This window comes from Nuphar pumila, chromosome 5 (genome assembly GCF_984573655.1).
Source record: "Nuphar pumila chromosome 5, dmNupPumi1.hap1.1, whole genome shotgun sequence".
NCBI classification, from domain to species: Eukaryota; Viridiplantae; Streptophyta; class Magnoliopsida; order Nymphaeales; family Nymphaeaceae; genus Nuphar; species Nuphar pumila.
The window spans coordinates 8,739,433-8,811,521 of NC_143253.1; the positions used below are offsets into that span (position 1 = coordinate 8,739,433).

Here is a 72,089-nt window from a genome sequence, read left to right on the forward strand (position 1 = left end):
ATCTTGATTTAGCTCTACGAACTGAAAAACCTAATGACACTACTAATAACAGTACAGATGAAGAAAAGGTCAAATTTGAAAAGTGGGAGAGTTCTAATAGATTGTTCTTAATGATAATCAAGAGTTCGATAGCAAAGAATATCAGAGGTTTTGTTCCTGATAATGAGAGTGCTAAAGAATATCTTGATTTCATTAAACAACAGTTTAGTGAATCAGACAAAGCAATAGCAAGAATGCTCACTAATAAATTGACCTCCATGAAATATGATGGTACCAGTGGAGTGCGAAAGCACATTATGTAGATGTCTAACATAGTTGGGAAACTTAAAGCATTGGGGATGACAATCTTTGAATCTTTTCTGGTTATGTTTGTACTCAACTCTCTTCCATCACAGTTTTCATGGTTTAAAATATCTTATAACATACATAAGGAAATATGGTGATGCAGAGCATCCTAAAGATCTGAGCTTTGAAGATGAATTAGATCCAAATCCAAATCCCAAAATCTGATCCAAGATGCGATCCACGACAGATCCAATTGAGCAGGACCATCTGGGTCCAATTGGATCACCACATACCCAGAACTATTTTTAATATCGGACTGCAATATCTAAGATATTTTGTATCTATCTCAGAGATTGTAATTTTATGTTTCAATTCTATTTTGTTATGTTACATAATCACATTAACTTTGTTTTTGTTTTTATTTTTTTATGAGCCGAATTCTACAGATCGGGATAGTTTTTAATTTTTTTGCATTTGCATTTTTCTAATGCATTTAGTGCAGGATCCAGTTCACTGCATGTTTTGGATCTGGATCAAGATCCATTTCCAAAGGGTGTTCTAGTTGGTGCAATTTGGGAATGAACCATCTTGGTCCTCATTCAAAATCCAGTCATGACTGGTGCAAGTCAAATATAGTTGTTGGACCTTTAAATCCCCATGACCAAAATTAGCATAAGTCAAACTCAATTTTGGAGTTTGACTTGTGCAGGGCATACCATCTTTATGGTGGCTCTTCCCCAAGCTTCAGGCCTATTAATGAAGAGAGGTCAACCTAGGGAAAATAACTTTTGTTCTAGAAATTTTGATTTTTTTCTTAGTGGAGAAGAAGTGTTTGAAGGGTGAAAATAGTCTCAGTATTTTGACCGTATCTTCCTAGATACCAGTCTAAATTACGTAATCTTTAACTTGTTCAAAAGCTAAGATCATGCCCTACAAGTTTGTTGTTTACCATTTTGCGTGATTCATCTCGGTTAAGTCGCTAAAATTCTTAGAAAGTTCTCTGCTGAAGGCATCAAGCCCTTTGGTTGGTGGAAAAGCTCGAGTTTGTGATCTTTGAGAAGATCGACCTTGACGTAGCTGTATAAGCATTCTTGGTTCGTGTTGGCTGCTGGTTTGAGTTGTGATTCAAGAGTCTTATTCCCGGTGTCGGTTGCTTCCCGCAACATCCATTGCCACCTTCATTCGGTTATCGTGTTCATTGGTTCATTTGAGTTTCATTTATGTTGTTTTTATCATATGTGTTTCATCTTTGTCGTTACAAATTGCTTGAAAGTTGCAAGTAAACCATTTGTTGTTTGATTGGAATAAATGTTTGAAATATTTTTATTAAGAAGTGATTCTATTATTCATAAAATATCCAGTTTTATGGGTTATTATATAACTCATTTTTTTGTCAAAACTTGGATTCCTGAATCCCAAGTTGTCAGAAATATCTCTAAAAAAATGACTGTATCGGGCTTAATACTGATCGGTTTCTGATGTTTTTTAGCTTTCTAGAAAGCTAAGACATTTTTCTACAACTTTGTAGTTAAGACTATATTGTGAATCGGCTGTTTAAGTCATTGAAAAGTGTAACGCCCTGGATTTCTAAAACAAAGCTAAGTTAAAATTTTTATGAGTTTCTTTTTTTTTTCTTTGCAGCAGAACTTAGAAAAGTTATTAGCAGCGGAATCAGACGATAATGAGTTGTCAGTTTTACAAAACTCTAGGCACATTACAGGTATGTGGCCAAGCAACTCATTGACCACCAAGGTGTTCTATTTTATTGAAAACCACATGTTTATTACAATATCACTGCTTGAAAAAGTAATATAGGTTCAATAAAAGGAAGCAGTACAACTCTGTCTAGAGAAACCCAAGAACTCGATGCCGCCTTACTCCACATATCGCAACGCAAGTCCAACACCTGAAATCCCCATTAAATAGGGTCAGAACCACTGATGGTCAGGTAAGCAAGCAATCACGCATCCATTCAACTCAAGTAAATGTGTTGACCACTCAGGGTTGTAGTTCGCAATAACGATGCTCAAGTCTTTATGACTTAGCGTATATCGTAAGAGCCTCCTCAGGGCTATGAGTTGAACATCCGCTCAAGTCTCCATGACTTAGCGTAAGCCTCTTCCGGACTGTGATTTGAATCTCTCACTCAAGTATTCATGACTTAGCGCAAGCCTCTTCCGGGCTGAATACCGTGCTCAAGTCTTTATACTTGGCACATCAGTATCCCACGCATCTAAAGATAGCTCCTCGAGCTTCGCTGAGTCGTGTAGATACAACACGAGTCTTTGCCCACTCGGTTTAATCGTATATCGATCATGACACCTTCACAAAGGTTATGCAGAACTGACTCAACAACGTCCATTCACTCATACATTCAAGCATCGCTAAACCTAAAGCTAATACATTTTTTCGATATTTAACTTCTTCCACCCTTGGTACACAGGCAAAACATTGCTCGGCCATCAACTCGACTTTCTGGAGGTTGATTATTCCATGTATTTTAGATACCCCAGATGCCTATTGACCCTATCCAAAGTAGAGCGATATATTTCAATCGGGAGAACCCTAGTAGGCCCATATTCAGATGCATCTTCTACTTATGGTAGTTGGGTTTAATCCTTAGATCTTAAGGATAAGCACGACCTCAAAACCCATAAGTGACTGAAGCCATTGTGGACTCTATCAAGTACAAAGTCAATACGTGTCACTCAAGGTTGTACCATCATTGTCATTTCATAGTGAGCATAATTCCTGAAAGGGTCTGCCATTCATGCATAAATTGTTAGGCTTTATTGACTAAATATGCAATATCAAGCCTGTAAAAGTGACATATTGTAAAGCGTCAACTATGCTCTTGTGTTGGGTGACATTTTTTAATAATGTTCCTCCATGCTTGGATAAAGTCATATTTGATGTAGCTTGAGTGACACCTGGTTTATAATATGTAATCCCTGTTTTGAGCAAAAAATTTAAAACATATTTTCTCTGACAGAACACAATTAAAGAGGTGCCATGAACAACTTTTATCCCAAGAAAGTAATGCAGATGGCCTAAATCTTTGATAGAAATTTTGCATCCAAAATTCTATATGATATGTTCAATAGTTTTACAAGAATTTTCTGTGACAATAATATCAACAACATAAACCAGAACAAATGTATGAATTTTCTTTTTATGACCGATAAAAAATGATGGATCAACCTTTGATTAAGTAAACCCTAGTTTTTCTGAGTAGACATGTAGTCTTTCAAACCACATCCTGGGAGTTTGTTTTAAAGCCAAAAGATTGACTCATGTATACCTCTTTTTGCGATATACGATGAAGGAACGCGTTATTTGCATTTAATTGATGAACCAGCCACCCTAAATTGACTACAATAGAGAGAACCAATCTGACTGATGTAAGTTTAATGACTGGGCTGAATGTTTCAAAATAATCAATTCTTTCATATTGATGGTATCCCTTAGCAACAAGACAGAATTTATACCTGGCTATGGCTCCATTGACATGCCTTTTAATCTTATAAATTCATTTGCATTCAACTAAATTAGTAACCTTTTTTGGAGAGACAAGAGTTCAAGTTTAATTTTGATGTAGGAATTTAACTTATTCTTCCATGGCCTAACACCACTTAGGTTCAGTGAGAGCTTGGGTGAATGAATATGGTTCTTGTTCTTTTTTGCTCACCTCACTTAGGAGAGCAATAAGATATTTTGTTTTAAAGAATAACTTAGGTTTAATAATTTTATCTTAGGTTTTAGTAATCGTATGATGCATCTTGAATAGAGCTTGACAAAAGTGATCAATTATAAGGTTTGGACCGAGAATGAGATGAGATCCTGAACTATAGCCCTTGTTCATTGGATCCACTTGGTTGACCAGGTTAGACAGACATGGAGATTTTAGGTCCAGGTTCAAGGACAGAAGTCTTAGGAGGAGTCGACATAGGCATGGCACTATGAAGTGACCTTGACAATTGATTACGTAGGCCGGTGGACACTTCGATATTCTGGCTAGGAATGATAGTTTCATGATAATTTATGGCATTAGGTAAAAGAATTGAGACTAAAGGCTGACTTTGTGTCGGACTTATAAAAGAATCATCTTTTAATTTTTTATTCCAGACTAACACTTCTTGATATGTGAGCGGCACTTTCTTTTCAGTATAGAGAAATTGCTATTCATCAACGACAACATGTTTTGAGATAAAAGTCTTTTTAGTTACTAGATCATAACAGATATAACCTTTATAGCTAGAACCATCACCTAAAAAAAATGCATGGCTTAGACCTTGGAGCAATTTGGATTTAGTGTATGCGATCAAATATGGATAGCATGTGCACCAAATTTTTTTTCAGATTCACATACACAGGGACACGTTTGAGAATGAGTTCATATGGAGACTTTTGCTCAAAATTAGGTGTATACAATATGTTGCTGAGATAAGTTACAGTTTTACAGGCATCTACTCAAAATCTATTATCCGATGATGCATGAAACATCAATGTCAAGCCTGTTTCAACAAATGATGATGTTTTCTTTTTACTATACCATTTTGCTAAGGGTACGAGGACATGACAACTATCTTTTGATGCCACAACTAGATAAAAAAATTATAAAATTGTTACTAATAAATTCTCCACCACCATCACTATGAAATATCTATATTTGGCTCACAATTTATTTTTCAACAATATTTTTAATAATTTATAAAATATGTGAATATATCTAATTTCTTGACAAGTGAGAACAACCATGAAATTTTAAAAAAATCATCAATAAGCTTCAGATAAAACTTGTACCCTTCACGAGACGTTATTGGTGAAGGACCTTAGAGGTTTGCATCAATTAATTCTAAATGAGCTTTAATAGAAAATTCAGCTTTACTGACTGACAACTTATGAATTTTGCTTATAACACAAGACAAATATAATTCAATCTTATTATTCATAACTGAAATAGACTTACCTTTTCCAAGTTTTTTTAGAAACTTAAAACTAACGGTGACTCAATCTACAATGTCAAACTTCATCAGAAAAATTAAACATCTTATTACTAACTTTAACAAAATTAATTGTATGAGACTGATTCTTTTTTCTTGCTGCCCAGTCTATCATGGGTAAAGCCCTTCCTTAATTGGTCCATTTAGGAGAACAAACATGCTTTGTGGATCCTTCACACAAAGTCCATTAACATCAAATTAAAACAAACAATGATCATCTCTTGTAAACCTAGCTAGCTACTGACAAGAGATTTTTCTTAATAGAGGGCACATGAAGAACATCCTTTAACATGAACTTTTTATTTTCAAACTGCAATAAAAGGTTACTCAAATTGAAAATAGGTAGGTGTGTCCCATTCTCAACCATGACACAATCTGAGCCCAGATATTCACTCTTACCAGTCATGCCTTGGTTCTCAGTGGTGACATGATGTGTGGGTCTGGGTACCACGCTGAATACTGTATATTATTCAAGGTCATCGCCATAAATATTTTGAAATATCATAAGATGTGCAGAGAATATGAATACAGTGAGTACAAAATTGACAGACTACATGTCCTTCTCTCTGTTGGGATCAACCATACTTAGATTGACTTTCTTGATTGTTTTGAAAATTTTCAAAATATCACCCAGATCCTCTGGAATAAGCACTGCATCTACCACATGAACCACCTCTTCCACGACCTCTCTAAAAAAAGGTCATGGTGGATGACTATCTTTGTGGTAACAAAACTTTTATAGTCTCTCGAGAGACCATTCAATGTATAGTGAATCAAATTATTATTCAGATAGGTTCAGAAACAACACATAATAAGTCAGCAAGAAATTTGATATGATTCAAATACTTTACCATACTATTTTCTTTATTTTTTAGCATCCTAGAGATTCTTCTTCAGCTGTATGATGCAGATGCTAGACTGAGAGGCGTTCGGTCATTCCAACCTGATACAAGCTTCATGTGCAGATGAAATACATATAATCTGTCCCAAGATAAACTATGTGACAGTAGAACAGAATTATCCAATTATAAGAAAACATAACTGACTTAATTTGTAATCTCCATAGGAGATAGTTGTCTAGTTGTGTCAATTAAACTTAATTGACACTGATAAAGAAAACGCATTTCACTGGATGGCTGAATTTGACATGAGGAAGGAGAGACATGAGGAGGATGAGGCATAACTTGATGACATAGGGTTACGATTGAATAGGGATGGCACACACACAATCAATCACCGAAGGGCGTGTGACTCTAATACCATGTAAAGAGGGCTCACGCATTTGGAATAAGAAATATGCATAGATTTAATGTGGTTTGGTCAGTGTGCTTACGTTCACGAATAAACATACACACTCTCTCTCTTAATTCACACAGACATAAACACATACACTCCCTTTATTTATAAACCTTTTCATGTATATGTTACAATTAGATAAGAGAATTCTATTATTTTTAGTCTCCTAAGTCCTTACACATGTGAGTCATAATTGAAGTGAGTCATTTTTCTTGTAGGAGTCCTGCTTAGCTTAGGCTTCTTCTCACATGCCTCTTCAACAAAAAGATTCTTGGAAAGACTTTTGGGTAGACTCTTAGACATCTCATCTTTAGGAGTCCTGCTTAGCTTAGGCTTCTTCTCACAAGCCTCTTCAACAAAAAGATTCTTGGAAAGACTTTTGTGTAGACTCTTAGACATCTCATCTTTAGGAGAACTCTTGGGCGTCCCCTTGAGATTTGTATCGGTTCTTGGATTTTTGGATGTCTTTTAAGTTATGTTTGCATTGAGATGAAAACACCATTTCTTCCATGTGTTGCCAAAATACGGTTTTGCCAAAATGTTGTGAATACTGAATATGCTTAGTTTACATATTTTTTCTTGACGGGTCTCTTTTTTTTTGGTATGGCATGGGCTAAGATGGTGGATGATGCTGAAGGCGAGGGAACGGACGAGTCAAACACCCAAAATGTGATGCAAGGAGAGGAGAACAAGCAGCCACAGCAGCATCAGCAGTCCAACAATGAGTCCTTTATGTCACCAACTTCTTCTTTGTCATTGATAAGAAACGCTTTGGCCCTACGCTCCAGGATGTGATCGAGTGTTATATATGTATGTTCAGTAGCTCTTTGAACTTCATTTCCTCCTTTTTACAATGATAAGAATAACGAAGTAAGAAAGAGAAGGGCGGTCGTGTTTGGAATTAGTTTAGTTGTATCTAATATCTAGCTTTTGACGTGCTTTCTTTCTGGTTCTGTAGTATAAATACGGTTTTATTTTGGGTTCTGTATTTCTTTTTGAGATGTGGTTGAGATTTATCCTTGTTCAATTAGTAAAGGCACTTATGCTTGATGATCACATACGTAGCCTCATACGAGAAGATGGTGTCTAAGAAAATGTGGTGGATTCACAATGAAAGGCTATCTCATCTAAGACGGCAGATCAGGTGTAATCACATTGCACACTTTAATGTGGCACTGCACCTGATCGGCTCCCCATCTTCTGTTCCCCACAGCTGACAATCTGTATCTCATAGACGGAGAGCAATCAGGTGCATCTGAATGGAACCAACACATGCACCCAATTGGGAGACGAGATCATAGGAGCGGCTAAGTGTCATGGCTATGTGACACTATCTAGCCAATCACATGACAGCATTGCATTAGGCCCACAGCTACAGAGTGCAGGCCCCACATGAAATGCTGTCATGTGATTCACTATGTCAAATAACCATGGCACACTTAGCAGCGCATGCTTAGGCTTCTTTATCCAGACATGTAAACTTTACTCTCCTCACATTTTCTTTTTCTTAAAAAAAAATGACTTTAATATATCGTAATATAATGCAAGGAACTTGTGTTGGAGTCACCCACGTACCCACATTAAGGACTCCCATAAAGGTGTCCCTATCGGATAAGCCCCACGATTTTGGAAGGGAACAGTTACGTAACACCTACCTAATAAGGATTAATGCTATAAAAAGGGGTGTTAATGAGAAACCCTAGTGCAGAAAACTAAAGGGAAATCATACGTGACTTTCATTGCTGGAATTGGATCCTACTCACCGTCGCTAGAGGGCCTGCGCTCATCAAGGGTTGCGATCGGCTGAGGAGTCAAACCTCTCAGAGTCGTCAATTCAGGTTCACTTACTGGCTATTTGTAGTTCGACATGTTCGCTCCAAGTATGCCATTGCCCTTCTCTTGCGCAGGCCCCAACATTGGGTTATGGGTCCACACTTCCACCGCGCCTGTGCATTTATGCTTGTATTTTTTCTCGATTGCATTTTTTCGACAGTATCGCCGTCTGAACGATGATGCCCCTCTTCTCGACCTCAAGCAGATCAGTTTCTTAAAGAAGGGAGGCACAGACACCGTATTCAGGATTCAGACGAGCATTTCCTGTCAGTTTCGAGAAAGTCAAGTGTTGTGCCAATTGTTTCTCAAAATGCCCAAATAAAAAAGGGTAAGGGTTTTACCTGCACCGGATGCTGACAATCTACAGTAGGTCACCGTGGGGCGACATGATGTCGCTGGTAGACGGCAACCGTCATCGTGGGGCGACAGAGTAACAAAAAAAACCTGCATAAGGATCAGTTTTTACCTGTGGCCATCAGGCTGCAGGGTGATTAGCCATCGTCGGGGTCACCGGGATTCAACGTCGGCGTTTTTTGCCAATGTCCAGAAAGAGGTTTAAAAAATCCCTCCTTTTTGCTGCTTTTCTCTGTCGTCGGGCAGTGGGGGTTGCCATGATTGTGTGATGTCGTGGGTGTGTTGCCAGGAAATGGAAACCTTCGACGATCGATTCACCGGTGTTAGGGGCGACGTGCTACGCTTGAGACGTCGAATCCCCTTTTCTGAGACGGTCAGGGTTTTTAGTCATCAGGTTGGGTGTGGGTCACCATCATTGGTGGCCCACCGGCTGGAGCGCTCGTACCTGTATCGGCACGTCACCGTAGAGCGACATGCACCTCCGGTCCTGCAATATGGGAATGATCGACAACGTGGGCCGCTATGAAGCCAGAAAAGGGGGGCGACGAAGGCTTGGTTTCTTAGGTTCTGTAAACAGAAACCCTTGGGTTTCTGTTTTAATGATGGAACCGGATCAGGTCTGGTATTCTGACCTGGTGACAGGCCTGATCCAAAACCCATTTTGGGTGGATTCGGTCTACGGTTTCCCTTGGATCAGACCCAGACCTATAATGGTTTTGGGTGTGGGTCTGATCCGAAAAGATTGGGTCTGACCCGGGTTATGATTGGATCGAGATAGACCCAAATCCATTTTGTACTGGGTTAGACCCAGATTTGGTTTGTACCAGGTCAGACCCGAATCCATTTTGTACCGACTTAGACCTGGATTCGGTTTGTACCGGGTCAGACTTGGATTCGATTTATACTGGGTGAGACCCGGATCTGGTTAGTATCGAGTCAGACCCAGATCTTATTTGAACCAGATAGGATCCATGCAGGGTCGATGCACTATTTGGCCTGAACCGGATTAGGAACTGATATTGCCCTTTTCGATACCGGTTCAGAACCATTTTTGACCAGTTCTTTCTAGTTTTTCATCGGTTTCGAGATGCTAAGACCCTGTTTTCGTAAATATAATAAAATAGAGAGATTTTGACATACAATTATAGGGTTTTATGAACTTTTGTTCATACTTAGCATCAATTCATATGGTTCAAAACTGGTTCAGACCCTTGAATGACCGGTTCGAGATTATTTTAGACCAGTTTAAGATATTTTCAGACATGTTTCTGCTTGTAGACCCTGAGTTTTACCCATTTGAGCTTGTTTTGTCATTTATCACGCATTTTATTTGAGATTATGCATGCATTATGTATGACGAATATTGAAATCAAGGATAGTTAGATAACCTAGTGAATTCATGTTACCAAAGTAACTAGATACACGTATGTTATCAATTTTGTTCTATCATATAGTTTTATCCAATATTGATGTTATACTTAAAATCATGAAATGATGAGCGACCCAAAGGGAGTTTCATCATATTCAAAATCTAACACTACAAGAAACCTGTGGATTAGCGACGACCTAAATCCATTTTTAATCTGTTGCTAAACTATTTAGCGACGGATTAGCATCAGATAGCTTCCATCATGAATTTTTCGACGCTAAGTAGCGACAAAACTTATCTGTCATTACTTTCGTCGCTAATTGGCAATGGAATAGAGACGGAAATGATCCATCGCGAGTCTGTCACTATTTTAAATTAGCGATGGATAATATCCATCGTGAGTCCTTCACTATTTTAAATTAGTGACAGATAATATCCATCACTAATTTGTTGCTAAATTTTAAAAAAAAATGCTCGCTGACGAGCGGTATTCCTGCAGCAATAGGCTGGACTTGGACCGATTCGTTGGCGGTGGCGGAGAAGTAAGACGACTCGCCATCGAATCCCAGCAAGTCATACTCCCTCGGCCCCAAGATCTCTGATTGGGTCTCGCAGAGGTCGGAATGGACTGATATCTCATTGTTGACGGCCATGATGGAGACGAAGCCGGTGTTGGGGCAGATGGTGTCGCGGAGGCGGTTGAGGTCGAGGAGGCCATCAGAGTCGATGGAGAGGTAGGTGGTGTGGAAGCGACCTATTCCCTGGCATGCTCGACCGCCTCGTCTGACTCCTAGTCGTAGAGGTGAGTGTGGGAATGCGGGTTGCCGAAGCGGCTAGTGAAGAAGGGCAGCATCACGTCTAGCAGCAACGGGTCCACCAATGACGTTGCCTGCATGTTCAGGTACAACATCCGCCCTGCGATCTGTATGCCCTCCATCGATATTCCCCTGCTCTCCTCTGTTGCATCGAAGTTGGAAGACGACTTGACGGTCATCACGACAATCGACATCGGCCAGCGGGATCGTCCGACGAGCCTTACGACGATAAGCATGAGGCTCCACTTCATCGGCCAGTGGGATCATCGGCCAGCAGGATCATCCGATGAGACTTGTCAGTGGTCGCTTGACCTCCTCGATGCCAGGGATCCGATGGGGCCGAAGGGGAAGATCAGGATGGAGGCGGTCATTTGGGAACGATTTAAATCTCACATCAGTTTAAATTTTGAACGGGGGAAAGAGGGAAAATTCTGCAGCTTAGGTGGGACAGTTTAAATCGAAAAGTAGAGACGGAATTAGCGAGAGAATTTTTCCGCCGCTAATCCATCACTAATTAGTGACAAAATATTTCCCTCGCTAATTCTGTCGTTAAGTTCCTACAGTTTTTGTGATGAAAATGTTGTGTCACCAATCGATCGATAATTAGCGACGAATTTGAGACCGAATTTATAACGTTGCTAATTTCAAAGTTTGGTGACGGATAATGTTCTCTCGCTAAGTCCTTCACTAATTTACGACGAAAAAAATCTATCGCAAATATCCGTCGCTAATCAGGGTTTTTCTTGTAGTGTAAGTAGGGTAGAATAAGGCAAGTTTGTTGAGATACATCGTGCATAAGTATCCAAAGGTACCATGTGTTGATGATCTAACTTCACATGATCTTTAGTTTTACCAATTGTGGTCGGTAGGCATAGTGATTATGCATGTTGAAGCTCTTACCAAAGTAGGACTCTGATCACCCCCCTTCACTCTCCCAGAAATAAGCATATCAAGGGCCTTTTTCATTTATTGCTTTTTTCATCAAGTTTGTCTCGTATATGCTTCCTTTGATACATGTCTTTTGCCATGCAGTTTCTGATTTTATGATTTTAGATGACTCAAATACTATTCATTTTCTTGATGGATCTAATTTTAATGATTGGAAAGAAACTGTCGTTTTTACATTAGGGTATATGGATTGAGATTTGGCCTTAAGAATGGATGAGCCTGCTACCCTGACAGGTCAAAGCACTGTTGAACAAAAGAGTGTTTTTGAGAAGTGAGAGCGCTCAAATAGACTTAGCATGTTGCTTTTGCAATCTTAGGTGGCTAAGAATATTCACAGTGTTATCTCACAATGCAGGACACTGAAGGAATTCCTGAGTTCTATTGAAGCACAATTTGTCAGTTCAAATAAGGCTAGGACCAGTACTTTAATGTCAAAACTCATAACTATGAAATATTCTAGAGGGGCAATATTCACCAGCATATTTTAGAAATGAGGAACATAGCGTCTCAACTGAATGACATAAAGCTGGCCATTTCTAACTCATTCCTAGTGTATTTGATTCTGGCGTCCTTACTTTTAGAGTATGGACCTTTCAAAATCTCTTACAACATACATAATGATGAATGAACATTCAATGAACTTATATCCAAGTGTGTTGAGAAAGAGGAGAGATTGAAAAGAGAGAAGGTGCAAAGTGCACATATGGCTTCTCATGGATCCAAAGTAGGAAAAATAAAATGCATTCAAGAAAAATGCTAGGAAGAAGTCAGCAGAAGATAAGACATCTCAGAGCAAGCAACCCGATTATGCTCCCATAAAGTGCTTCTTTTGCAAGAAGAAGGGACACAGGAAGGCGATTGCATAAAGTATAAGAAATAGTTAGAAAAGAAAGGTAATTTGTCATTTGTTTCTCATGAATATAATTTATTACGAATTCCTGAAAATAATTGGTTGATTGACTCTGGTGCTAATGTTCATATTTTCAACTGTCTATAGTCGTTCCTGAACAGAAGGAAACCAACAATACATGAGAAGAGCATCTATTCGGGAAACAAGATGTGTTCGCATGTGAAGGGTGTTGGGACTTGCAGGATCACTTTAGATACAGGCGTAGATTTAGATCTTTATGATATCTTTTATGTTCCATCATATAGTAGAAACTTAAATTAAATTTCAAGATTGGATAAATTTGAATATTGCTTTAAATTTGAAAATTCTAAATTATTCATTTACATAAATTCTATTGAAATTGGTTTTGCATTAGTTTATGATGGTTTATACAAATTAAAAATGAAGAACCAAACTCAAGAGTCTTTGACTTCTGAATACGCGTTTTTTGGCAATAAACGTAGCATGATTAATGATAAGTCCTACATGCTTTGTCATCGAAGGTTGGGTCATATCTCTTTAATGAGAATAAAGAGACTCATAAATGAAGGGATCTTGAAATCTCTAGATTTTACCGACAATGACTCGTGTGTTGATTGCATAAAGGCTAAGCAAATAAACACATATAAAGAGAGTGCTAAGCGTAGTAGTGAGATGTTAGGGATAGTCCATACGGATGTATGCGGACTTTTTACCCCTATTACACAGGCAAAAAATATTTTGTCACCTTTATTAATGGCTATTCTCGATATATATATTTCTACTTGATTTATGAAAAATCTGAAGTTTTTTAAGTGTTTAAAGAATTTAAGAAAGAAGTAGAGAAATAAACCGATAAAGTTATTAAGATACTCAGGTCTGATAGAGGTGGCAAATATTATGGAAGGTTTACTGAGATGGGGCAAAGGAAATGACCATTAACATGATTTCTAAAAGAAAAAGGCATTGTGCCTCGGTATACCATGCCTGATAGTGTCTGTCAGAATGGTGTAGCTGAAAGAAGAAATTGTACGCTTAAAAAAATGGTCAGGGACATGTTGAATTATTCAACACTTTCCATGAAGTTGTGGGGTGAAGCCTTAGGGACTGTTGTACATATTTTGAATAAAGTTCCTACGAAATATGTGCCTATAACTCCTTATGAGTTGTGAATAGGTAGAAAACCATCATTGTCTTATATACACATATGGGGATATCCTGCAGAGGCTAAGTTGTATAACCTACACATTAAATCCTTTGATCCAAAAACAACCAGTTGATATTTCATTGGTTATCTAAATAGATAAAAAAGATACATGTTTTACTGCCCATCTCATTCACCACAGATTGTTGAAACGGATAAGGCAAAATTCCTTAAAGATGGTTTAATAGGATTAAGTGCACTTCAAAACCTTGGTTTTGAGGAAATACATGATTCAGTCTCACTACCTGTTAAGGAAAACACCGAGAGATACCATATTGTTATCCCTAATGATGATGTGGTTGATCACCCGATTGTTGATGCACAAATCCAAAATAAACCTATTGTGGGTAATACAGAAGAGTACAAATAGGATGAACAGGTTCAATCTGAGCCTATAAAATGACATGTTTGGAGATCCACAAGAATTATAAAATCTGTCATACATTCTGAATATGTGGTGTACCTTCAGGAGCCTGATGATTCCATAGATATAGATGATGACCCGTTGACTTTTATGGAAGCTATTAAAATAAAACAATCTTCACACTGGATAAAAGTCATAAAAGAAGAGTTGGACTCTATGGCTAAAAATCAAGTGTGGGATCTGTTTGAGTTATCTAAAGAAGTAAAACCATAGGGTGTAAATGGGTCTTTAAGACCAAAAGAGACTCCAAGGGTGACATAGAGAGACATAAGGCATGATTGGTTGCTAAAGAATTCACCCAGATGGAGGGCATTGACTATAATGAGACATTATCTCCTGTCTCAACTAAGGAGTCAATGAGAATAATTTTAGCTCTCGTAGCTCATTATGACTTAGAACTACATCAGATGGATATGAAAATAACATTCCTCAATGGGGATCTGAATGAAGTGGTATACATGGAACAACCTCTTGGTTTCTCTAAAGATGATTGTTTGGTTTGCAAGCTTAACAAATCAATATATGGACTTAAACAGGCCTCCCGACAATAGTATATTAAATTTTTTCAAGTCATTTTGACTTTCGAATTTACAAAAAATATTATTGATCAATGTATATACCTTAAGGAAAGTGGGAGTAAATTCATTATATTGATGTTGTATGCAGATGATATTTTGCTTGCAACCAACGATATAAAGTTACTTGCAGAGACAAAACAGTTTCTTGTATCATATTTTGATATAAAAGATATGCGCGAGAAGGCTTATATACTTGTCATAGAGATCTGTCGAGACAGAGCAAAAGGCTTTCTAAGCCTCTCCTAAAGATCCTACATAAATAAGGTATTAAAGCGATATAGGATAAAGAATTGTTCTCTTAGTACATCATTCATATCAAAATGTGATAAACTGAGCCTAAAGGATTGTCCATAGAACGATATTGATAAAGCACAAATGAGTGCTTATTCATATACATTTGTCGTTGGCAGCTTGCAATATGCACAGACTTGTTCTCGTTCAAATATCTCTTTCACCGTAGGGGTGCTTGGTAGATTTCAATCTAACCCAAGCATATCCCATTAGGAGGCTGCTAAGAAAGTCTTGCGCTATTTGCAAAGGATAAAAGACTATATGTTGATGTATCATAAGGTTAATCACCTCAAGATCATTGGCTACTCAGATGCGGACTTAAGAGGATGCTTTGATAGTAAAAAATCTACTACTGGGTATGTCTTCTTACTTGCTAGAGGCATGATCTCTTGGAGGAGTGGGAAGCAGACAACCACTGTTGCTTACATCATGGAGACATAATTTATAGCATTATGAGAGACTACTTCACAGGCTATATGGTTGAAGAACTTCATATCATAATTAAAGGTGCTTGATTCCATTGAGAAGCCACTGAAGGTCTACTGTGATATGAAGTTGTGGTGTCCTTTTTGAATAATAATAAAAGTACTACGTTATGTAAGCATATGAAATTAAAGTACTTTGTTGTTAAAGGAAAGGACATAGAATCATCGAGTGCATATTGTTAATATTGAAACGAAAGAGATGATTGTTGATCCTCTTACTAAAGGGCTAGCACCGAGATTGTATTCTGAATATATATTGAGGATGAGCTTGTTAAACTCTTTTTTACATATGTATATGAATAAAGTGATCACATACAGTATTTTATGATTCTTATTATGGTTGTTTATTGTTAATCTCATACGAATTAGAGATTTAACTAAAGATCTGTAGAATAGATTTTAAAGATCAATATGTTCATCAAGCAATTCCCATAAGGTATTTGATCGAGGGTTTATCACTAGGACAAGTGGGAGAATGTTGGAGTCACGCACGTAATATGGGCATTACCCACATTAAGGACTCTCATAAAGGTGTCCCTATCGGATAAGCCCCACGATTTTGGAAGGGAACAATTATGTAACTGTTACCTAATAAGAATTAATGCTATAAAAGAGGGTGTTGATGAGAAACCCTAGTGCAGAAAACCTAAAGGAAATCATACGTGATTTTCATTGTTGGGATTGGATCCTGCTCACCGTTTCTGGAGGGCCTGCACTCATCAAGGGTTGTGATCGGTTGAAGAGTCGAACATCTCAGAGTCGCCTATTCAGGTTTACTTACCAGCTGTTTGTAGTTCGACATGGCCGCTCTAGGTATGCCATCACCCTTTTCTTGCGCAGGCCCCAACAACTTGTTGCCATACATTGAAAAAAGGGAAAGAGGAAATCGTATGAACAAAAATGGAGTTGAAAATATCTTGACAATAGAGCTAAGCATGTATACATTTAGATTCATGTCCATGAAAACTCAAGTTTGGTTATGCAAAAAATAGTTTCTTTAATAGACTTTGATGAACGTTAATATGTTGGAGAGCTGGTTAGAAATTCTGTAATCCTTTTCTGTTTCACCTATACAAGATTTCGTCACTGATTAAAAGCTGAGATGCCAATGTTAAATAATTCATGTAGATTTTGTGAGATTTCAAGGGGATGTGAGACTATCGATGGATTGGTCTTAAGCTTCTATAATCAGTTACATGACAGTTACTCTTTTTTTTTCACAGGGGGGTTTCAATTCCTTTAACTATTTGTCTTTGTTACGACAATGAAGCCATACATGATACTTCAAGTACAAGGTTTTGATGATGAGCAAGTAGAATCAACTGCATTTCAGCTAAGGCTATGAAGAAATTGAAGAATTCGGTAAAGAATCCTTGAAGACTAGTGTGCAAATGTTTAATTCATTAAAAGTCTTAGATTCTTGTAAGAGCCTTACTTAGAGTGCATATTTAGGTTGCATTTCACCTTAAAAGTCTTTAGAAAAACTTTTCTAAAAGAAACTCTTTTGAAAATCTTTTTAGAAAACTCTTTTCTTAAATTTTCATGTTTATTAGTCGACCAATAGACTTATCAGTCGACTAATCCTTTCGCGCCATATTTTCTAAAAAGTCATTTTTGTCAAATTAGTCGACCGAAGGTTTTATCAGTCGACTGGACAGAATGTATGTTTTCTGGAAAATTAGCAGCAGTCGACTAATGATTTTTCAGTCGACTGAACAGAACATGTGTTTTCTGTAAAATTTAGCAGCAGTCGACTAATGCTTTTTATCAGTCGACCGAACAGAATGTTTGTTTTTCAGAATTTTTTAGCAGCAGTCGACTAAAAGGTTTTTCAGTCTACTGATGATATTATCAGTCGACTAACTTTTCTCCAGTCGACTAAGTTTCAAAAGTTTAGATTTTCAAACGGCTCGATTAACAGATCAGTTGACCGACAATAATTGTCAGTCTACTAATAACTAACTATTAGTCGACTAACTGATGTTTCAGTCGACTAATTTTGCCGTTTTCCTGAAACTTCAAAAAAGGTGTGTCTTTTCATTTTTCAAACGTTTTGATCGTTCAAAATGAACAGTTTTGACACCCTTTCATACTCTCAACGTATGGAATCTTTTAACTATAAATATGAGTGCATTCTACACTCAAAAACATGAAAATTCAATAGAATTATATTGAATTACTTCTTGCTTTTCACTCCTATCCATTCAAGTATTTGTTTTCTCACTCACGTGATACTTTCACTTCAGTTTTTCACTCAAATCACTTTGAGAGATAGTGAATTCGTGAGTAGAGTATTTCAACAACCTCAAAAGCCAATTGCATTTCATTTGCATTCAAAAAGAAGGCTCATAGGTTGTATTGTAAGTTGTTATTTCTTTTGTGTAAAAAGAAGGACTCCTTGGTGTAAAGGAGTTGTTTGCTTTCAGTGGGATTATTACTGAAAGTGGGACCGGTTATGGTCTGTGTGATCTTGTAGTTTACAAGGTTGATAGTGGAAAATCTCAAGCGGGTTTTGCTTGGGGACTGGATGTAGGTCGAGTTTGACCGAACCAGGATAAAATCTTGTGTTATTTGTGTGTTTGCTTTGAGATTTGCAAAATCCTTCAATATTCCGCAGAAAGTTATAAAAGCACTATTCACCCCCCCTCTAGTGCTCGTTGCCTCGATCCTAGTGCACTTTCAGTCTTAGCACAAAAAATCCAGGATAAATACTTTGGACCCCTTGGGGTCCAACCATTTATCCCCGTTTTGGGGGACAAAGAGTCCTGGCTCCTACCAAAAAACAAAACGGATAAATGGTTCCATGTTTGCGTTGGTGCTGGGACAACATGGGGGCGCACGAAGTCTGAGACAAATTGTCAGGTTATTCTAATGCACCCTTAGTTGATAATAGAATTTGGTTGATTGTAAAGGTGCTTATGCTTCTTGGTCATGGTTCCCAAAATAAGAATATTATTGCAGTAATTCATCATTATTGGTACGTGTTATGTGTCAATATGAAAGCCATAAGCAACTAATTCAAAGGAAATAAAGTTATGTCACATATTGCATGCCAATATGATGCCCAAAATTGCACTATTTGTTCTTTCAATTCAACAACCTAAAGTCGTATTATGTGTGGGTTTTTAGCTATATTATCTTTGCTGACAAATAACAACCATCTTAGTATATCAGTATAAGGTTTTTCCCTCTTTGGATATCCCAAATATAGTAAATGTCTTTACTCCCCCTCCCCGGTGGGCAGGGGATCTCAAGGATTTTACCAACCGAAAGCCAGCCTGTAACACCCCGAAATTTTAACCCAAATTTAAGAGGATTTTTTTTTATAACAACGAAAACAAGAAATAATATAGGGTTAAGCATTTAGGGACATTATAGTGGAGATAAAACCCAAACATTTATTTCAATTCAATATTAATAAAAATTAACATTAGAGTTATAAATGATATAAACACTTAAACTACGATAAACCCAAGCAATCCCTGGAACAATAAATCCAAAAATCTCGATCTGATGCATCATCCCGCAGCCGCTCATAAGACTACTCTTTACCTGAAAATGTTAAAAAGATAGGAATTAGACTACCACGTCTAAGTAGGAAAACTGTAACTTTCAATGCAGGTATATCATGAATCTAGTATGTGATGTGGGTGTCTAGGTGATTCTCAACATATGTCTTAACAAGTAAGCAGTTTATGTAACAGAAATCAACAATCATAAACCCGAGCATATAAGCAGTTATACAACAACAATAACTGAGCAGGTAAAGCATAGAATGCAACATTAATAAGCAAGTGAGGTATGTTATGCAACATCAAATAACAATAACATGCATAATTTTCATGTAATAATTCAATCATCTCGTATCTGCACATTTTAGGATTTCAGTTCATTACAAATCCAGAATATAAAGCATGCTGAAAGAATATGCCAATGTCTCTATAATAACTCCACTCACTGTGATACCTACCTGTTCTAAATAGTGATTATTTTATCTTATTCCGCAGGTACACACGGGCTGAGGCAACCATCACAGAAGAGAAAGTTCGGGGGTATATTATTCAAAGTTGTTTTTTTAATTCGAACATTTTAACTGAGACTGAAATCCCAAGGGAGCGGCCAGTGACCGAGAGAACCTCCCAAAGGCCAAAACCAAAACAGGATACATCCCTAACTTCTGCAGAAGAACAAAGAGCTACCACCTAGGACATATTGGTAGTTTGGGTCCCCCCAACTCCGAGGACTGGAGACCAACAAGTCATTTTATCTCGAAATAGGAAAACCCGTCCCCGGAGTTTTGTACCACCTACCCTCTCCAAGGTAAGCCCGAATCTGAGTGGGTTAATCTTTTCATTTAATTAATTTCCCGAAGTACAGGGCATTTCCCCAACTTCCTTCTAGTACCACAGCAGTAAAATTCCCAACCTTAGTCATTTTACCAATGTGTATAGAACAGTCCCAATCCTTTGTCATATTGATTGCATAAAGCCACTCAAAGTGCTATGGTGCCTTTAAACCAGTCAAGCACAAATGCCCTGGTACCTTTAAACCAGTCATGCCACAAATTTTAAATTTAAGTTTATCATCAGTGTTATGGTTATTACCCAGAGTGTTTCGATACCTTTAAACCAGTGAGGCACAAATACCCGATACCTTTAAACCAGTCGAGCAACAATATTATATTTTCATTTTCATGTGAATTCACATCATGACTTCGATGGTCTATGCATGACCCTCGACACACTCGCTTGGCACTCATATGTCTACAACAAACCGTCCCATAAGTTCGGTTATCAAATCATCATTTATCATCATCATTCTTCTTTCTTTCTTTTTTTCCATAGTGATTTGCCGCAACCTACCATTAGGTTTTAGATGATACACAACTTAATAAGCATTGAGCATTAGAACATTTGTTGCTTAACAGACATAAGAGAATATGCAACTTTATAGGTATGCAAGCATCAAAATTTTGCATCTTAACAATAAGAACATCACATGCATGATCGATATTTCAAAACCAATGGCATATTGGGTTTACGTAGAAAGTTGTGTCGCATACAAGCATGCTAACAATCTGCCATTAAATATTCAAAAGTACATGCTGGGACATTGATCTGTGCCAAAACATTACCCTTGTCTGAGTATTAAAAATTCAGATTTTATGATAATGTAACTCTAGAACAAATCAAAAGCCAACAATTTAAATATACTCAGACGTCTATTAATCAGATGAATATCAAAGGAAATCGACATAACTTAAGCATGCTCAGACATCGATTAATCAGATGAAAATCAAACGAAATATACCAAACTCAAACCTGGGTAACCTTGCTTAACTTAATATTTACTAATCTTATGTGTATCCCAATTTACAAGAATATACCTAATACTGAAATGAGAAGGAGAATGCAAACAGTCATTCAGTGAATGATGGTATTAAGTATGAAATTTACAGATGCCATCACACCACCATTGTCACACTCACATATGCGTGTACAGGTACTTAGGTTACTAACCCAATTTTAGTACCACAGACAACCTATGTTAATAACACAATTTTAGTACCACAGACAGCACAATCCGTCCAAAATTAACCATTTTGGGTCAACTTAAACAGTCTTTCTTCCTAAAAATATGAATCAATACTTCTCACTACAAGTCCAAGACAATGCTAGTACAATCACAACTAGTAACTACTTCCCCCTAACCATACAACATAGACTAATGGAAGTGCCCAAATTGATCCAGTTAAAAGCATCACCTCTCTCAAATACGTACATCAAATGGACATCAAGAATCATATATTAGCGTGAAACGAATTACCCAAACCCCTCAGTACACCTGAAAGGAATACCAATAACCCAAATCATATGTAACCAACAAACTAAATGAATTAAATTTTGGACCATTGTTCACTATGTTCTGCAGATTCAGAGACCACCACCGGGAGGTAAGTTACATTACAAGAATGCATATAGGCCATATTGTATCTAATATGTTCCAAACAGATTTATTTATTTTTATTTTTATTTATTTATTTTTTTCTTTTGGAAATCCAACTTGGGGCATGAGACTGCATACCCATATCTAAATCTGAAATGACAATGTTGTGAAAGATCTAAATTGCATATCATAATATCAGAAAAGGATAACAATTCATGGTGATGATCATGGCAAAGGAGAAAACAATGATAGTGGACTATACCAAAACAGGTAAGTAATCTTATCAAGAACACAAAAAAAAGAACAAAGAGAATATCTGCTTATTCAAAGCAAGACAGACCCATACCCTACAAACCGTAGTCAATCCTGCTGTCAGAAATCCGAATTTAAGGATTCTTCGGCACCTCAACCCTCAAATCCTCCTTTTTAATAACAATCTGAAACCCCCAAATCGTAGATTTGGGGTTTCGATTTAGGGTTGACAAAACCCCCCAATTTGGGGATTTTCCTTCTTGTTTCACATGCACACACCCGAGCACATTCCATAGCCCACAAAAATTATAGAACCCTACCATAGCAGAATTCGAAATTCCCCCCAAAATTTGGGGGTACCAAGAAGTTCCCCAAATCAAAATATTGCAGTTGCCGAAATTCCCACTCACCCACTTGGGTTTTCCGGCAGCCAAGAACCCCATCAGGATCAACTGAACCTGCGATAATAGGTTTTCTCCCCACCCTCATGACAGACCCAATTCCCAACCAAACCCAATCCATAACCCAACAAGAAAAACTACGAAGTTCCTACCTTTTCTGGTGGAAGAGTTGTCGCTGACGACTGGAGATGGTTGGCGACAGGAGGTGGTCGGTGACCGAACAACAGGTGGTCGGAAGGTTTTCCGACGTTGATGACCCTACCGGCATTGTCGTGACTATCGAGATCGGGAGGGACAGGAATGTTGCAGAGGTCTGTCGAGATGCAGCAACAATGATCTTGTCGACGACGATATCTCCAATGCCAAGCTCGGGTCGAGAGGGACAAGGGAGACAGAGAGGGAGAGGAGAGTAGGAGGAAGAGGAAGACAGAGGGCATGAGAGGAAGAGAGGTGTGGGAGGGGATTAAATAGGGCGGGTGGCCCCGAAACGGAAGGAGGTAGTTACCCCCTCCTCCCCGACGGCTGCGCACACCCCTTCCCCTATCGCGCAATCGCCATGCGTTAGGGTTCACTCAGAACCCTATGCAGCTTATCGGGCAGCCCAGTATCGGGATAAAAAAAATATACACTTACCTTGCGTACGCGGGGCGCGGCTCGGGACTGGATCCGAGACTGAGGTACGGACTTGGATAGTGTTGCAGAGTGGATCCGAAGGTCGGATCCAAATGGATCCAACAACAAACTTATTATTATTATATACTATAATATATATATATATATGTGTGTGTGTGTGTGTGTGTGTGTGTGTGTGTGTGTGTGTGTGTGTGGATATATGGATACGGAAAACGAATCCCAGCCCATCTACGTATTGTTTTAAATACCTATCAGTTAGATAATTAAATTAATTAAAGTTATTACATATATATTTATATATATATACATATAAGTTTATACGGTATATATGTATATATATAGACCCCTTTATGGATCATGGATCCGAAACTTGGATCCCAGACCCAAATCACAATATTACGAAATTTGTGTATAATATTCCAAAAAAAATTGCGGTTATTACACAGCCAATGCGCGGTTTGTGATGAGAGGGTTTGAAAGACTTGAGATCAAAAGAGTGGTTAAGTGACATGTCTAAGTGCCATAGCCATGACACATAACCACTCCCCGAATCCCTGCTCGGGTTTTTTCCTTGGATTGTAAGAGAGAGAGAGAGAGATGACTTGTTGCCTAGTTCAATGTTGTCAATATCGGTACATAAAAATTGATATGTTACTTACTTGAATAGGCTATTTTTTAATAAATATAAAAAATACTTAAAATTAATTTTTTTAATATTATTTTAATGATTTTAGCACGCCATATTCTTAATCACACAATATTTTTTTATTATTTTTTATCTAATTAAGAATGATTCACTTGAGAATCGTTATCGGCCGATTCACCTGAATCTTTGGCCAAACGATTCAGGGCCGATGCGGGTACTGACAACATTGGTCTAGTTATTACGGATGGCAGTGGACCGGGGGAAAACGGGGATGGAGGACATGAAATGGGGATGGAGGCGAGGATGGACTTATGCTTTTCCCCGCACCGTCCTGATCCCTACCCTGTCCCCAATCCTTCTTTAGGGATGACAATGGACCGAGGAAAAAATGGAGCCCCGCTCCCCCTCACCCAGTTTGAACCAGGGATGGAGGACATGAAACTGAGATGTAGGTTAAAATCAAAACCCGTGGGGGGAAAGAGGCGGGAATGAACGACAGGATTTTGAGACGGGACGAACCTTGTTCCTCGCCCTCTCCCCTGCCTCGGTCCCCTGCCATCCCTGGTAGTTATTCATTTCTCTTTAGCCTTTTTTCAGAAGAGTCTAACAAAACCCTAATATGTTTGTTTGATTAAATTATGTCTACAATGAGCTGAGACTGGATAGTTGGATGGCAAACTAGCAGCAACTAAGCTGAGTGGCTTTAGCTTGGAAACGAAACTTGATGTATGCTATCAGTGTCACAAATATCGGCTCTTTTGTTTTTCAATACATGATTTACCCTGCCAGTAAAAAACGTAAATATCGTCAGAAATCAATTTCAGAAACTTTTTATATTTTTAATTAATTTTATTGGCAATATCTTGCCTATAAAAACATGACAAATACTAGATATATTCAATTTATCGCGAGAAAGAGGCTGCGTTATTTCCTTGTTTTTTAACTTTTGTGACTATGCAAGCTATCCAACTTTTGGATTAAGAAAGTAAAAATAAATAAATTAAAGATGCATACCCTCTTGTAGGGGTGTCAACGGTTCGGGTTTACCGAGACCCGACCTGGACCAAACCCTATAGGGTCTGGGTATAGTGACAAATAAGAAAACCTGATTAAGACCTGGGTCTGAACTTGAAGGTCCGATTAATACATGGACCCGGGTATAGTTTGTGAATTTTATACCAAACCCGGGCCTGACCCGAGTTTTGATTAAGACCTGCAAATTTTTAATGTAAAAATAATAAAAAATATTATTTTACTGGTATGATCCAGGTCGGGTTCATGTAGTTTTTATCAAGTCCGGGTATGGTTTCTCTTATAATAGACATGATTAGACCTGAGTTATTCTCGATACCATACTCAAAAATCTCATCCAAGTCTGATTTCACTTGAGTCCGAACCAAACCCGATCTGCACTACAAAAAAACAGTTGATTAGCGACGGAATTTAGCAACGGCGTTATATCGTCGCTACTTAGCGACGGATTAACGAGAGAAATGAATCTGTCGCTATAATTGGAGAATTTTACGAAACTAGCGACAGATTATATTCCCTCGCAAAATCCGTCGCTACTTAGCGACGGATTGTGTGAGTGAATATTTTGTCGCAATAAATACGGCAGTTCGCGACGGAATTGCGACGGCTAAAATTCCGTCGCAAAATAGCGACGGCCTAGGCGACGGAATATTTTCTGTCGCCTTTTTCGTTTTTTGAATCACGATGGCTTAGCGACGGAATTAATCTGTCGCTAAGCCGTCGCGAAATATCGCATTACCCCTAATCCCAACCCTCTTCTTCCTTTCTTCTTTCGCTGCTCCCGCCCGCCGCCCTCTCCCTCCTGCCGCCCTCTTCCTTCGGTCGCCCTATCCATCCCGTCGACCTCTCTGCCGACCACCACCGTTCGCCGAAAGTCGATCTCCGTCAACCTTCCGCCGCCGCCGCCCGGAGCAATAGCAGGTATTTCCGGGCCCCACCGTTAAATGGATTGGGGGTCGACCCCCTGCATTTTCCGGCAGGGGGTCAACTCCGCCAGGCGGTCGACCCCGGTAGGGGGTCGACCCCCTGTCGTGTCCGGCCGGAGGTCGACCCCCTGCCGTGTCCGGCCGGGGGTCGACCCCTTGTCGTGTCCGGCAGGGGGTCAACCCCGGCAGGGGGTCAACCCCTTGTCATGTCCGGCAGGGGGTCGACCCCTTGTCATGTTCGGCAGGGGGTCGACCCCCTGCCGTGTCCGGCCGGGGGTCAACCCCGGCAGGGGGTCAACCCCTTGTCGTGTCCGGCCGGGGGTCGACCCCGACAGGGGGTCAACCCCTTGTCATGTCCGGCAGGAGGTCGACCCCGGTAGAGGGTCGACCCCGGCAGGCGCTCGACCCCGTCAGGGGGTCGACCCCGGCAAGGAAAAGCCCTTTCCCATTGCACTCTCTCCTTCGTCGTGCTCGAGTTCAACCCTCACACCTCTCCATCCGCAACCTCCTGAGCCTACAAATATGATATTCGTGGATCCATATCCGCCCAAAGATGAGTTGGCAGGATCCTATTGTCCTAAGTTTGAAAGGGTTTTTTTTTCATGGTGACTTCATTTTAAAACATCATTTTTTTGTGCAGATTTCTCAACGGAACTCGCTTGTGCCCCACCACCCGTGATAAGTAAGTGACAAAAACAATGTAAATCGGGTAAATACCCGTGGTGAGTAAGTGATGCAAGCGCATCACATGTTATTTAATTTATTGAATGTAACACTTTATTGTTCACACACTCACTTAGTTGTTGATATCTAGGACTGCTTTGTTGGAGTTCGGAGATCATGTTGAGCATGATTTTAATGTATGAATATGAAAGTGTTCTTATTTTTGGAGTACGGAGTCCATGCTAGGCATGGTAGTAGTTAGTGGGATATTGAAGTGTGTTTGCTGCAGGTACATGTTTGACATTTGTTTGATATGAATTATTTCGATGTATTGCAATGTTTGATGTGATTGTATCCATGCTTACATATAGTTACTTTCAATTTGATTATGTCTTCCATGTGAAATTGTATACTGAAAGCATGCTTCAAATGAATGTATCGTGTCATGAATAGTTTGCACATAAAAATATTAAGTTATCAATGCATGCATCATAATTCTTGTGATTGTATGACATCATATATTGCATGATAAATTTGATATTTTCTTCATCATAGCATTCTGATGGTTCTCTTTTAACTGGTTAGGATACTATTTGTAACATCATACGACAAAATGACTGCAAACCGTAAATGGATGTACCGTAGGATAGTGGACAATGAGTTATCGCATGAATATATGGATGGTGTTGACAGTTTTATTGAATTTGCAACGGCAAGTGTCAGTACAGTAGATCCCACAGGTCGGATTAGGTGTCTCTGTAAGATTTGTAAGAATAATCGATTTGTAGAACCTCATGACATTAGACATCACCTATACAGGAAGGGTTTTGTGAGTGATTATCAGAACTGGACGTTTCATGGAGAAGAATTTAGAAACGATTTTGATGCATGTGTGAATGTGGTGCACGATAATCCATATACGAATTTGATATTTGATGCCGCAGGAACAGAACGGGGTTCTGCTATGAGTTCTAGTGATATAAGAACTGTCGTAGATGAAGAATCACCAAACGATGCAGCTAGTAGATTTTATGATTTACTTAGAGATGCTGATGAGCCACTTTGGAACGGTTGTGAGAGTCACACTATCTTGTCTGCAGTTCTTCAACTAATGAATTTGAAGTCCGAGTATAATTTGAGTCAATCATGTTTTGACCGTTTGTGCATGATTGTGAAGAGTATGTTGCTCAAAGATGAGAAATTGCCACAAAATTTCTATCGTGCGAAAGTTATGGTCAACGCTCTAGGTATGGGTTACAAAAAGATTGATGCTTGTCCAAATCACTGCATGTTGTATTTCAAGGAGCAAGAAAACAACATATCATGCCCGTCATGTGGGCATCCTCGGTTCAAGCCAAAGACAAGAGGCAATGGTAGCACGAGATCAAAGAAAGTTTCATACAAGTCGCTCCGCTACTTTCCTATCACTCCTAGATTGCAGCGATTGTATATGTCTTCAAGAACAGCTAAACACATGAGATGGCATGCAAATAAAGTTCGACACGATGAAAACAAGATCATGCATCCTGTTGACGTTGAAGCTTGGAAGCACTTTGATCGTACTCATCAGAACTTCTCAATGGAAGTGCGAAATGTTAGACACGGGGTATGTACAGATGAATTTAATCCATTTGGGGGTAGATCAACTCCATACTCATGCTGGCCAGTATTTGTAACTCCATACAACCTTCCACCAAGCTTGTGTATGAAACGTCCAAATCTTTTCTTGTCTCTGTTGATCCCTGGTCTGACCTCACCTGGCCAAAATCTTGATGTATATTTAAGGCCATTGATTGATAAACTAAAAGTACTGTGGGATGACGGTGTTACCACATATGATGCCCACAAAAAATAAAATTTCAACATGAAGGTCGTTGTTCTATGGACAATCAGTGACTTTCCTGCATATGGTATGTTATCTGGTTGGAGCACACATGGGAGGTTGGCTTGTCCGTACTGCATGGAGGATTCCAAAGCTTTTAGATTGAGCCATGGAAGGAAGCCTTGCTGGTTTGAGTGCCATCGTTGATTTCTACCCAACGATCATCCGTTCTGACATCAAAAGAATGCATTTAAAGCAGGCACAACTGAAACGGAAGGTCCATCCTCAAGATTGTCCGGCATAGAGATTCTAAGAAGATTGCGATACTTTCCAGATGTATTAACAGATGCCTGCAGTCCTACACCCTTCCATAGATTTGGGAAGGATTACAATTGGACGAAAAAATCTATTTTTTGGGAACTACCGTATTGGCCGACCCTATTGATACGACATAATTTAGATGTGATGCATGTAGAGAAAAATGTGTTTGATAATGTGTTCAATACAGTAATGAATATTAAAGAAAAAACGAAGGATAATCCGAAGGCCCGTATGGATTTAAAATTAATATGTAAAAGACCAGAATTAGAACTCAAAGAGTATAATGGCAAAGTACTGAAACCAAAGGCGAAGTACGTGCTCGGACTTGATCAAATAAAACATGTATGTCAATGGTTGAGACAACTGAGATTTTCAGATGGATATGTCTCTAAAATTGCTCGGGCTGTGAAGATTGACGATGGACAGTTATATGGGTTGAAGAGCCATGATTGTCATATCTTTATGCAACGATTGATACCCCTAGCATTCCATGATATGTTAGACAAACCTATATGGGGGGTATTGTCTGAGTTGAGCGGATTTTTCAGAACATTGTGCGCATCGGAGGTCGTTGTATCAGATGTAAGAATCTCGAGGACTCTGTCATCACCACTGTTTGTCTGCTAGAAAAGATATTTCCGCCAACATTTTTCGATGTTATGAAACATTTGATCATACATCTGCCATATGAACTAAGGGTTGGTGGTCCTGTGCAATATCGATGGATGTACCCATTTGAAAGGTATATGTTTTTTTATATTTGTCTCTTTAATGACAGATATTTAAAATTTGAAATGTATATTCTTGTCAGATGCATGTTCGACCTAAAAAAAAAAAGGTTCGTAATAAAGCCAGAGTAGAAGGCTCTATTTGTGAGGCGTACACTTTAGAAGAGATTTCAAATTTCTCATCTATGTACTTCGAACCTCATATTCCAACACGTTACACATGCCCGCCCCATAACGATGATGGAGAACAAGTAACTGTAGCTGACAAGCTGTCGATATTTCAACCACTTGGGCATGCATTTGGTAGTTGTCGATCAAGGCTATTGACAGATCGAGAGCAAGATGCAGCACACATCTATATTCTTTTTAATTGCTCAGCGATCGACCCATACATCGAGTAAGTATATGTATATGCAACTCAATTATAAATCCTTTTATGTTCTATATGTGGATACATGGCTCGGTAATATAAGTATTTGTGGTTTGCAGACGATTTGATCTAGAGTTGCAAAGCGAAGTTTCACATCTCACTGATGCAGAAGTACAAAAAGAACGTGAAACTAAGTTTGTGGAGTGGTTGAAACAGTTGGTAAAGAAGCTAACATAAATTTTGTACTTATAAACAACACTAAGTTACTTAATTGATCGTGATCACAATCATTATTTATGTCTATGCGTAGGTTTGCCATGGTGATGTTAAAGATCAAGGAATATGTGATTTAGAAAATGGTCCGACCAAAGTTGTGCAATGCTACAATGGGTATATCGTAAATGGTTATCGATTTCATACAAAAGACTACGGTATAAACGAATCAACGATAAATAGTGGCGTGTGTGTCAAGGGTAGCAGCTACGGTGAAAATGAACATGATTACTACAGTGTTATAGAGGAAATAATAGAGTTGACTTACTTAGGCATGAATAACAGGGTTACGATATTCAAGTGTCATTGGTTTGATCCAACTGCAACAAGACTCGACAAAGCTTCAGGCATTGTGGAGGTGAATCATAAATCCAGGTTTGGAACATATGAACCATTCATATTAGCCTCGCAAGCTCAACAAGTTTATTATACTTCATATCCAAGTATAAAAAAGTCAGATAGAAATGAATGGTGGGCAGTTTGCAAGGTGAAATCCAAACTATACCCCGAGTATGATCAGTTACAGGAAGATGAGTTAGCTGAAGACAGCGATTACTATCAATCAGATGATGTCTATGACTTCGCTTATGGTCACGATGTTGCGCATGATATGCATGTCATATCTCCATTGGCCGATGAAACATTCATAGAGGAATGTGATCCAAATGATGTACCAAGTGGATGGGCAAACAATGAAGAAGAAGAAGAAGAAGAAAGTCAAACTAGTGACGAGGAAGAATTCTCAAGCTAGTGAGCAAAATCTTATACTACAAACCTCTATTTAAATGCATTGCAATACTTGATGTGAGTTGTATTGCAATACTTGGTGTGAATGATTAAAAAATTTATTTGAATGTATTGTAATACTTGATACGAATGATTCAAATGCATTGTAATACTTGATGTGAATGATTTCAATTATTTGAATGTATTATAATTTATGCAACGAATGATTTGAATTATTGCAATACTTGATGTTAATGATTTGAATTATTTGAATGCATTGTAATACTTGATACGAATGATTTGAATGCATTGCAATGCTTGATGTGAATGACTTGAATGCATTGTAATACTTGATGTGAATTATTTGAATATATTGTATGACATAGGTTATTTGTTAGAATATGGTTCATGGAGGTTATAGTGGTCGCTCATCCAGTAGTAGCCAGGCTCAGCCTTCATCTTCACGGGCTCCTGTGATAGGTATATCATATAACTAATTGGATGCTTGATTAGTTCAAATGCGCATTCTGAGAATTTCTAATGTATTTTTTTACAGATGATGTTGCGCCTGTACACAACCCACCTACACCAGTTGATCACACAAGTCAACAGCCAACACAGGAAACAGGGTCTTCTCAGGCTGGCACAAGAAGACTCATTCGAATAGTGTATATCGATAATCGATCGTAAGTATTTTATTTTCAATTATTGCATATCTTTTAAATATTTTATATTGATATTTATTGTGTAACAATTCATGTGCAGCACGAGGTTTGAGCCACAAGAAGTAGTACGGGAGATTAGGAATTCACTTCTTCAACATCTACCAGGACCAGTTGCTCAATGGAAAGAGTACCCAAAGGAGGTGTTAGACATATTGTGGTCCTCATTCATGGTATACAGTTGTTCCTCATAGTTAATGTGTTTCATATTTAATTTATTTAAGCAATGTCTACTAACTTTCTGAAAATATTTGTAGGCTTCGAATCGCTTCGCAACTACGGTGGAAGAAAATGATGCAAGGAAGGTGTGACAGAAGGTGGTTGTCAATCAATTTGCAGACATGCTGCACACTATGAAGACTGCAGCAAAAAAAACATCTGGCGTAGTAGATGATCCATTACTGTGGAAGGACCATGGTCCTATTACTATCAGGAGAGATTACTGGGATGAAATGTGCGATAAGTGGGTGAGAGATGCATTTAGAAATCGCTTTGCGAAGGCTGCACAAAATCGATCGAAGATGCCCGAAGCCCATCTACACACAGGTGGATCTAGGACATTTGGGAGCCACCTGAAGAAAATGGTAACTCATTAATATATAATATTAATTTCATAAGTATTGTTGCAAACTTGTGTACTAAATCTTTTGTTATTTAACTTCGCAGGAAGCAGAAAAAGGAGGCAGTGTACCATATAAGGATGTGTTTGTTGAAACACATAAACAGAAGACCACGGGAGTCTTCGTATCAGAGAAGGCGAGAACGACAACGGTATGTATTAATTCTATTAATAATCATTGCAATATATATGCAAGTTATCATAATGTTATCATTAATTATTAATGAATACTTTAAACATTATTTTGTAGGAGGCATATGAGCAACAGATGGTAGAGCGATATGGCGATGACGCTACTCAGCATCCATCATTTGATCCTACAGCATGGGTGACTGCAGCAGGTGAACCCAAAAAAGGTCGCGTGTTCGGGTTTGGGAGTAATATGAACACTTCACCAATTATTGGTTCTTCCAGTTACGGCTCACCGACTTCTTGCGCCGACATAAGCTCCAAGCAGCCAACTATTCTTTCCGGTGATGATGTACGCCAGATCGTTAATGAATCACTGAATAACTACTTTCAATACACTGTCGCCTCCTTTCTCCGAAATGAGATCAAGGCCGCTGTTCTGGAAAGGGGATCTTCGATTCTAGGTCCCTCTCAGGTATAATCACATATTCAGTTTTTTGTCTGCCTTAGAACACATATGAGCATAATTGAATCACATATATAACTTTTTGTCTGCCTAAGAACACATATGAGCATGTTATAATCACATATTCAGTTTTTTGACTGCCTTAGAGCACATATGAGCATGCTATAATAACATATAGAGTTTTTTTATTGCCTTAGAGCACATATGAGCATGCTATAATCACATATAAAGTTTTTTTGCCTGCCTAAGAACACATATGAGCATGATAGAATCACATATAAAGTTTTTTTGACTGCATTAGAACACATATGAGCATGCTATAATCACATATTCAGTTTTTTGACTGCCTAAGAACACATATGAGCATATTATAATCACATATTCAGTTTTTTGACTGCCTTAGCACACATATGAGCATGCTATAATAACATATATAGTTTTTTATTGCCTTAGAGCACATATGAGCATGCTATAATAACATATAGAGTTTTTTTATTGCCTTAGAGCACATATGAGCATGCTATAATCACATATAAAGTTTTTTTGCCTGCCTTAGAGCACATATGAGCATGCTATAATCACATATTCAGTTTTTTGACTGCCTAAGAACACATATGAGCATGTTATAATCACATTATAATCACATATTCCGTTTTTTGACTACCTTAAAACACATATGAGCATGCACAAATCACATATAGAGTTTTTTTACTGCCTTAGAACATATATCATTTATGATAGAATCACATATACATTTTTTTGCTTTGCCTGCCTTAGAGCACATATGAGCATGCTATAATCACATATTCAATTTTTTGACTGCCTTAGCACACATACGAGTATGATCGAATCACATATATAGTTTTTTGCCTGCCTTAAAGCACATCTGAGCATGGTAGAATCACATATAGAGTTTTTCTAGATGCCTTAGAACACATATGAATATGCTATAATCACATATTCAATTTTTTGACTGCCTTAGCACACATATGAGCATGATAGAATCACATATATATATATATATATAACTTTTTGTCTGTCTTAGAGCATATATGAGCATGATAGAATCACATATAGAGTTTTTTTATTGCCTTAGATCACACATGAGCACATGATAGAATCACATATAGTGTGTAATTTATTTCATTATATTTTGTTTATCAATATTGACTGTTCTTTTCTTGTGTAGGCTGCTAGCGATAATCAGCGTAGTGGAGCTGAAGGGACAGATAAAGACAATGAACAAGAAGACGCACAAAATCTTGGCGATGATTAGAGAACTGTGTTGAAGAAGTTCTATTTTTTTATGTTTCCTAATTGTAATTGTTGAATTGTAAATAATTAAACTTGTTAATTTTAAGGTGGAACGATTAATTGTTGTAGATTCTTGTTATATGAATTTTTTTGTGTGGTTTGTTTTTTATTTACAGGAAAGATAAATTGTACAGGAAATATAAATTGTACAGTTCTCGGTATTTAATTTTCAAATAATTTTTTTTTAATTTTTTTTCGTGTTTGCGACGGATTAGCGACGGAACCATCCGTCGCTATTCATATTAATCTAGCGACGACATAGCGACGGAAGTAAATCCGTCGCCAAGCCATGGTCGTCGTTTAGTACCGGTGGATTGGTGACGGAATATAGCGCTCGTTAGTCCATCGCAATTAGCGACGGACCTGGCGACGGAATAATTCCGTCGCCAGTTAGCGTCGAAATATTCGCGACGTAAGCATACCGTCGCCTCGTTGTCGCTAATCCGTCGCTAACATGGGTAGCGACGGAATGTGGTCGTCGCTAATCTACTGCTTTGTTGTAGTGCTGCTGCCACCCCTAACTAGGGGTGGCAAAATTTGACACGACCCGCCAACCCGCTTCTTAGGCGGGTTCAGGTTTGGCTTAAACGGGTTTGTGTCGTTAATGGGTCGACTTGCCTAACCTGTTTATTGGGTCGGGTTCGTGTTAGGGGTATGCCAACCTGGCTGACCCGTTTAATAAACGGGTTAGGTGGGTGGGTAAACCCGTTTATCCGAACCCAACCCGCCAACCCATTTACCCGATCAGACTCATCCGCCAACCCGACTTGACCCGACTCGTTTACCCAACCCAACCCAACCCGTTTATTAAACGGGTTCACCATGTCGTGTCAGGTTACCTGTTTAATAAATGGGTCGGGTTTGTGTTTGCCACAGCCGACCCATTTAATAAACAGGTCGGGTTCGTGTTGAGGTATGCTGACCCGTTGACCCGACCCGATTGCCACCCCTACCCCTGACCTCCTCTTGCCGCTTCACACTCTGATCGATAGGGTTAAATAATACCCACACATGGTTGCCGTGCAAACTTTTTGTCTGTTTTTGTCCGTACATTTTGTTCCTGTTTATCACAGCGAATGCAATAAAATATCCAAATCAAAGTTACCTTGAATCCAAAAAATCTCGATTTGGCAACCCTTTTATTCATTATTAAGGATGTGTTTGGATTAAGAATTATTTTTTAATAATCAGCGTAAAAAAAAACATCTCATTCACTGGCAAGCCCATTGGTGTAAAAATCCCATGTCTCCCTTGCACGCCCTGAAGTATACTTAGGGGTGTCAATGGGTTGGATTTGACCAGATCTAACGGAAACCAAATCCTATAGGGTAAGGGTTAGGTAATAATAAACGAGGTCATATTAGAATCTGGGTGGGATCCTAATGGTTTATAAAGGTTATATTAGAATCTGGGTTGGACCCATTAATATATGCAGCCGGGTATGGTTTGTGAAATTTCATACCAGACGCAGGCCCGATCTGAGTTCCGACTAAGATCTGTAATTTTTTAATGTAAAAAGGATTAAAAAAATTTATCTTACTGGGTATGGATTCTCTTATGGTTGGTCTGATTGGATCTAGGTCCAGACCCGATACCATATTATCAAATCAGGCCTGGTCTGGTTCCACCTGGGTCTGAACCAAAACCCAACCGGTTGACACTATACCCAGTCACTTTCTTGTGACAAGAGACCTGCACCCATGGCTTTCGAATTCGTGACTTACCGAGTCGCCCCTACCAGATGATCGAAGCCCTAGTGGGTGGGGGTATCAGGAACTCTCATGCAGCCTAAGTTTTAGAGGTTTGTGTGAAACATGGAAAAGTGCTACAAATGTTGTTAGAAGAGATCCATCAAAATCTCAAAAGTTAGACAAATTTAAGCTTTTTCAGTGGTGTCCAGAATTACCAATCTATAATTAGGGGTGGGCAACCCGCCCGGCAGCCCGATGGGCCAAGCCAACCCGGCTCGTCATGGGGCGGGTTTGGGCCATGATTTTAGGCTTAGGCTCGTTAGGTACCCGGCCCATTATATACATGGGCAGGGCTCAGGCTGAAACCCAGCTCGATATTTACTGATATTTTAATAATATAAAATTTTAAAATTTTAATTATTACGTAGTAACTTGGATAACTATTATTATTTACCTAATTAGATGTATGGAAATTTACTATTTGTTAATTATTACTATTTAGATAATTAATTGCACTAATTAAGAATTACATGCATGAGAACTTGCAATTTTTCTCATTAACCCATAATTTCAGTCAAACATTTATGCATTTTAAGATTGGGTCAGGCTACTTCAGAGCATACCACAATATCATGGGCCAAAAAGAAGGTTAATACAACAAGAACAAACTTCTCGAAGCTATTCATGCATAATAGGCCTTTTTCTATCTTTTTTTTTTTTTTTAAATGATAACTACAAAGAACATGCTTAAGAATAGGAGTCACTTATGGGGTGCCGCAGCACCTCCTTCCGTGGATTCTACTGCTGTGGAAATGGAATCAGACCCACTCCCCCCTTGCACCGAACCGTTTTCATGGAAAAGCAGGGTCCAGCATGCACTCCCACGATTTCTACCGCTCTCGGACTGGAGACCTAGTCATGTTGGACTTAGCCTGCCATAAGTACAGTCACGGACCTGGTAGCGTAAAACTTCGTGGGCTTACCCCTTGTCCCAAGAGAGTCGTCTTCCTTCGGTTAATGCAAGTGTGTGACACCCATGAAAATGGAACTCACATCAGTGCAGCCTGGTCTAGCATCCAGAATAAAGAAAAAAAGTAAAATTTCAGGACTCCTGAAATTTTGATATATCTGGGAATAAGTAGGATTTTGAAGATACAGGAAATTCAAGGATTTTGGTGGTATCAGCACAACATAAATAATTTTCGAAAAATAAAGAGGTCCGATGCTTTCAGCTTATATGCGACCCTTTTCTGAGCCACCACCTAATAATAGATATTGGTCTAATAAATAGATGTTATAAATGATTGTATTTATGATAGTAAAAAAAAAATCAAAAGTGGACGATGTTTTCTTCAATAATGACTCTCTCTCTCTCCAACTGAAAAAATACAAAGGTACACGTCATTGGGTGCTAATGGAAAGGCTTAATTAATTTAATGTGAAGTGCTCTTGGGCAATAATTTTTTATAATCATGACTCTTCATAAATTGGTGAAAAAGGGTTAGGACAAGAAGCTTTGTGGTGAATAATGTGGGGAAAAAAGGAAGATGACAAAAGGCGTTGTTCTTTAGTGGATAGTTGGAATCTTTGTGAAAGGCATGGCCCCCATTATGAAAATGACAAATGGGCAGTCTTGCCCCTCAAGTGTGTCCTCTCTACCACCATCACCACCCACCATCATCGTATTTTTGAGAGGCAGTTGGATTTTTCAAAATACTATTCATCATCATGACCATTATCCTTGGTGGTAGCTGACATGACTATCATTATCGTTGGCATTGGCATCATCACGACTTTAATAAAAAAAATGCATACATAAGGCTATGCACATGTCAAGAATGATGTATGAACATACATACAGTGTGGGGCCCAGCAAAGATGAATATCTTACTTCACCAGCATTTTCCTTCAATGGCTATCTGGAAAATGCTGAAATTGGAGTTGCTGTTTTATCTCCTCCCTTGGCTATCAACTCCATCCTTTGAGGTATTGTTTGATCAAAGAACCTACTTTGTGGGTTCTCTGCATAGCACACATAGTAGGCACTCACACAGGCTTGTGGCAATGCTAAGCTTATCCTTGTCTGGCATAACAAACAATGACAACTATCAAAATCATAATCAATGACATTATTAAGATTGAATGATATGCATAATTCACTAAATAGACATGAATGGGACCCATATGGGTTGTATGTTTTTCTACATATCATGCCAATTAAAACTTGCGATGAAGTGTTTAATAGATTATTATGAAAGATGAATGATGATTTGGCTTACCATAAGGTATCCGATGAAAAAGGCAATTAAGGAAACTGTTGCTGTAAAATCCTTTTGCATGCTGAAGGTCCAGGAGCCACAAATTATGACACAAATTGATCCACTGGATACTCCACTCAAGAAGCAAAGTGAGCTAGTGATATCTGAGTCAAGCAGGGCCTCCATCCCATTCCTCTGGAACAGATCATAGCAGCTTCTCGACGCGCTAACAAATCCCTTGCCGTATGTCGCGGCATGGATGAAGGCCCAGTTGTTCCCGTAATGGAAGATGGCCTCCATGACTCTGTAGCAGCAGTGTGCACATGAGAACATGAATTCATCCTCCCCTTCCAACAAGTTGAGCACTCTAGCCATGATCCTTAGTGCTTCTATGATTGGTACAAAGAGGGAACCCAGGCAGGCAGTCCCTAGGGACATAGTTATAGCCCTGTGGAATGAAAACTGTACACTAGCTTGCATCCCCCTCAAGTAAAAGAGTGCAACAACTCTGCTTACTGTTATAACTACCACATTTCTCAACACCTCCATGGTCCAAGCAAGACTAAAGACCAGTCCAAAGATTGTGAGAGGTGGAAAATAGAAACTCAATGCTCCAATTACTGTTAGACCCCAGAGGGAAGCCCACACAAAGGCTACAAACAGAACCCAGTAACAAGGATTGGGTAGCTGTGGGAATTTTGAGGAGGGCTCCATGGCTTTCCTTAGAACTCTTGTAGCATACCCTATTCTAGGGTTGACCCAGCAAGCATAAAGCCCTTGGCAAATTGAAAAGAGCAATAGAACAGCCCCAATCCCAGCACAAGCAGGGATAGAGAAGATAATGAGTAGGAGTCCTGCAACAAAATTTATAGCAAAGCCACTCCACAATACTATCCTCACCATCTCCCCTGGCCATATCCTAATGGATTTCTGCCAAATTATTGCCAATACCAAGCCAGCAAAGGCAGCTGCACCTACCTGAGGCACCCAATATTCTAACAGAAGAAGGGATTCCCCATGTTTTATGGCCACTTGTATGGCTTTAAAAATAAAGTAACCCATCGCTGCGAGAACGAGCAGTAAGTGAAAGATGAACAGCAGCAAGGTTATGCGGTCGGTGCACGCCGTTCGATTTAAACTAGCAGCCCTGCTTCCAATTGAACCCTGCAAGAGCAAAAGAAGACTAATCAGATGCCTTCATCTTTTATTTTTCTCGGATAAACGATGAATGAACACCAGATATTTGTTTGAAAGTTAAAAGATAAAATGCAGTTTTAACTATCAGAAGCAGAACTCTGTATTTCTTCCAGAAAATCTCATAATTGCTTTAGCGCGATTAGAAAGAGATTCCTTAACCAGAAAGAATTCAGTCCAAACAGAGGGCACCCATCAAAAAGTTTAAAGTTTGAGTTAAAATGAATTGTTTTCGCTGCCAAAAGCAGAACTCTGTATTTCTTGCAGCAAATCTCTTAATTGTTTTGGCGAAATTAGGAAGAGATTATCCAACCGAAAAGAATTCAGTTGGACGACAGCCATTGAAAAGATTTTTGGGACAGAATCAATCATTGAAGATTTGATCCTTTCAAGTGGGTGATATCATGTCAAGCAACAAATGGGAACCCTTTGTTTACTAAAAAGGAGGTCTGTGATAAGTTGGTTTGTTACCTGGGGGGTTGAGGCAGGCATTGAGATGGGAGTAGCTTGAGTTGAGGGCATTGAAAGGGGAGTAGCTTGAGCTGAAGCCATGGAAAGGGGGGTAGCTTGAGGAGCATCACGGGCTACTACCACTTGTAAAGGGGCAGCTGGGGATGCGGTCTGCAACCTTGCCATGGACAACTCACTCTGTTGGTCATCCTTGTGTTGGTCTTGGGGTTTATGATCCTTCTTTTTATCACCACCACCATCTTCTTCATCATTTCCACCATCAACATTGTTCTCAGCCATCTCTGTAACCTGCAGGGGAAAAGCATACCCTATAAAAAGGCAACCAATCTATCACCAATCAAATCTAAGAAGAAATATCTTGTTCTCTCATACCTCATCAGTTGCCCCCATCGAGTTTGATAACTGATACAAGGAGGAGCAGGTGGTGATCTCATACTAGTCTGGCCCTTCTCAACTTTAGCATCCTTTGCTTGCGTGTTGAAACTGAATATAGAGGAACAACTGAATCCCTCTCTCTCTCTCTATGAATGCTCCATTGAGGTTGTTTTTTATCATTTTTACAGGGCAGCAGCCTTTTTCTGGTTCTCTATGGGGCCCTCATCTATTCAACCTTCTTATCTCTTCTGTACAATCTCTCTCTCTCTCTCTCTCTCTCTCTCTCTCTCTCTCTCTCTCTCTCTCTCTCTCTGTGACGTGGATTTAACAGCGGAGACTATTTTTTTCTAAACATTAGTTTCATACGCTTCTGGGATTAGGGAGGGTTGGTTGATGAATCGGTTTAGAGTTTGGAAGAATCAGACAAGTTGAGGAACTGTTCTTGTATGTTGACTTCAACATATGCTGATTATAACGTGTAATAATCTCACCAGTTCATGAACTCTAGATTCTGCTGACAGAAATTGTTTGATTTCATGAAACTTGGTCATCTTTGACCTGACGCAACAAAACTTACCATTCCACAACTTTTTGTAACCATAAGTCCATCCAATCGGCTGTATCTTGGTCAAAAACGAACTGCTAAGGTCTATTCAGGCTGCTGCGCATCTGACCTTTGAACATACATGGGTACAAAGAGGAGAGATTTACCAGGGTTTAAGAGGAAAATATTTTTGTTATAATCGTTTGTATGTACAAATGACCTAGGATCTTATTGGTGCAAATTGTTTTGACTCAATTTGACCTTCTAAATGAGTTAATCAGGGTGGACTTATCCAAGATCAACCCTTGGACTGTGTTTTTTATTGATAAAAAAAAAAGAAACAAAAGTGGTAGCCGCCTACCACCTGCTTACCGCTAGCAAACAAGTACTTTCAGGTCGTTTTTTAGCAAATCTAACCCTTCAGATATGTTTGGCATGATCGATTTGCTAGGAAACTATACTTGGATTATGTTTTTTTTAATAAAAACATGAATGTTAAGCCTTGAATGTTTATAAAAATTTTAGACCATAGATTTTTAAACCATATAAAAATCTACCTGCATGTCAGAATGGGACAGTCCAAGAGCTGATTCCTATAAATTTTTTCATAGCCAGAAAATCATGTTCATGTTTCAAAATCAGGCAAATCCTAACACTGACCCACTCTAAATGGACAATGCAAATCACATCTATAGGGTTAAAAATGAAAAAAAAAAACAAGATATTAGATATATTTTCAGTCTAAGATGTGCAACATAACTAACTTGGCTCAATGCCGTTGTACAACTCGACCAGTATGAGTCAAAGATAAGTGGAACATCCAACTCTCTGGATCTATGCAAGTCTAAAACTTGGTAATCGCCGAGTCGTGCTCGGGCTCGGTCAACTTTGAGATTGTAACCGGTTTACTCCACGACTCAGTTTAGTTTGGCAAACTAAGCCAAGTCTTTGATCCTCAAAAGTGAGTCATGGGCTCACTATTATCAAGTTGGGTCATAGCCGTTGGAAGCATGATTACTTACTAAACTAATGCAATAGGCAAAAATAGAAAGAGACCAAGTTGGCTCCCAAACCAATAGAAATAAAAGAAGTCTTGGCATTGACCAAGATTCTAATCTCACATGGGATATGCTGGGTACTCGTGAATCACAATTAAAGGAAAGAAAGAAGGCTTTTTTCTGGACCATTCCAACCCCACCCCTTAGGGGGTCCAAACGGATCGGATTCAGTGGGACCTTAGATTCTGATCCGATGCATTTATTGGATGTTAATGTTTAAGATAAAGGCCCCAAACGTGTGTTATGGTCGGTTTTCGATTCATTTGTTTGGAATTTATTTGGATGTGGGATAATGTTCGTTAGTCACATCTATGCTCGGGTCCAGTTTGAATTCGATCTTTTGATGTTTTAAAACTTTTTCATGCAAAGTGTTTGTTTTCAACCATTTTTTGGTGGATCTAGTATTACAACTAAGACCCGGATCCAAGTCTACCTCACTGCATCTTGTTTGGATCAAAATGTGGTTTCACACTTGTAGCTTAAAGATCAGATTCAGATACAGCCATGATCATCTCTCTCTCTCTCTCTCTCTCTCTCTCTCTCTCTCTCTCTCTCTCTCTCTCTCTCTCTCTCTCTCTCTCTCTCTCTGATTGGATATTTAATGGACCAGAGTTCATTTAATCGGTTCAGTAAGCCCCTATGAGATCCTACTAAGACAAGTGCCTTGGCCTGATACAAGGTTCTTCTATCTGAATCTGATGTGGATCCGAAATATCTGATTAGGCTATTCTAAGTGTGCATTCTATCTGAATGTTGAGCTAATCGGATCTCGATCTGTTAATAAGTCCCCTAAAATGAGTCTGTTTTCTCAGTCTGGATCTGATAATTCTAAACCCCACCAGTTGGAATCTAGCTGCAATTAAATCCAGTTATGGACCCGATCTAAACCATTTGCATCCCTGTCATAAAAAAGCCCTTACAAAATTTGGGTTGACTACTAAGTCATCTTCTCAACCCCACCTTCCCACTCGAGTCCATTGAGCAATTGTCCAGTTCGAGGTCAAGTAGGGGTCCAACAAATAATATTCCTACTATGGGTCCAGATCCAGATTTTACCAGACCTCGTATGACTGAATCAGTATCCAACCATGCCCCACCCATCAGGCTGCAGAGTGCAGCCTAGGGATATTAACAGTTCGGATTCAGGTAGGATAACTAGCCAAATCCATTTAGTCAGATCTGTAACATAACAGAACCAAATCCAGATCTGACACATATCCGAGTCCAGATACATGTAAATGTCATATGCAATTAGTTACTAAATCTATTCGGATATGGACTTGGTTCATCCGAATTGGAGTCTGAGACTCTGAATCGGATTGCAGGATCCAATTAGGCCAGTTCTAGTAATGCCCACATCCGGGCCAAATCCGATTCTTTTAGAACCCTAGCAACCAGCAAGCCACATGATGGTTGGAGCAAGGGCAAGATTGTCCATCTGAACAATGAAATGCTCCATAAAGAGACAGTGGTCCAAACTCCAACGATATTTTAAGTGATAAAAAAATGTCCATATTAATATTTGCTTTTGTGGTAGGTGCGCGCCCACAAGAATGGTGAAGGTACAGTGGTGCATTACACAATGTGGAATCCAATGATCTGGGACAAAATACGGATATCGACCCGAGGGATCCATAAGATCCGGTCACTGTCATTTGAAATTCACCCAGATCCAATTGGAACTGGCTTAAACCTAACTTTAGAATACTTTAGACGGACTTGGGTACCATGTGGCAGAGGATCACTCCCAGGTCCGGCAACAATCGTGTAGGATCCATTTGGATCTGGAACCGGATATGTCTTACCCAGATGTTGGCTGGACAGGCTCAGTCTGAGCAAATTCAACCGTTGACCTGTCAACGTGTGTACAGCTGTATGTATGACGTGGAGCCACGTCATTTTTAGTCATTAGTTTTACAACCAACGGCTGCTGCTACTCTGTAGATGACAGTGGAGTCACGTTATGTGGACCCACCCCTGATTCAAATTTTCACCGACCTTGTGCACACACTGGCTGGGTTCCGGGTCGGACCGATTCGAGTCAAGTTAGTCTTGTTTAAACATGGACCATCAGGTCTGAGTGGCATTGACTCAGCCTGGTTGCTTTCTTGTGCAGCCTAAAAGGTGTCCCGCGGGATGTTGTGTTCCAAGCGCCCCGCAGTCCCTTGTTTGCAGGTCTACACGGACCCCACACATTGTGCAGACAGCAGGGTGCAGCAGATGCTGCTGTCGGCACAATCAAATGCCTCCTAGGCCCTACAAGTCCATCAGAATCAGTCGAACCGTTGTGAAAAGCTCAAGCTCGGCCAATGCTCTCTTGTTTACATAGGCGAGCCAAGCCCAAGCCTACTTTAGGCCGATTCACTTAATTAAGCCGATCCCAAAACATGTTTTTATGAGCCGAGAAAAACTGGTACCTTAGTAGCCTTTCATTTTGGATCACCGAAAAAACATGAATACAGGTCAGATTTTGTTGGTATAAAAGCAGGTTTCCACTAAACAAAACCTATAGATTACATCTATAATGTTAGACACGAGAAAAATACTTAAGACTATGATTTTTGAAGGAGCCTAATGAGACCTAACAAAAAAGGAGCTTGTTATAGTTTTGAAGTGTTTTATGATAGATCTGAACAGTTAGATGTGTTTAGCATGCTCGATTTAGTGGAAATCGACTCTTAGATCATGTTTTTTCAACGAAAAAACAAGATTTTATGAGCCAAAAAAAGGTTGGTACCTTCATAGCCATTGATTTTGGATTATCGAAAAAACTTGTATACAAGTCAGATTTCAGTTATCCAAAAGTAGGTTCCTACTAACCGAAACCTATAAATTATATCTATAGTGTTAGATGTGAGAAAAAAAACCCAAAAATGACATTTTTTGAGAGGGCAAAATGAGAAGTGGCACAGGAGAATGCATTACTCTCTCTCTCTCTCTCTCTCTCTCTCTCTCTCTCTCTCTCTCTCTATCTATATATATATATATATATATATATATATATATATATAGAGAGAGAGAGAGAGAGAGAGAGAGAACTAAACATATTAGGACTCATTTCTTGTTTTGCCTCGTAGGTTTTAAGTTTAGTATGATAGATCTGAATCATTAGATGTGTTTAGCAAAATTGATTTAGTGGGAATTGACTCTTGGATCATGTTTTTTCAACAACAACAACATCTACGCCTTCATCCCAAAATAATTGGGGTCGGCGATATGAACCAAAAAAGAAAATCATTATGGGTCTTCCACATGAATCCTTCTCCTCCAATCATTTCTATCCAATGCCATGTCCTCGATGAGGTTCAAAGCATTCATATCCTTTCCTATCACCTCCATCCATGTCTTTCTAGGCCTACATCGACCTCTTTTAACTAATATATTTTTCCATTTCTCCATCCTTCTAACTGGAGCATCATTAGGCCTTTGCTGAATATGTCCAAACCACCGTAAACGATTCTCTCTCATCTTATTTTCAATGGGTGCAACGCCTACCTTCTTACGTATCTTCTCGTTCCGATTCTTATCTTTTATTGTATTTCCACACATCCATCTAAGCATACGCATCTCTGCTACACTCATTTTTTGAATAGGATGTCTCTTGGCAGCCCAACATTCCGTACCATATAGTAAAGCAGGCCTAATAGTCATCCTATAAAACTTTCCCTTCAACCGCAATGGCATTCTACGATCGCACAACACCTCAGTTACACTTTTTCATTTCATCCACCCAACCTTTATCCTATGATTTATATCTCCATCAATTTCTCCATACTTTTGAATGATAGATCCTAAATATTTGAAACAATCATTCACCGGCATTTCTTGCTTACCAAGCTTCACTACACTCCCATCACTACTTCGTTGCTTACTAAACCGACATTCCATGTATTCGGTCTTACTTTTACTCAACTTAAAACTTCTTGCTTCCAATGTCTGTCTCCATAATTCTAACTTAGCATTAACCCCAGCTCTAGACTCATCAATCAAAACAATATCATCAGCAAACAACATACACCACGGCACATTTTCTTGAATTGATCTTGTAAGCTCATCCATCACTATAGCAAATAGGAAAGGGCTTAAAGCAGATCCTTGATGTTTTTTCAACAAAAAAATAAATTTTTAAGAGTCAAAAAAATGGGTACCTTAATAGCCATTGATTTTGGATCACCAAAAAAAAATGTATACAGGTCAGAATTTGACTATCCAAAAGCCGATTCTCATTTAAAAAAACCTATATATCATATCTACAGTGTTAGATGTGAGAAAAAAATACTTAAAACTATAATTTTTTAAGGAGTCTACAACATCTTAATTTTTTAAACAGAAAAATTAGGGATTTTTTTTTAAACTCTCCTTTATATGATTTCAAGAAATATAACAAAAAACTCTATTAAACACGGTTCAAAAAAATGGGTACCTTAGACGAGTTATAATTTTTAATTCACACATGTAAGATTAAAATTAACTAAATCAAACTATGAATTAAATTGAAATAAATCAAAGTACTAGTCCCACTTAATAAGAGTTTACAAGTTCAATGAATTCAAAATATAACAAATAAAATAATGCAGGTACTCTTATAAGCCCTAAAAGAATGTAACTCTCTTGGCACTACCTCGTTCAGGCATAATTTTACCAAAAATATATTTTTAAATCTATTTCAAAGTTTGATATTGATTTTAAAAAAAAATTAAAACACTTTTCTAACTTGTTGCAAGTCTAATCCGCCATAGACTAGCTCATAGAATTGACAAGGTGCATGATCTATGTGCTTGCATTCAATCTATGGCTATTAGTAAAGTGAATCCTATACCTTAATCGCGTAAATTAAAAAATTGCCAGATGATCAGGATAGATGTGAAGGTTCACCACCTTCATATAGGAGCTCTAATAGTTATCAACACTCAGCCCTAGCCATGGACATAGAGAGAGGAAGAATGAAGATAGAAAAGTGAAAGAGAGAGAGATAAGAGAGGTATAGAGGAAATATGAGAGAGGAGAGAGAAATAGAGAGATAGGGTGGGCGTCTCTTCCTATAAACTTCTAACCTTTTTAAAACTCCTAACTAGTTTGGTCTCTTAAATAGTTAAGAGTCTTATCCATATGAACTCAAGGGTATGAAGTACATCCAACATGGGTCTAAATCCAATAAGATTGGATTCAAAACCATATACCATGTACAATCTCAATTGGGTTGGATCTAAAAACCATTTCTTAAAATCAAATCCAATACTTAAATTGAAAGTCCATATCCATTAATTAAATCCAAATACATATTGAATCTGAATATTAAAGTTTGGATCCAAATATGACCCATCCAAAACCCATAAAACCTTTTGGCCACCTCTATATCCTTGTGGGCCTCCATGTTGACACATGGTGCACCACTAGGTTGGGCTTGACCGTCTCAGCCCTATAAGGACTCTGGATTGGGTCCAAAACACAACCTGGTCAATTTTGAAAAATCAAATGTTGGATATGATCCAAGTTGAAAAACTCAGAATGGATGTTGTTCATTTTGAAAAATACATTTTCTGAACAAACCCATATCCAAAATTGCCAAATTGAATATCCTACGAGATCTACGGCTTATAATGAATCTAACTAGAGTCCTAATTGAACTTAAACTTTTAAATTTTGCATGAATTTAACCTAATTTTAATTAGAATTTAACTTAAATTTTACTCAAATTTAAAAGTTCAAATAAACAAAATTCATAACAGAGCCTAAAAAAACTTAATGAAAATGAGCCCTCAGGAACACATTGCTCATATATATATATATATATATATATATATATATATATATATATATATATATATATATATATATATATATATATATATATATATATATATATGAGAACTGAATATTGAAGGCCTCATTTCTTGTTCTACCCGTTCTGCCCTATAGGTTTTAAGTATTTTATGATAGATCTCAATCGTTAGATCTGTTTAGTATGATTGCTTTAGTGAGAATCAACTCATGGATCATGTTTTTCTAACGAAAAAACATGTTTTTATGAGCCAAAAAAATTGGTAGCTTTATAGCCATTGATTTTGGATCACCAGAAAAGCCTGTACACAAGTCAGATTTCGGAGATCCAAAAGTTAGTTTCCACTAAACAAAACCTATATATCACATCTATGGTGTTAGACGTGAGAAAAACTACTTAAAACTACAATTTTTGAAGGGGGCTAACAAGACCTAACAAAAATGGGGGACTAAGTTACACATTATAATATATATATATATATATATATATATATATATATATATATATATATATATAGAGAGAGAGAGAGAGAGAGAGAGAGAGAGTAATGGATAGGTGCTAAATGATATGTGCTAAGTTAATTTTTCAGGGTTATTTTGTTTTATTTTTAATTTTTGACCATGAGGATGTGATCTATGTATTTGATTTTATAGGGAGCAGCTCTTAAAGTGTTTGATTCCAACACATGGGTGAGTTTTTATAAGGTTCAAAAAATCAACGGTTTAAAATCTTTGTAAATTTTTTAGGCTCCAAATATCATTTTTTTCATCGAAAACTCATGATCTAGGTGTGGATTCCTCATAAATTGACTGTATCTGACACATTTATGGGGTCAGAACTGTGAAAAATTAACGAAAGGGCAGAAAACCTTATTTGGCATGTAGCAATTTCACACCTACCCATTTCTCTCTCTCTCTCTCTCTCTCTCTCTCTCTCTCTCTCTATCTATATATATATATATATATATATATATATATATATATATATATAGGAAAATGAAAATCTCAATGGAAAACCCTCTCAAACCTCCTCAAAGAATGTTTTGTTGGATTTTTTTCAAAATTTTGACCATACAAATCTTATTTGTATGCTTGTTTTTATAAGAATCAGTTCTTGGAGCATTTGATTATGATGCATTAATAGGTTTTTATAAGTTTCAAAATCAATGGTGTATATTTTTCATAAATTTTTGAGGCTACGGTATTTGCTTTCCAAAATTCATGATCCAAGTGTTGATTTATAGTAAATCAATCATGTTGAACTGAACACATTTGTATGGTCAAAATTTTGATAAAACACCAAAAAAAAATCATTGGAGGGGTTTGGGAGGTTTTTCATTGTGTGTATGACACACTTCAAAGAAGTGAAAAGCTGCTTGTGAATCAACCGCCTACCAAGTGTTTGATAATATGTTCAGTCTAATTTATTAGCACAATATTTTCACTAAACACCAGGCGCTCGACAGAAAACCTCTAAGAGGTCCTTTGCCTCTTCTTCATTCTTAAAAGGCGAGCAGGTTGTATGTTACCCCCTGAACACAGGACCGCGTGTTCGGGGTCCGAATAAGTGCCACGTGGCACTCATTCGCCTTTTTGGGTGTGTATGAAGGAATCTTCCTCTGTACCCAAAAAGGTGAATGAGTGCCACGTGGCACTCATTCGGACCCCCCGAACACGCGGTCCCGTGTTCAGGGGGTAACATACAACCTGCTCTCCTATACAAGAGAGCATTGGGTTTGATCATCCGAGTCCCTTTCTGCATTTGGTCACGTAATTATTCTAAGCTCTTTGACATTTGGCGACAGCAACAGGAACCAATTCGCCATTTGGCTTTCAGCATCTGCTTTTTGGTGAAGCTTTCTGCCGTTTGGTGATCCGCAAGATGGGCTGTCCACCTCAAAGCATCTGTTGCTGACGCGTTGGAAATGTCTCATACTTTTATTCCGTGTTCTTCTCTCATTCTTGGAAATAACAATTAAAGAAAAGAAGGTTGGCCAAGCTGCACTTGGCCTCAGAGAGGCTTGGACATTGAAATGCAAGGAGTGGGTTTTTAGGAATGAAGATGGACATGGAGGTGGTTGACAGTTTCCAATCACTTCTTTTGCAGAAGGGATATGAAAAGGGTGAGGCTAGAGCTATAAACGGTTTCTGATTTGGATGGATTTATGTATGATATGACCTTGTTATCTCTTTGGAATTACCTTAATAAAATCTTGATCTTGGTATTTCTTGTTTAATTATATTTAGCTCAGTTCGATTTGGAATCAGATTCTGGTCTTGAACTTTTTTAGAGTGCACAAAATCCTTTTTTTTTTTAATTTGAGTTGGAAATAGACCTTTTAGATTGGTATCCTATTGAATTGGAAAACCACGGCAAAATGGTCCATTGACCTAATTAATTGCTTTAGAAGAGCCTTACCATCTCTAACCATGGTCGATTCGATCCGTGACAAGCCTGTGCACTGCCATTGCCGGGCAAAGTGGGTTGGTGGGAACTTCCAATTTATTTTGTTTTCGTAATTCCATGTGCATAATTGCCTAAACTGAATACAAACACATTTGAGCAATGGCAACAGCTACCATTTCCAGCCTTTTTGCTCATATTTTTTGATTAATCAATTATAATCGAAGTCGATCTTGCAAACTGGTCCTAAGTCGATCTGCTGCAGATGGTATTCGTTGCAAGTTCGAATCCCAATGGTATCATTGTATAGCAGGTAGGGGTCAGACTAACCCCAGCTTGACTTTCAATGAAAAAAAAGGTGTGGGAATTTCACCCTCACCTTCGATACAGCTGCCTATAATTGCCGTAACAAGATCAATGCATTGAGGTGGGAATATTCGATCCCATGCACCATCATTACCAGTTTAATTTGAGAAAATCTCGTCAAAATTTATGAAACACACACTCTTGAAACTATACAAAGATAATCTCACGCTGATATCTTGATTTCATGATAAATCTGAATTTAAGTCTATTGATGTACCAACATACCGAGAAAAATTGAGAATATTAGGGATGAATTTAAGTCACGCTGTGTTGTATGGTAAATGGTGACGATTAAGGTGGTTGACAACAAGCAGCATGTTGACACCTGCTTACCGCTATTGATTCAACAAGTTCACAATATCCACTTTAAACCATTCAATTGTATTAGGACATTCATTCACATTGCCAACATTGCAATCACAAATAGCCTTAATTTGACAACTCTCTCTCTCATCCAAACACATGCTCTCTCATCTCACATATATCCACCAAGACTAAATTAAAAAGCAGAAAATTGAACCAACAAAAAAGAACATTCACTTATACAAAGTTTGGCCTTCCTCTAGCCATTGAAGGAACAAAAAATACAGAAAAATGGGGTCGATGACAGCAAACTCGAGGGTCTAGAGGTCCCGAAATTTGGCCTTCCTCTAGCCATTGAAGTCCACGACTGTAATGAAAAGAGGCGGAAGCACCAATAGAGCAAAAGTCACTCTTAAAGAGTGACCACTAGAGCCAAGAACACAAACACCAAATGTGCACACACAAAACTCTCAAATATAGAAAATGACTTAAAGTCATAAGTTGGATATTATTGAAGAAAGGAAGAGAAGGGTTAAAAACCCATGCTACAATCTATTTATAGAGAAGGGAGGCTCAAAGAAGGGACTACAAGGGGGCTCCCTTGTAGCCGTTGGGAGCTCCAACGGTCAGAAATCTGACCGTTGGGGCCCCAACGACTACAAGAGTGGGGCCCCTTGTGGTCATCCAAAAGAAAGAAAAATAAAAAAGGAAAAAGGAAAAAAAGAAAAATACATTGGCTGAATTACAAGAATACCCCTATCGAGTATTTCAATAAAAGAGAATACGTATATATATACATATATGTATATATATATTTATATATATACGAATGTATATATATATATATAAGTATATGTATATATATATATACATATTTTAACACGCCCCCTCAAACTTTACGGGGAGAAGACCGAAAGTTTGCTAAGGAGAAACATAAAACATGGAGTTGGGAGCGCCTTGGTGAAGAAGTCAGCTAGTTGATATTCTGAAGTAACATATGGTAATGAGATAATCCATCTGAGGTATTCGTCTCGAACATAATGGCAATCTATTTCGATATGCTTGGTCCACTCATGAAATGTGTGATTGCTGGTAATGTATATCGCACTTTTGTTATCACAGCAGAGCTTGGTGGGAGTGAAAATGAGGACGCCCATGTCAGCAAGGAGACTTCTGAGCCATACGATTTTCATAGTTGTCATTGCCATGACCCGATATTCAGCTTCAGTGGATGACAGTGAAACCTTCTGATGCTTCTTGCATCTCCACGAAATGAGGGATTCACCTAAAAAAATACAAAGACTCGTTATTGAGATACGATCATTGGGATTTCCTCCTCAGTCAGCATCAGTAAAAGCAGTTAAGTCAAGAGATGAGGAAGAGGATAAGAAGAGTCCCTTGGATATAGTATTTTTGATATATCGCACAATTCTCATTACGGATGCCATATGAACCGAAGTAGGTGCATGCTGAAACTGGCTTGCTGCATGAACCACATGAGCTATGTCTGGACGTGTGATGGATAGATAGGTGAGAGATCCGATTAATTGACGGTAGGGAGTTGGATCCTCAAGTAGAACACCATCTTCAAGTTTCAGTTTTGCATTAATAACTTCGAGAGTCTCAACTTTCTTTTCATCAGATATTCCTGACTTGGTACAAATTTCTGTAGCTAATTTCATTTGAGATAAGATGTATCCTCGCGGAGAATAAGCCACTTCAATCCCTAAAAAATATCTCAAGTAACCAAGGTCAGACATATCAAAAGTTTCTTTTAACATGGACTTTACATCATTTACTCCCTTTTTGTCATTCCCAGTAATGATCATATCATCAACATACAATAGGAGCATAATAATGGAGTCCCATGTCCTTTTAACAAAAAGAGCAGTGTCAGTATAGCAAGAAGAAAATCCTAAATTGATTAATATATTACTAAACCTATCATACCAAGCTTTAGGAGCTTGCTTAAGTCCATATAAAGCTTTTTTTTAATTTCAAAATTTTTCCATTTAAATTCATACTTGAAGGCGGTTTCATATAAACTTCTTCATTTAAATTTCCATTCAAAAAGGCATTTTTGACATCAAGTTGAAAGATTGGCCATTTTTTAACTGAGGCTATAGCAATAAGAGCTCGAACACTAGTCATTCGAGCAACTGGGGCAAAAGTTTCATCATAATCTACCCCATACTCTTGGGCATATCCCTTGGCTACCAACCTAGCCTTATATCTTTCCAATGAACCATCACTCTTAGTTTTTACTTTAAAAACCCATCTACATCCAATGGGTTTCTTGCCATTGGGAGGATCAATGATTTCCCAAGTTTGTGCCTTTTTAAGAGCATTAAGTTCTAGTTCCATAGCTTCATTCCAATGAGCATATTGCTTAGCATCATTGTAATGAGATGGTTCATGAAAGGAGTGAAGAGCAAGTAGGCATGCTCGAAAGTTAGGAGAAAATGAATCATAAGAAACAAATCTATTTGGTATTTTGGAAATCCGATTTGATCTTCTTTGAGAGGTCTCATTGATGGATTCACTTTGGGAAAACTTTTCAAGGGCACAAGGAGGATTTCTTTCATTCCTTATAGAGTAGACTTGAATATGTCTTGAAACATTTTCTTCTAAGTTTTGATCATCACTCGGATGTTCAAAAAGATCTTCACTAAGGGATTCACTAGGATCAATATCATCATCTATGATGTTTTCTTTAGGCAACAAGTCAAATAGAAAGGAATAATCAATATTTTCATTTGGTTGGTGCAAAAAACCATTTTCCTCTTCAAGGAATGTGACATCTTTAGAGATATAAAGCTTGTTTTTAAGTATGTCAAAACATCGATAACCTTTTTGTTTTTCGCCATATCCCAAAAAGATACATTTAATAGCCCTAGGAGAAAGTTTATCATTCTTGTGAGTTAGAACAAAACATTTACATCCAAAAATTCTTAGTCTTTTATAATCGGGAGACACATTGTAAAGTTTTTCAAATGGAGAAAGATTTTTCAACGAGGATGAAGAAGTTCTATTGATAAGATATGTAGAGGTTAGAACCGCTTCGGCCCAAAAGGATTTTGGAATATTTCTTGAAATTAATAACGTTCAATTATGTGTCTATGCTTTCTTTCCGCAAGACCATTTTGTTGCGGAGTGTTGAAGCAAGAACGTTGGTGACAAATTCCATTTTCTTTTAAATAGTTTTGAAATTCATTGGACATATATTCACCTCCCGAATCGGGCCTAAGAATAGATAGATTTCCCAAAAATTGTTTTTTGACCATTGCATGAAATTCTTTAAAGAAGGAGAAAACTTCGGATTTGCAACTTAGGAAGTAAATCCACGTAAATCGAGTGAAGTCATCAATAAAGACCACATAATATGAAAAACCTCCTTTAGACAAAATAGGGGAAGGTCCCCACACATCGGAATGAATAAGTTCAAATGGCCGAGTGGTAAAGTAACTTCTTTGAGGAAATGGGGTAGCTTTAGATTTTCCAAAAATGCAATCTTTACAAGTCATGTCATTGTTTTTACAAGTATTGTTCAAAAACGGAAAAAGAGACATTTTTACAAAATTTGGATGGCCAAGTCTCTCATGCCATATTCCAATACTTTTGTCTTTTACAAGATTGCAAGATGACTTAGATGGAAGAGTCAAAAAATCCATAAAGTAGAGGTCACCCCTTCTATGGCCTTGCCCAATCAGCTTCCCTGATTGGAGATCCTTACTGCACGGTGCAATCTTTAGGTGAGAAAGAGACTTGGCATCCATGATCAGTGATTTGAGACACGGAAAAAAAGTTTAAATTAATTTTAGGAACGATTCTTACTTTAGGAACGAAAAAGTTTTTAAAATCAAGTGATCCAATACTTTCAATTTTTAATGATGTACCATCGGCCGTTGAAACACAAGAGGATATGGGTTCAGAAAAAACATTTGAAAGAGAGTTTTTATGAGATGTCATATGAAAAGAAGCACCAAAGTCTAGTATCCACATACCTGGAGGTGATGAAGAGTAGGCGATGGCGGCCCCGGATGTTGAAGGAGAAGCCTTGAGAAGATGTTGCAGAACTTCGGAGATGTGATTTAGAGTTTCTTTGATGTCTCCTTTTTTGGTACTTTCTTCCTTCTTTAGAGAATTTTCCCCAACCGCGGTTACCTTTCCTTTGAGTTTTGGACAAACCGGTCTAATGTGTCCCAGTTCATTACAATAATGGCATATTATTCCCTTTCTAGGCCCATTACTATTTTTGTTAAAATGGGGAGGTCTATATGCTTTAACATTCGATCCGGGCCTAGTAACGGCCAAAACTTCATCACTCTTAATGCTCAAGCCAAGTCGAGTTTCTTCTTGACATATCTCGGCAAGGGCATCTTCAATAGGTAGGGCTTTGCTTCTATGGAGAAGAGATGCCCTTGTTCAAATTTCGGGTGAAGACCATGAAGAAATTGAAAAAAATGTTCCTTTTCAATTTGTTCTCTCCTTAATTCAATATCTTCCGGAGTCACCCACTTAGGCTCAAGAAGAGCAAGTTCATCCCAAAGAGGAGTTAGAGAGCTAAAATAGTCCTGGACACTCATGTCCATTTGTTTGGTGGAACGGATTTTTTCTTGACAAAAAAATTGTCGAGCAAGATCATTTTGGGTATACATACCCTTAAGGAAAAACCAAGCCTCATTGGCCCTTCTAAATTTGGCAATATTAGCACAATTTTTAAGGTCAACATTGTTCATAAACCATGCCAAAATTTTGGCATGGTTACTTTCCCAATCCTCAATTTTGGATTGATGATCATTAATAGCTTTGATGCGCTCATCGCCATCTAAAGCCTTTTCAACTTCATTTTCGATTTTGGTGAGAACAAGAGAGGGTTCGAGAGTAGTTCCCATAACAAAACCCCAAAGTTTCTTACCTCTAAGATGATTTTCTATAGCGGAGGCCCACATGAGATAGTTGGACCCATTTAGCTTAAAAGAAAGATCCACTTTAGAGTCACGTTCCATCGGCACCAAAAAGTCCTTCATTTCTTCAAAAAATGAGAGTCACACGTTCCAAAGAAAAGCCCAATCACCAACCGAGCTCTGATACCATGTAATGAAAAGAGGCGGAAGCACCAATAGAGCAAAAGTCACTCTTAAAGAGTGACCACTAGAGCCAAGAACACAAACACCAAATGTGCACACACAAAACTCTCAAATATAGAAAATGACTTAAAGTCATAAGTTGGATATTATTGAAGAAAGAAAGACAAGGGTTAAAAACCCATGCTACAAGAGGAGAACACCTCCTCTATTTATAGAGGAGGGAGGCTCAAAGAAGGGACTACAAGGGGGCTCCCTTGTAGTCGTTGGGAGCTCCAACGGTCAGAAATCTGACCGTTGGGGCCCCAACGACTACAAGAGTGGGGGCCCTTGTGGTCATCCAAAAGAAAGAAAAAGAAAAAGAAAAAATAAAAAAGGAAAAAGGAAAAAAGGAAAAAAGGAAAAAATGAAAAATACATTGGCTGAATTACAAGAATACCCCTATCGGGTATTTCAATAAAAGAGAACACGTATATATATATACATATATGTATATATATACTTATATATATACGAATGTATATATATATAAGTATATGTATATATATATATATATATACATATTTTAACAACCACAACATAGGGGCTTGAGGTTCCAACGCCGCCATAAATGACAGTATTTATATCTGAAATGAAGGCAAAGAGATATCTGAAATTTAACTGGCTAAAAGAAAATTGATAGTGGCATAATAGAGAAGCTTGTTGGAGGCTAGCTAATTTAACCTCAGTGTTTTAACCATGTAATGAAATCAAATAAATCAGACAGCAGGTTTTAATATATGTATCAAAAGTAGGTTGAATATCCAACACAAATTTAAAAAGAAAAACTAATTTGTTCTGATCCATTGAGACTTGGAGCATAAAATGCATCCACAACCAAAACTTTAAATTTTTTATGTCCATAACCAAAAGTCAGGAAAGAGCTCGAAACTTTAAAAAACTGGAAGGATATATGCAACCAAGATATTCTTCTAGATGTAGTGCCAAGACAGATACTTTATTTCCAAAGGTTGATGAAGGTAACATGAAGCGGTTTCAAGCAATCTCTAGTGTGTTCCTTCAGCTACTTTCTGCAAAGGGCATCAAAGGAGCTGGTTAAAAATTATATGAGAAGAAACAAGGTTTAATGCTTAATGAAAAAGAAATAACCATAAAAACAAGAACTTGACAAAAACACGCAAGGTGTGGTCAATTTATAGATATTAACAAAAAAAATATGAGATGCCTAATTTCATCAAATCAACAGCAACAAAAGCATATGAAATGCCTAATTTCATCAAATCAACAGCTTAATGCTTAATGCTTAATGCTTAATGCCTAATTTCATCAACCATTTTGCAACCGATGAGTACAAGCACCAATTTTTGGGACTTAAAGCATCATCAAACACAGGTAATCACAATCTGAAGCAGCTGCATATTGCTTTTATGACAAATTGATGAATATATGGATGTTGATGTCCTTACGGAAACATGAATAAATTTTTTGGTTCCTTTTCTTTTTCACCTCCAAACAAAATAAGGATGATGATAATTGAAGAGGCTGATATTCTGAAGAAACAAATAAAAACCAACAAAGCCCATGAAAAAACCGTCTAAATAAACAAGCTCCTTCGCTTAAAAACAACTTTTAAAGTCCTTCGCTTCACATAGAATCATGCAAATCAGTTTTATTGCATTTGAATCAACCCATGAATGGCCTTCTCCGTGTATGCACCTGTCAATAGTCCGCAAAATTGCACATCTGAATTATTCGTGGACCGATGCCATGCGAACATAGAACCAAATTATTGAAACATTCTCAAGAATTTGGTAAGACTATAGCTTCCCCAAGCTTCTAAATTGGCCACCATGGTTTGACACTCTATTCAAGAATAGAATTAAAAGGGACACAAATCTCATTCCTAAATTACCGCTATCTTTCACAAAGAGCATGGAGAACCAAATCACTCAGCTATTTTTAGTTGTGGCATATCACCAGTCACTTGGAATCTAATATCTAACTCGACTACATTGAAGAATCTTAAGCGTTTTAGTAACACAAAACAAACAAAATAATGAAAAAGGGGCAAAGGACCTCTTAGAGGTTTTCTGTCGGGCTCTTGGTGTGTAGTAAAAATATTGTGCTTATAAATTAGACTGAACATGTTATCAAACACTTGGTACGCGGTTGATTCACAAGCAGTTTTTCACTTCTTTGAAGTGTGTAATACACACAATAAAGAATGACAAACATAGAGTCCTATCCGTTATAAACTATGCAACTTTATAAGTTTAGATCTTTAATTTGAACCATCAAACAAAGTTGTCATTAAACGACCTCCTTGGTTGCTGCTTGTCTTTGCACCAGTCCTAGTGAGCGGCTGCTCAGCCGCTCCCATTGATTGGGCACCCTCCGACCACCAGCCACTCCCACGTACAGAGTTACCCAGCGATGGGTCTCTCTCAGGTGGTGCTTGGTTGAGAGAGAGAGAGAGAGAGAGATTGGTGAGTCTTCCGGCAGGAGCTCTCTCCTGTGGGGATAGTCGGCGTGCGATAGGGAGCGGAATGCTTAATGCTTAGATCGTTTGAGAGAGGGAGGAATCCAGAAAGAGAGAGGCGAGAGGCAAACCTGAGGCGTCGTGGTCCAGCGGTGGTCGACGGCTAAGGTGCGGCGACGAAGGTGTCGTGGCTGGAGAGAGAGGGAAAGGGGGAAGGGGACAGGCAACTTTTTTTTATTGGGTCGGTGCTAAACCGGGTGCTAAATAGGTTTTTTTGAGCATTTTTCATTTTATCTACTTTATTTTGTAAGGATAAACTCCTGAAGCATTTGACCAAAATTTTGTAAATTTTTGAGGCTCTAAACGTCGTTTTTTCATCGAAAAAACATGATCTGTGGATTCTTAATAAATTGACCATGTCCAACCATTTATAGGGCCTAAATCACATAAAAAGCATCGGACAAGCTGAAAAACTCATTTAGCATGTGGTTTATCACCAAATGGGTTTAGCACAAACCCAGACCCATTATTCTGTATATATGTTTACTGGTATAAACTAAGTTTTTTATTTTTTTTTGAAAATTTCACTGTAAGAATGTGATTTAGATGATTGGTTAAGTAGAAACAAACTTTTGGATCATCCAATTATGATGTATATGAAGGATCTTTTAAGGATTGAAAATCAACAACTTAGAATTTTTATAAATATTTAATTAGAAAAAATTGAATTTCTTGATGTGATTATGATGATCCAATAGTAGATTCCTAACAAATTAACCATGTTGAATACATCTACAGGGTTAGACTTATAAAAAAACCTATGAAAATCTTAATTCATACCCACAAACATATTTAGTTGGTAAAACATATTCAAGTTTATGTATATATACATATATTGGCTGCAGTTATAGAAACTTAATGAAAAAATGTAATATTTTTCATTTTTTCAGTCTTTTTACACATCTGACCCAAGAGATGTGATTTACTTATTAAGCTTAGTAGAAACTGACATCATCATGTTTTTCTAATATATATGTCAGATTTTATTAAGGTTAAAAAATCAACGGCCTACAATGTACTAAATTTTAAAACCTAAAAAACATGTTTTTATGTCTAAAAACTATGATTGAAGAGTTGATTTCTATTATTTTGACCAAGCTAAAAAAACATTCATGAGGTTGGATTTGGTCAAAACCTCACCCTATGAGTTATTACTAGGGGTTTCATACCTAAGAGGGTAGCAAATGCTATCCACACACACACAGAGAGAGAGAGAGAGAGGTCAGACGGTATTCTCACAACTTGCGCTTGAACAAATTTTGCACTCAATCTAATCATATGGACTAAACATATTAAATTTTTTCATTAAACAAGCAAAGTGAAGCCGATCTACTTGAGTACTTATTATTAAGTCCAAAATATGCAGTGTTTCATATGTAATGGGATTAAAGCTTGCATGAACATAATGAGTAATGCGTATGTGCTAAATGAGTTTTTCAAGTTTTTTTTTGTTTTTTTTTTAAATTCTGACCATACGGATTTGATCTATGTACTTGATTTTATAGGGATAATCTCTTGAAGTGTTCGAGTATGAAACATCGGTGGGTTTTTATAATGTTAAAAAAATCGTAGGTCCAAAATCTTTGAAAAATTTTGAGGTTTTTTTCATGGAAAACACATGATCCAAAGTGTGGATTCATCATAAATCAACCATGCCTAATACATTTATGTGGTCAAAACTGCAAAAAATATACCAAAAGAACAGCAAAACCCATTTAGGGTTTCATTTAGCACATACCCATTTCTCAACACATAATAAGAGGTTTAGACGAATTACCAACCGAGAATCTCAAAAGGGATAACTAAACACTACTATATAAACCTATATGGGAAAGGAGCAATCACTAAACTTGCCAAGATTAGTCTTTGGCAATATGTATTAGATGAATTCAATAATGTTAAAATTATTAAAATACCCATAAAATGTTTTTTTCTTAATGTATGATTACTTTTTTAAGTCAAAAAGGTAAATTTTATGAATTCATAAAGTTACTATTTTGGAAAAAGTGATTTACTTTTGGATTTTCTTGAAGTTTAAAAGACCTATAATGCCCAAACAATATCATTCTTTTAAGAGTATTTTAGTTATTTTATAAGGTTAAATCTATCTAATATTAATCGCAATTAGTTTATATATATATATATATATAGAGAGAGAGAGAGAGAGGGGTTTCGGCACAACATTCCCGTTAGGGTGGGTACTGCACCCTGACCCAACTCCCTTATTGGGGATTTCAGAGTCAGGGTATGTGGCTCCATCACACCCAGAGAGGGTGGGACTAATTACACCTTCATCCTGGTGTGTTCCTCAACATTCAAACATTTTTTTCTTTATTGAGAAAGGTATGTTCTTCCCCTTGAAAATAAAAAAAATTAAAATAATTGGAAGAAAACCTGAGTAGTTTTCTGTCTTAGAAGGAAAAGGACAAAGTAGGCCAGTGTCATTTTTAAATGACAGTCTCAAAGATCAAAGTGTTCGACCCAACCTTTTGCGGGTACATACCCAACTGCACCCCTCCTTTAAAGGGCTGATCACTTGATGACATCTACTTTTAGAGGGAGGCATGCACAGGGTTTCATGACCATCTCCACATATAGCAAGGCAATTATTAAGGCTGAAAATCCTTTTTTTTTTAGATAATCCAAAGGAAACTACCAACCCCTCCATCACCAAACACTGCACATTGGCTGGCTTCCTGTTGGTAAAACCCTTGAGGTCCCTCCTGCCCACCAGGGAGTACAAACAGTTTCATGCCCAGGTTTATTTTTGGTTTGGTCAGGCAATCCATTAATGAGCTGCAGATCAGGCTGAAGTCTGACCTAGGCTCGGTTGGGGCTCAAAAATGCAGACCTGGTGGGTTTAGGCCATTGGTCGCCCGTTGCTCAGCATGAACCCTTTGTGGTTTGGATTCAAAGAATTTAGTTGATCTGGAATCAGATTCCACTAAATATATTCCTCTTTAATTGTAGCTGGAAATTGGTCAAAGGATTTACAGGAAATGGATTCCAATTCCAGCAAGTGTTCGTTGAGACACTCTATATCAAGGACACATTTCGTTGGCTCCTGGTGAGAATCATTCTCTAATATTTATGAGAATGAATGATTCGCACGCCATTTTCTCACGTCACTGCAAAATGGATGCAGGGGCAGTCCAGGATAACCAGGGCCTTGTTCAAAACCATAGATGCAAACGGGTTCGGATCCAGAACAGCTAAATACATGGAGATTCATATCAGAATCGAATCCGGAACAGCTAAAATTTGCAAAACCCCCATACTGGATCCCGACCCATTTTCACCCCTCTTCAAAATTACCAAAACTGTGATTCAATCCAAATGGGCAAGGCAACTCAAATTCTTATGTGGACCCAGTAGCGAATCCAGAATTGAGCTAGGAGGTTTGTATTATTGTGCATCTCTATGAGGCGCACTCATCGTCCTAGGCTGTGCTCATATGTGATCCAAACTGAGGGCCACACAGATCATGCAGTTGATCTACATGCAAGATCCATTCCAGTTAATCCAAATCCATGGTTGTTAGTTTTTTTATCCATAAGGGTGTGTTTGATGGATTGATTAGCAGTTTAGTAAATCTTTCCCACGAATCCTGACTAGGGTTTCCATTTTAAACAGTAATTTCTCACAATATATTCAAAATATCCTGAATTTTTGTCAAAACATAAATATCTGGATTTAAAAGTGATATTCATGAAAAACCATGTGGGTTTTTTTAAATATTTTTATTTATAAATTTAATTTTTATTGCAAAAAAAATAGATTTAAAAAAAAAAATCTCATGAGTTTTTGACTACTGATATTTTGCCGTTTTTAACTTTTGTCATTATGGATATATACTCAGCAGGTATGTAGGGTGTGTTTGGACATGCTGTATACACCAGGGCCTGTGACTCTGTTGTTAGGATAAAGTGTGAGAAAGAGAACTGTAAAATGGACTGGGTTCACCAGTTTCACCACATCACACATTATATACCCAGCTAGGTCCGGTTCCATAGTTCGCTCAAAGCTAGATCAACCTGACCCAGTTTCAACACATCAAGTCCCAAGTCAGAACCAAAACAGACTTAAGGCTGGCTGATTTCAAGTCAAGCACCAAGTTGACTCGACCAACGTAAGCCACAAACCAGACGTGATGACACTTGGGAACAACATCACCACTTGAGCACTCAGTGCAACCATACTCTCTATTCTAGTAGCCAATACAGGAGACAAGGATCCATTGTTACTAGGGTGTCAAGGGGTTGGGTTTGACCTGGATCCGCATTGTACTGAACTCAATAAGGCCCGGGTTTGGTGATAAAGGAGGAGGTCTAATTAAAAATACGGATCAGACTCAAAAGGGTCTGACTAATAAGTGGAGCTGGGTATAGTTTATGAACTTTCATGCCGGACCTGGATCTGACCCTGGTTCTGATTAAGAGCATCAATTTTCCAATGTAAAAAATATAAAATATATTGTTTTACTGTTGTGAATGGGGTCTAGCTTCTGTCGTCCTTATGCGTATGTTTGATGTGCTGTTCCTAGCGTGATTTGGATGAAAATCGCGCTGGGAACTCCGATTTTCAATAAATGTCGTCCTTTTTTTTTGAGAGAGAGAGAGAGAGACAGGGGCGTAGCTAGGGGGGGCAGGGCTGGGCTGTAGCCCAGTCCTGCCTCCCCAAACAGTTAAAATGTTTTTTTTTTTTTTAAAGCCCAGTCCTAGCCCTGCCTTGATTCCATATGAAATAGATTTTTATCCATTTTTTAGCCCAGCCCAGTCCTAGCCCAGCCCTTACTGCAGCCAATAGTTTGATTTGTCCATATGAAATAGATTTTTATTAATAATTGTAGCCATTTTTTATTTTATCTCAAAATTTTTTTTTTCGGGGGCGCTGCCCCAGAACCCCCGACTATCACACAAATAATTTTTTTTTCTACACCCCTGTTTGCCCCCCACCTCACATGAATCGTAGCTACGCCCCTGGAGAGAGAGGTATGGTTTTACCTGTGATGGGTCTACTTGGACATGTATTAGGCCCATGTCCGACTCGTTGAAACCCCTACTGATTTCACTAGGGATGAAACTAGGTGAGGTAGAATTGGGTCCAAATGGTGCCTGGGTTAGATCTAGAACTGATTTTTTTCAGGTCCAAGTTGTGCACTGTCTCTCTCTCTCTAACGCCTGCGGGAATCGAACCCGGACTGCCTGTCTGACAGTGAAAGCCCTTTCCAACTCTGCTAACCCCTTTTGGATGAATTTAGATTACAACTTAAGGTGGTTTATTTCCTGTAATAAAACAAAAAAAAAATTTAGGAGGTTTGAAGAAAATTATCCTTATTTTTTAAAGAAAATATGGAACCCAAACAACATAACTGCAGGCCCAGTGAAATTTTTAAGAATTCTCATTTGTTATTCTCACCTACCATATCCAACGCACCCTAGAGCTAGGGATGCAAACGGCTCTCTTAATCGGATTTGGTAAGAGATGTCCTACCCGAATGCTAATCAAACTCTGATTCGGTTGAGCCAATATTGTCAGTATATGTAGAAAATCGATAAGCTTCACCCCCTGAATCGGCTATTTTTTAATAAATGTAAAAAAAAATACTTAAAATCATGTTGTAATATTATTTTAATGGCTTTAATATGTGTCACGTTCTGATTGACACGTGATATTTTTTTATTATATTTTGACCTATTCAAAACGATTCACTTGAGTATCGGTATTGGCCAGGGCATGATACTGACAACATTCTCGCATCCGAGCCTGATCCTGAAACTAAAGTCTTACTCAAATAGGTTAATATCGTAATCAGATTTGGATTTAGTATAAAATTTATACATCTGAGACCCAATCTAATTTTGGGTCCAATTATATCCCATGTAGTGCGACCTGTTCCTTTCCCTACGTGATCTAAGGTCATGCTTGATGGCTTGTCCATTACATTATGGAACAGAAGAACAAAACCAACAGAACATTTTGTTTCGAGTCCAACGTTTGTTTAGACAGTACTGAATGTTGTGTTTTAATTGTCTGGTTTGATGACGATCGTGCGGACAACTTGAACAGTCATGGATAATGGGTCAGATTATTTTGTTTTGGATCTTATGTGTAAGATCTGTATTTTTTTAATAAAAATAAGAGTTATTTTTATGTAATTTCATCATATAAACATGGAATGCGAAACCATGAAATTTCGCAAAGCCAATTATACTTAAGACATATATATACTCAGGAGTATATGCTCAAACACTCGGGGAGTCATATCGCACTCATTTGACAAAATAAGAGAATTTTGCAGAGTCAATGCGCTTCGTCTCATGGGCTCCAGATAAATATCCTATGAAAATATTTAGTAGGCCCTGTAGAGATATACATGTCATTTTATTACTTTTGCCTTAAGTTTGGATTTGTATGGATCAGATAGAGTATCTACCCACACTCAAGATCCATAAACTTTGACTATAAATAAGAGGAGACCCCTTTTATTTTAGAAATTGTCACCCTCTCTCTCTTTTGTTTTATTTCTCCCCTATCTCCTCTCTTCTCTTCTCTTGGTTCTAGCTTGAACTAAGCCCACTTGAGGTGAGCATGGACCTGCCTAAGCTCACTTGAGTCAAGTCTACTTGACCTACCAAGTTAGTTTTTTTCTTTTTTGTCTTAGCCTAGGACAAGCTCACTTTGTCTTAGCCTAGGTCAAGCTCATTTGACCTAAACCGAGTCCACTTGAAGTGCGCTTAGACATGCCAAACCTAGACTGAGTTCAATTGAGTTAAGACCCTTTGCCCTTAAAACTTAACCTCCTCTCTCTTTTTCTTGACTAGGTCCAAACCATCTGACCTAGACTAACCCACTTGAGGTATGCTTGAACCTAGTGGGACCTAAACTAGATTCAATCCATTTTTGGCATATACCTCTCAGTTTCACAACGTTGACAAGTTCTACATGAGATGCTCTTGGTTGTGATCGTACAGGATGTATCGACCACAACGTAGGAGCACCTCTATGCTACGTCGAGCCACCTCTGTTGAATTTTTGGTAGGTTTGCATGTCGCTCTCTCTATTTCAAGTTATTTTGTTAGAATAATTGTCGTGTACAATGGGATTTTTCTTATCGTGCATATTTTTAAAACAATATATGGTCATAGTCCTTAGTTCATGCCCTCTATAACATTGCAAACTTGCTTCAGTATTCACGCGCATGCCCTTTCAACTATCTCTCGATATTTAAGGTGAATTATATGTTATAAAGTCATAATTCTTAGTTTACGCCCTGTAGACCACCACAAGCTTGCTTTCATTTTCACGCGTGTATCTTTAAGATTACTTTCTTATATATATATTTTTACGTATTTTATTTAGTCTGATGCATAGTTTCATTCACTGAGCCCTGTATATGCATTTTACTTAGCTCGATGTGTGGTTTCATTCATCGAGCCTTGATTTACGCACTTTACTTTGTCGTCACACTATTATGTGCACATACAACTGCTTTTAATAAATATAATTGCGCTATAATAAGCGTATAAATGGTGATTGATTCTTGTCGCCCAAAAGCAATTCAAAAGCTTTGTCACTTTCAAAACATTGTTTGGTAAATAAATCTCTATTGAAAAGGTTTCAAATTTGCATAAAATTGTATTTACGTAAACATCTAAGTCACTGAGTAAGGCCTAAGTTTTCAGTAAACTATGAAAAATGCAATGTAGGCACAATGGTGCACATTTATTCAAAAATAAACATAGTGATTTCTCTGTTAAACAAGAGAGATGTCAAAAAATTTGATAAGGTGCTCTCCAAGCTAAAAAGAAACATTATATTTTTCATGTTAAACAGAGGAGATGCAGACAACATTTTTGGCAAAATACTCACCTAAGTTAGTATGGATGGCATGATGATGCCCACATTATTGAAACCTTGCCTAGATGCCTCGTTCCATTTTTGCCTTCAAGGACATCGTATTCGTAAGAGTTGTTACACTAAAGTAGTTGTTGTGACTTATTAGGCATGTGCTCGTTGCGGCTAAATACGTCGATCAGTCGATCGTAAGTGATCCTTAATTATGCATGCTTTTGGAATAATACTCGTAAGCGCCATTGTACTAGAGTTGGTTATCCACCTGCAAGGGGTAAAACACTCGTGAATATCGTAGATGCCAAGAGTGATGTTTGCATGCATATAAATAAAACATAATGGTAGTCCATGTCCATACAGGAACCGACCCATGTTTAGGAAAACTGATTGGGGTTAGGTTTATATTCTCTTTATGCAAAATACACTGGATTATCCATGTGGCACTCAACGTTTTAATAAGAAAAATTATGTTGCTGAATTCATTCAGGACTTATGCTCATTAAGGCAGACGATGATGGTACCACCTAGAATGACATACTATATCTGATGAACCAAATAGTTCAAGCGGTCTTCAAGTCACTCGGAGGTTAGGAGGCCGGATTATCCCTAAGATCTAGGAAGTTAACCTTGGATGCATCCAAATTAGGCCTAGAGAGGTTTATCCTAACAAATAATTATCGCATGTGTATCAGGGAATGAACTCATAATTATCGAAACAATGCATTAGTTATAGGTACACTGTCGAATGAATGAATGAATATACGATAATGCTACTCATGCATCACCTTATGTAAGGTACTGATCTCGATACACTGTTGGATCGATCAAGCGAATGACCCAAATTATATCGGCATGGCGAAGCTAGACTCGAAAAGCTCTTGCTTTGGTATATGGGATACCTATACACTAAGTCGTGGAGACTTGAACTATGATGTTTTCAACTATGACCTTGGAGTGACTTTTACGTCTTCAACATATTATACTTATTAGAATTAAAATATTTTTCTATCATACCAGAAATAGTTCAGACCCTATTTTATAGGAGATGCGGGTATTGGACATGCGGTGTGATATGCGGAGCAGAGTGACATCAAGATCCAAAGTTTCTTCAGATTTTATTGAACATTTCGTTTACAAACCTAGTGTCTAGTACTGCTTTACTAAGCAGTTCTGTTTGTAATAAATAACTTATTTTGGTTTGCTTAAATGAAATATTTTAGTAGACAATGAGTGATTGGCTACATACTTGTGACTTGCCCGACATCTTCTAAAATCGATGACTAATTATCATCTATTTTCGCAACTAAGGTCTTTTCTAAATTTTGTTGCAAAGAAAAAAAAAATTAATGAAATTTGAACAAAGTTTTGTTTTGAAAATCTCAGATGTTACAATATGACTCGATTTACCCACTATTTTAACAAGTTTTTTTATGAATTTTTAGCCTAGATATGGATTTAATTACGAATGTATGTCTAAAATCATAATTTTTTACCTCAAATGTGGATCTCGAAATGGATCCAAATTTCAAAAAAGAAAAAAATATCTTAATTAAAAAAATGTGATTCAAAGCCCTAATCATATAAAATAAAAATAAAAACTCTAATCAAATCAAAGAAAACCCTAATCAAAATAATTATAAAAAGCCTTAATTTAAAATCATATTTTTTGAGAAATGGGTAATTTGAGAAAAAATAACAATTCATATTTTTCTATACACAAACCAAAAACCTTAAAATTCATATTTTTGTTCATTTTATATAAAATCCAAAAACCAAAAATGCAAGAAAATAAGTCATATTCATATGTTTATACCAAAAACCAAAATGCAAGAATTCATATTCATAAAACAAATCAAAACCAAAAACCAAAAACCAAAATGTAATATATTTATATATAAAAAAAAAACCAAAAAAAAAAGAATAAATAAGAATTCATATACATATTTTTTATAAATAAATCATAAAACCCTAAAATGTAAAAAAAATAAATTATAAATAAATCATAAAACCCTAAAATACAAGAAAATAAATCATAAATAAATCAAAAACCCTAAACTACAAGAAAAATAATTCATAAATTAAATATCTAAAACCCTAATCAATAAAAATAAAAATAAACCCTAATCAGTAAAATAAAAAACCATAATCAATGAAAATCAAAGAAAAAATCTTAATTAAAAAAATAAAAAGCCCTAATCAACAAATAAGCACCCAATATCAACCTGAAGATAATACTCGCCCAATATCAACCTCAAAAAAAAAAAGAATAAGAACCAAGAAGAAGAAGGATGGGGGATATATATATATATATATATATATATATATAGAGAGAGAGAGAGAGAGGAATAAAGCCTTGTTGTTGCCCTCACCTACATCGGCCTGGCCGAAACATCGTCTGCCCCTCCGCCCATCCGAACACTGCATAGGAGAGAGAGAGAGAGCCGAAAGAGGATCAACATTATCATACATGAAGATCAACAAAATGTTGAACCCAACAAAATAGAAAACTAAACTAAAATATAGAAAAACAAAAGCAAAAGGAAAAGAAACTACAACCAGCTAGCAACAAACAACAAAGCCAAGCTCAACCAGGATCCTCTGGAAAAGAAGGAACCACCGATGAGTGAACGTTGTTCAGACGGAAGGAGAGGTCTCTAAGATGCATACGTAGAATCGCGTATACATCAACCAAGATTTTATGGACAAGATTGTTAAGGATGACCGGAATTTGACGGAAAGTAGCATCATTGCGTGCCATCCAAACAAACCACCAAGTAGTAAGCAACCATGTCTTCCAGATCAGTCTCCACCGCTTGCAACGTCTAATTTCAATAGGGCCTAGGAGCAGATCAAACGCAAAAGACTCCTATTTAACAATTACGTTCGGAGATCTCCACGTGCTATTAAATAGGGCCACGAAGATTGGGCAGGACCAGAATAAATGAAAAGTAGTTTCTTCAGCAGCTTGACACAGCACACACCAACTTGGGAACTGAAAGCCCAACTTCTTTAAATAACTATGAGTCTGAACCCTATCATGCAAAATTAACCAAGCCAAGACCTGAGATCTTGGGGTAGGGCCCTTACCCCATAACGCACACTCAGGGAACCAATCTGCCCCTGGGGGGAGCAACGATCTATACACTTTATGGGTGTGGAACGCACCATTTGGTGCAATAGCCCAATGCAACCACTGATCATAATTACCTGTATCCCCAATTTGATCTCTGAAGGATGATAAGGCTCTCAGCCACATGCTTCGCAAGTGCGAGATCGCCAGCCCCCAGGTTCCATGACGAAAGTTAGATAAATCAGGAGCACCATATTTAGCATGAAGCAAACGAGCATAAGGAGAACCTGGTTGATGGGCCATCCAACATTGCTTGGCCACAAGAGCAATACTCCTCTGTCTTGGAGCAAAAACACCTAAGCCAGCCATACGCTTAGGTAACACCAACGTTCGCCAACCAACCAAATGGCGCTTACTCTTAAGCTGACACCCAGACCAAAGAAAATCCGTCATTAAACGACAAATCTGCTTCTCCACGCCCACCGGCATCACGAACATTGACATGAAGAATTCAGGGATAGAAGAAAGAACATGTCTGATTAAAGTCAGACGGCCAGCAATGGAGAGATAAGACGTCTGCCACGAAAAAAGCTTGTTTTTCACTTTTTGAATAGTTGGAGCCCAAGCAGCGGAAGATAGGCGCTTCACTTGTAACGGCAGGCCCAAATATGTCATCGGCAACTCAGAGATTGCACAATTGAAAATCCGTTGACCCGCTGCAAGCATAGGATACTGAACATTGAACATAGTAATAGAGCATTTGCTATCATTTAGGGAAAGCCCAGAAAGAGAAAGAAAAAACTGGAGAATAAGCTTGAATCTAAGCATTTGTTGCACGTTTGCTCGCCCAAAAATAATCATATCATCAGCATAAATAAGAATATGGTCTGAAAAATCTGGAAGATCTAGAGGATCTATCAGGCGCTTCTCCGCAGCACGCTTGAGCAACACCACGAGACCCTCAGCAATGACATTGAACAACAAAGGCGATAGAGGGCAGCCTTGCCTTAGTCCACGCCCCAATTTGATCTGACCACCTCTAGTGTCGTTAATCTTAATCATGGCCTGAGCATTAGAGACCAATTCCCTCACCCACCCAGAAAAACGATGACCAATGCCAAAATTGGATAACATTTGAAGTAAGAAGGGCAAATGCACAGAATCAAAGGCTTTATGAAAATCTAATTTAAGAGAAAAATAGGCCTGACCACTAAGATGTAAGGAGTGAATGACTTCAGAGGCCAAGATGAATGAATGTTGAATCCTCTTATTGTGGATAAAGGCAAACTGAGAGTTAGAAAAAATTTGGTGAGCCACGACCTTCAACCTATTAGCCAATACCTTGGCAATCATTCGATAAAGGGCACTCATAACAGAAATCGGACGAAACCTAGAGATATCAGTAGCAGCATCATCTTTCGGAATTAAAGAAATAATTGCCAAGTGGGTTTGAATAAGCAATCTGGAGTTGCGATAAAACTCATCAAACATGTTAATAACATCAGGCTTCACACAAGGCCAAAAAATGCTGAAGAAATCCACATGAAACCCATCATAACCTGGAGCTTTCCACCCTGACAAACCTTTGATTGCCCTAAAAATCTCATCTTCAGAGAACTTCATTTGCATAATTCTAGCTTGATCTTGCCGAATCGAACCAACAGAAACAGGACCAATGACAACATTCGCAGTAAGTGAAACAGAATATAAATCTTTGAAATACTGAGTGACAGCTGAAATAACGTGCTGATTAAGGAACGAAACATTCCCAATGGTGATTGATGGGATGACATTCCTCCTATGACGATGAGAAGCATATGAGTGAAAAAATTTAGTATTACCGTCTCCGGCCGCAAGCCATTTCACCCTTGCCCGTTGCTTCCATCTAATTTCCTCTTTGACCCTCCAGTTCTTCAAAAGCGTTGATAACTCAATAGATCTGGCCTGCAAACTTTGCAAGTGTGAATCAGATAGAGACTCCGGGGAAGACATAGTTTGATACAATGCTGAAATCTCTTGCTCCCAAGCAGTCATTTGCTAAAATTTAACCACGTCTCGATTATGGAGCCAAGCTTTGATATCCTTAGTGAGACGAGACAACTTCTCATGACACCGGATAGCTGCCCACTGCTCATTGGAGGGCTTGTTCCAAGAGTCTGAAATAATAGTATGAAAATCTGGCTCCTGGAGCCACCATTGTTCAAACACAAAACTCCTGGCGGAATTAAAACCACCCCTCCAAGTACTGATTAACTGACCATGGTCCGAGATAGAAGGAGCCAACAAGACACATTTGACATCTGGAATGAGATCCAGCAAATTTGGAGTGACAAAAACCCTGTCAAGAACTCTGCAGCATGGGCGAATTCGCCTATTCGACCAAGAGTAACGCTCCCCACTAAAAGGGATTGGGTAAAGGTGATGCCGATGAACAAAATCTTGAAAACCTCGCATAGATGGATTTGGAAGAACGGGGTTATTAGAATCCTGGATAGACAAAAGGCAATTAAAGTCTCCCATAAGAAAATGGTACTCCCCGTTTGAGACGACGATCCTATTTAAGTCGTTCCAGAAAGCAGGCCTCATGACAGCGTGATTAGGGCCATATACAACAGTGACCACAACCCTCCTGCCACTGTCTTGCAAAGTGAAGGCAACAGACAAAGAAAACAGACCCATGTCCAGTTGAGAAATATTTAAAGATTGCTTCCCCAAAATAAAGATGCCACCGGCATGGTTGACCGCAGGCTTAAAAAAATAGTCAGCACCCCTCCATATATTAGAGGCAACAGAGCGAGAAACTTCATCCATCTTAGTTTCACAAATAGCAATCAGGTCAGGCTTCTCCTGACTAACCCAATTCGCCAGAAACCTACGCTTAGTGGGGCAATTCAAGCCCCTGATATTCCAGCAAAGAGACTTCATGACACACAATCTGGAAAAATCCGGGGTGTGTGTGACCTCGCTGACCTTCGTGGAGACCTACCATCGAAAGTCTTAACATTGAGTGGGTTGCTCCTCTTGCTTCTACTACCACTGCTAACTTGTCGGTGCCGAACAACCCCCATACGCTGAGTAGCCCTCGAAGGACCGGGAGAATCACCCCTTAGATCAGAGACAACATCAAGTGAAGGACCTAATGAGCCACCTAGGATAGTAGAGACTACCGAAATGGTAGATACCATATCGACAGTTATATGATGCAGCTGAGCTGAGGAGAGAGAGATATCAAGCATCCGGGCTGCCTCTTCAACCTCAACACCCAAGGGCGACAGAGGGGGGGACTGTCGAGGAACAGGTGGAGAGGAAGGGAGAGCCTCACACCTCCAAGAACTACACACAGAATCAGTGA

General features: G+C 38.2%; 3 protein-coding genes across 7 annotated transcripts; 1 reads left to right on the forward strand and 2 right to left on the reverse strand.

Annotated features, from left to right (window-relative positions):
- Positions 1-7,748: 7,748 nt before the first annotated feature.
- On the reverse strand, positions 7,749-11,222 carry LOC149836678 (uncharacterized). Its single transcript, XM_090007891.1, has 3 exons — positions 10,997-11,222; positions 10,623-10,930; positions 7,749-7,805 (listed from the first exon to the last, which is right to left on the reverse strand). Exons 1-3 carry the CDS (start codon positions 11,220-11,222, stop codon positions 7,749-7,751), a joined length of 591 nt encoding a protein of 196 aa, XP_089864017.1.
- An 11,318-nt stretch (positions 11,223-22,540) lies between these two features.
- On the forward strand, positions 22,541-33,841 carry LOC149836679 (uncharacterized). Its single transcript, XM_090007892.1, has 4 exons — positions 22,541-22,663; positions 31,881-31,985; positions 32,084-32,437; positions 33,618-33,841. Exons 1-4 carry the CDS (start codon positions 22,541-22,543, stop codon positions 33,702-33,704), a joined length of 669 nt encoding a protein of 222 aa, XP_089864018.1. The 3' UTR covers positions 33,705-33,841.
- Positions 33,842-36,082: 2,241 nt separating this feature from the next.
- Positions 36,083-39,911, reverse strand: LOC149836680 (uncharacterized). Of its 5 annotated transcripts, none has more exons than XR_016432043.1 (5): positions 39,729-39,911; positions 39,357-39,644; positions 37,713-38,855; positions 37,293-37,516; positions 36,083-36,497 (listed from the first exon to the last, which is right to left on the reverse strand). XR_016432043.1 is itself a non-coding variant. In XM_090007071.1 (5 exons), exons 1-4 carry the CDS (start codon positions 39,744-39,746, stop codon positions 37,349-37,351), a joined length of 1,617 nt encoding a protein of 538 aa, XP_089863197.1. In that variant the 5' UTR covers positions 39,747-39,911; the 3' UTR covers positions 36,083-36,502; positions 37,325-37,348. The 5 variants fall into 5 exon arrangements, 2 of the variants coding, with proteins under 2 accessions (XP_089863197.1, XP_089863196.1); XR_016432042.1 differs by having other exon boundaries at positions 36,083-36,502; XR_016432041.1 differs by having other exon boundaries at positions 36,083-36,502; positions 37,289-37,516.
- Positions 39,912-72,089: the final 32,178 nt, after the last annotated feature.

Excerpts from the sequence above, each read along its gene's own strand:
- LOC149836679 (XM_090007892.1), top strand. The coding sequence starts at position 22,541 with ATGGTTGGCGACAGGAGGTGGTCGGTGACCGAACAACAGGTGGTCGGA. Across the intron at positions 22,664-31,880 it reads GGGACAGGAATGTTGCAGAG|GAAGCAGAAAAAGGAGGCAG; the intron begins GTCTGTCGAGAT and ends TTAACTTCGCAG. Across the intron at positions 32,438-33,617 it reads CGATTCTAGGTCCCTCTCAG|GCTGCTAGCGATAATCAGCG; the intron begins GTATAATCACAT and ends TTTCTTGTGTAG.
- LOC149836678 (XM_090007891.1), bottom strand. The coding sequence starts at position 11,222 with ATGATCCCACTGGCCGATGAAGTGGAGCCTCATGCTTATCGTCGTAAG. Across the intron at positions 10,931-10,996 it reads TGGACCCGTTGCTGCTAGAC|GAGTCAGACGAGGCGGTCGA; the intron begins GTGATGCTGCCC and ends CTCTACGACTAG. Across the intron at positions 7,806-10,622 it reads TTGCTGCAGGAATACCGCTC|ATTGTCAGCTGTGGGGAACA; the intron begins GTCAGCGAGCAT and ends TATGAGATACAG.
- LOC149836680 (XM_090007071.1), bottom strand. Across the intron at positions 38,856-39,356 it reads TGCCTGCCTCAACCCCCCAG|GGTTCAATTGGAAGCAGGGC; the intron begins GTAACAAACCAA and ends TTGCTCTTGCAG. Across the intron at positions 37,517-37,712 it reads TTTTCATCGGATACCTTATG|ACAAGGATAAGCTTAGCATT; the intron begins GTAAGCCAAATC and ends TTGTTATGCCAG.